Genomic DNA, 72089 nt, shown 5'->3' with positions numbered 1-72089 from the left:
TAGACTGAGTTTGTCAAATGGTTTAATTATTTCCTTGAATAACTTTCCATCGGATGAAACCGCAAACACATTTTTTGAGTGAAAGCCACAAACAAAGAGAATATTTGAACCATCTGATGTAACTCCATATGGTAAATTCATGCCATCATTCTGAAATTCCCATAAGTTGTTGCCTTGAATATCCCGACAACAGACTTTATTATTTAGCCTATCAACATAATACAGTTTCTCGCTGATACAAACCATCGAATGGTACCATCTTTCTGAAAGTTCAATAGAAATAGATTTATCTGTTTCTTCTGAAAGATCTACAATTGCAAATCCTTTTCCTACATGTTCAACTATTAATTTGTTATCACAACATACAGCAATGGATCCTATTCTTGTATCCTGCTTGAATGTTTTAGTCACTTCCCCACTTCTTAATTCGAGTACATTGACTTTGTAATCAGTTGTCATGGCTATGTTCTTTTCGTCGATTATAGTGAATCTTATAGGTATAAAGGGTACATCATATGTCCGTTTTAAGTTACCATTAGGATAGTGCATCAATAAGCATTTGTTTTTTTCGATCGGAGAACAACAGGTCGCCATTATTAAATATTCCACAATCCAAAATTTCGTGGTTTTTATCTTTTTTGGGTAAATCCACCTTGATTTTTTCTTTCAAAATTATCATATCTATTTTTGCAGATATACATCCTGCACCCATTAACTGTGCTTCGCGAGTTTTTCGTACTTTCAGCAGTGTTTTAGTCGGCAATTGTTTGCCATCAATATTATCAATAGTAGTGAAACTATTTTTTATTGATTGGATATTTATTAGAACAACTGACACCTCGGTCCAGTTGAACGACTCATTTTCAAACAAATGTTGCAAATCTGTTTCTTTCTTATGTGCCCATTGTTCTAGTTCACGTATAGCTATAAAAGTCTGGAAATTTGATGCAATAGTTTTAATACTGTTAACATTTTCTTGCATTTCATCAACCGTAATTTTGCGCGCTTCGAGATCAGTCAGCACCTGTCTTATCTGACGATCTTTTGCAACAAAAGCTTGATGCAATTTATTTGTAAGATCACGTTCTAAGGAATCGATATAAGAGTTGATAGTTTCCCTAGCAGTCTTGATTTCTTCTTCACACTGTGCTTTTTGTTTCACTAGCTCCTGCAGATTCGCACTACGATCATCAATATATTTTTCTATATTTGCTAATAAATCTGCCAAAGATACTTCAAGATCAACAAAAGCAGAAGAATCCTTTATATTCTTAACAATGTTTTTTACTGGGGTTAACTTGCGGCAACTTTTGTGTGTATTGTATAAACATTCGGCACAACAAGGTACTTCATGATCGCCACAGAATAAAACAAATCTTTCGTCATGTTCTACACAGTTAGTTTTAATTTCTTGGACAAATTTCGGAAGTTTAAGAATATTTTCAATGCCAATTGTTTCATGCTTCTTTGTTGCCTTTGCTACATCATGGTGTATTTTGCATTTATCGCAAAAATTCTCTTCACACTCAGGACACCACACGTTGGCGGGCGTGGTAATGTGCTGACTGATGCAAATGTCACAGAACTGTCGTCCACTTGTAGCCATATCTAGAAATAAAATGTCAGACTATTTGTTTTATACATGTGGAGAATTCCCAGTTTACTATCAAATGCAATAAAGCTATAGCACATAAAGACGCCTATATTTATACATGCTTTGATTGATTATCGGGTGTAATCTTACTTTCAGCTGACCAATGTTTTATATATAGAAAAATGTAAAAGGTAGCATACATCACTCAATTAAATTTTAGGCGAAAGGGAACGATATATGTTTTGTAAAGGGGGAGACAGGGTAACTATTTTCAGATCGAATATTCACTTTAAAATTTAGCAAGCAGTAATTATTTTTCATTTTTGTGAATTGATTTTCAATTGTGTACACATTAATATGCTGCATTTTATTGGGTAAAACATTCGGTTAAATTTGGTGTGGGGTGGTTCATTTATTTCAATTTATAACCATGCAAAAATATTCATTTCAAAAATATCCCTCTCTCCCTTCCGAATATCGAATAGTTAACCCAAAACTGTGGCCCGTCATGATGAATAACAATATTCAGGGCAATGTTTGTTCAAATCTGACTTATCATGCTTATCGTCATAATTCATTTATATATTTTCTAATATCAGGCCATCATGTACTAAATCAGTTATCATGTTCTTACAGTAATCTTGGCTGATTTGCGTTTTTTTAAAGAAGTTTCAACTGTTGCTTAAATTGGTATTCTTTTTCTAATACCAACGGTGTTCATTTTGAGAAGAACCTGCGTGAAAAGTGTAAACGAGTGATTGATTGTTGGTTGCTTAGCGTCCACAAATTGTAAACGAGAGTCATTAATTAATCCTTTGTTTTTAATTTGTCCTTGAACGGTGTAAACTGGTATGATAAAAGCCTTTACTTGGTCACTGAAATTGTAAAATTAGAAAAAAAAAAACAATTGAGTCCATTCAAAGATCTATAAACTATGCAATCGTAAACACAGCGAAATTGACACGTGTCATCGAAAATGTCATTTTACACCCACAGCCTTCCCAATGGAATACTCAGTATACACACATTACCATAGTTCTACATCAGTCAGGGCATTACTTAAACAAGTAACTTTCGTAATTAACTTTACAAGTTATGTTGAAAACGAGGCTGTTCAGAATATTACTTATATATTTAACTTTTGTAAATATTATTTTTAAAGGTGTCCATTAGTTCAGATTTTACTAGCTATAACAAATGTTCATAAACTTCTATTTTTTTAAACATAAAAACTATTCCTTCGGAAACACTAAGTGTCCTTCTGGCGCACTTATAATTCATATTCACGATTCTGGGTCAAAGATTGGTCTCTATAAAAATGTCAGTTTTCGTTAAAAAAAAACTTAAAGGTAGACAGATATAAAAAGATAGAAACTTGTGATCTAATTAAGACTAGAAATAAATTATAATTTGTAACCCCAAAAATTACACATGTTCCTGAAATAATTGTTATTACTAAATTAATTTGTTCAAAGATGTATAACAATAACTTATACAAGCACTATATTTGTCATTATTTTTAAAAAACCTATTATTTTTATACTCTTCTCTTTAAAAAAATCTTAATTTTATTTAATGAGTGTTGTAAAAGTTCATAAAAACTATATTTAGTCCATTCTTTCAATAGAAATTTAAGATAACTCCACTGAGTAATCTAATAATTTTTAAAAACAAAAAATACCTATTTAAGTAACGAAAAAAAAAAGATAATTGTCTAAGTAACGACCCTGGCTGTACATAAAATACATCTTGAAGCAAAATATTCCTAGAGGCACACAAAATAAAGTTTCCAATAAGGGAAATGATCCTATGGGTACCATTTATAAACACTATCATCATTCGATTAGCTGGTGTTTTACTTAATGTAAACCAGTCAATAAATTCTTTGAATTCATCTTCTAATGTAGATATTAGTATGTCAAAATCAGGATTACAAAATGATAACGTGTTGAGCTCCACCTAGTTATATAATATGATACGTTTAATAAAATAAAAATAATCCTTCATCTAAACGTTGAACAAAAGATGTGCAAGAATAGAACATTCTGTCACACCTACATGGATATCAGCCCAACTTTTATTCGCAGTTTACTATTTAAGACGGATTTTAAACGGGACACTGATTAAGAATATAAACGATAGTTTGTAAAAAAACAAATTTCAAGAGATTAACTATAAGATTAGATACGTCCGTTTGAACTGTTGCTGTCTTAGTGTCTAATGATTATTAGCAAGGACCTCAGTACATAAAATTGTGTGGTCTGATATCCATGATCTCGTCTAAATTAACATAAATATGGTTTTAAAAATTGGGTCGAAAAAAATCTGACAGTTTTTAAAACCTTGAATTATAACTTAGAAAAAAAGTGGTAGACATAGTAGTGTAGTATTGGTTTTTATTAATTTACATTTACGTTCTTTTTTTAACCTCAACGGGCTTCCGTATTGATAAGAACACAAACAAAATCACAATATTTAAAGAAATTATTTCATCAATTTATTTCAATCGACAACAAATAGAAAGAAAGATTAATCATTATTGAATTCTAAGCATGTTAAGACGATGTTTATGTATTTTATTATTATATTTGCCATATCAATCAAGAGTCAGAAACAATGGACAAATCGTTCAAACAGAAAGTTGATAAAAACATTGATACCATACGTTAGTGTACAACTATCATACTCGATTGATGTCTTTATGTCCTGATATAATACGAAACACATATGATTTGGTCAAATTGTCTTACCTTGCGCTAAACTTGCAGTTTAGTTTCTCATCTGCTAGACCAGGGATTGTAAATGAAATATCAACAAATTGTCGTCACAGTCACATGATTGAAGATAGACTTTATCATGTTTATATGGAAATCTAAAATAACAAAATCCGTTTGTTTTCTGGTCTGATCTTTTACTCGTACTTCAAGGTAGGCTACTTTTGAATTTAAAAAACTAACTGCTACCAATTAAAATTGAGAATGGAAATGGGGAATGTGTCAAAGAGACAACAACCCGACCATAGAACAGACAACAGCAGAAGGTCACCAACAGGTCTTCAATGCAGCGAGAATTGTCTATGTTCACATGATTGAGGAAGTACATGTAGCTATGCAGCTTATTTGCCAAATTAAATAAAGTGTGGGAAACGCGTGGATCTATATCGTTATTCAAAATTGATTAAACCTTTTCGTAACTTTAAGTAGTCTCAGAGTAAACCTTTATAATATTTATGTATTAAAGTAAATGTACTTCGAGGCAGTGCATGTTTCTTGATCAATACTTGTGTTTTATGTTGACAGTGTAAAGATGCATGTAATTTTGTAATTTTGTAATTTCTCATTATCATTATAATTTAATTTGCTATATAAACAGAAGTGGGGACCGGACATCATGCAAATCGGTGCACTTCTTTTGTGCCAACTGACATTTCATTTGCGCAAAAAAAAAGAAGTTTCATTTGCGCCACAAACCATATTTTATTTGCGCCAAAATAAAACATTTCATTTGCGCCATTAATACAGGTTAATACATGTAAACAGTATACACATATATTTATTCAAATGAGACTTTCGATAATAACTTACAAAGACATGTTTTTGTATGCATACTATACAATTATGGCCCGTAGAAAAGATTAATATCCAAAATTGTCAACTCGAGAAGGTTATCTAACTGAGGGCACATCCCATCGCTTCTAATAGGCCACAACTGTTTTATTATACCGAACTAACAGTGGGAAGGCCAATTTCAACCATTGAAAGCACTATTCACTGAAGTTAAACCAAAAGTTTGTTCTAGCACATGACTTGTAAGCAACGGTCCGAAAGTACTCATATACAATAAAATAATAAAAAAAAAATGAGAATGGAAATGGGGAATGTGTCAAAGAGACAACAACCCGACCAAAGACCAAAAAACAGCCGAAGGCCACCAATGGGTCTTCAACACAGCGAGAAAATCCCGCACCGGAGGCGAGCTTCAGCTGGCCCCTAAACGAAAAAATGTGTACTAGTTTAGTAATAATGTACACTAGATATGGCAATGACTATTTTAGCTTTTCCGTTATATGTTACCTGTAACATGTCGCAAATGTAGTTTTTTTTATTTTTTGGCGTAAATAAAATATAACCTTGTCGCGCAAATGAAAGATTGGATTTTGTAAAAATTGGCGCAAATGCAATGCGCCAATGAAACTACTATTATCGCATGTCAAAACATTAAATACTTTACCCACTGCAAACCAATCTACACCTTCCCTTTTAGAAAAAAAAAAACAAAACTCAACCTCTTCCTTGATCCGTCACTGTTGTGAAAGCTAAACAACTAATTGCGCTCTTGTAACTATATAACTATCAGTGGCTTGTATTTTTTTTTTATAACTGGTTACGTTTAAATATCATAATTAACTATGGAGAAATACATGAAATTGTAAAGGTTCAACACATTCGTGGTGAAAATATTACAGCACATCATAGCACATGGGCCCCTAAACAGTAAAAGCAACGTAAACAGAACAAGGCAGATGTTTGTTCTCTTATTCATATGAAGCCGGCTATATTCAGGAACTTCTTAGGAAGAAAGAAAAGAAGTTAGCAGTATCATTTAACTTTACTTTCCGCTATACATGCTATATAAACGATGCTCTCTCACTAAATAATTCAAAATTTGGTAACTATGTTGAATGCATCTATCCCATCGAAATATACAGATATAAAGTCTGCCTCATACATTGACTTACATCTAGAAATTGAATATGAGGGTCGGTTGAAAACAAAAACTATGCAACTAAAGTGATAATTACAGCTTCTCAATTGTGAACTTTCCATTTTTAAGTAGCAACATTGCAGCTGCGCCTGCATACAGAGCATATATCTCCCAGTTGATAATATATTCACGAGCTTGTATCTCCGATAATGATTTCCTTAATAGAGGATTGCTGCACACAAGGAAAGTTTTAAACCAAGAGTTCCAAGTGGTGAAGTAAAAGTCATCCCTTCGTAAACTTTACGGACGTCATCACGAGATGGTTGACCGTGATGGAATATCCGTTTCATAGATGATAGTTTATATGTTCCACTTGTCTAAACTTCAAACGGAGCACCTAAAATCACCTCAAGGTTTTGGTGGGGTTCATGTTGCTCAGTCTTTAGTGTTTTTTGTTCTGTTTTGTGTATTGTTGGATTTCTTTTTTCTTTATTATAGCCATGGCGATGTTTGTTTTTTTACTTACGAGTTTGAATGTCCCTATGGTATTTTTCGCCTCTCTTTTGTTGTCATCAAAACTTATTCAATAATGTATAGCAATTTATTTCAGTGCAAATTAAAATTTGGAAACAGTTAGAAATAAGCATTCCAGGAGAAGCCCTGAATCAAATGTGTATTAATTATCAATTAAGTAGTAGCAAGACATGATGATGTAGTATTCTCTTTCGATTTCTGCATTTATTATCTTTTAACAATGAAGATGTTTTTTTTCTTCATTGTTTCAATCGACACTTGTTTCATTTTGATTTTGTTCATCTTCGTCGGTCACATGATTAAGAGTTTGTAAGGAGTTTAAATTAAATCCTCACTAGGTCTAATAAAACATATTTAAGAAAGCAATAGAAAGTGTATTTGTCATAAGAAGGAAAAATCTTTTACGAAAATAATTTAAAAATTGTAGAACCTAAACCTCCTGAACTAAAAAATAAAATAGAAATAACAGATATTGAATTGGCTTTTTTTTTTTATTCATAAACATTTTAGCAAGACCTATGAAACCAACATTATCGTCTCTTCCTGAGCATCCATTCGTCGGTGATAACATAACGTTTACATGTAATGCGATACAAACCTGGCCTGCAGGATATATTACTTCCAAACTGTCATACCATTTTTGGGGAGAGACTGATAGCGATCTGTTAACAATACACACACTTACTGAGTTGGATAAAGGAAAAGACATATCCTGTCAGTACACTGATGAATATGGAGAAGTATCTAACATGAGTGGTACTATTACATTGGATCCTTACTGTAAGTATGGTCATAGTAGAATGAATGTGTTTGCTAACTCTAATGTACTAGACAAGAGTTTCAGTTTATTTTTCAAGTTTGATATACATAAATTAAAAAAAAAAAAAATAGCGAAACATCTCAGTTGTGGTTTTATGAGCAATTTCGTTACAACGCACAACGAATTCATGAAGCAAGAGAAACCACAACATGAAAAAACAGAACAAAAGTAGGTAAGATTTAAAAAACGGAAAAAATACAGGTTTTGATATGATCCGAAATGAATATATTAATCCACCATTCTTTTTATGATGCCTTTTTACCTTACATTATTTGAAAAAAAAAACATTTTAAAGCTTTTCTTGAAGTTTTAAATCATGTTAATATTTCGTTTTACACAAATATGGGGGACCCTTTTAAATCCTGATGCATATAGATGAACTACCTTGGTTACTTCCATTGGAACGTTATTTACGGCATACTATTGATAAACTTTCAAAATATTCAGACTTCGTTGAAATGATACATGTATCTAAGGCAAAATATGTCTTCAGGTATAAGGCTATTCCGCTCAAAATAATATCTTTTGTCTAATTGTGCTTATAGATCTGCTCACTCTTCCGGAGCACCTGAGATCACCCCAGTATTTGGTGGGATTCGTGTTGCTCAGTCTTTAGCTTTCCGTGTGGTGTTTTGTGTGTTGTTGTTTGTCTTTTGGTCTTTTTCTTTTTTTAGCCATGGCATTGTCAGTTTTATTTTCGTTTGAATTACTTTGGTATTTTCTCCTCTATTTTTCTACAAAAAGGAAATCGTAGATACAAATTCCTTGTTTTAGGTCATGAAAAATCTTTCTTTGTGTAGAAATGTTTTCATACTATCAGAAATCAAAAATGTGTACAGAGTATCTTCAAAGACCAAAAGCAAAGCATCTCGCAAAGTTCTTTTTTTTTCAATTTCAGTTTCATTGGTAATGTCCAGTCACTCAATATAAAAACAATATCGAGTGGTCTTCAATAGTGATCAAACCCATACCGTTAGTACCTTTTAAAAAGATTCCGAAGGACAAAAGAAACAATTCAAACCAGCATTTCATTTAGTACTTGCATCTCATTTATCCAAGTGCACTTGAGATTAAGGATAATACTTAACTAGAAGATCTGCTTTATCATGTTTATATTATCACCGTTTCCTCTTTATTAAATCAGATGGACGACTTTCAACAATCAATTTCATATTCATCAACAGTTACAAATACTCATTACATAACGTAAACATATCTCAATTAGTACATTAACAAGGACTATGCTCATGACATGAGCACACCATAAAAGTATTTGGTAAGGAAAGTTACTGAAATCGACATTACACAAGTTTTACTTTCACCATCACTTTCAATAATTGATTTACCGAAACCTTAGATTCAATTCAGGATATTGCATGCATAGAAGAAGACTCTTACCCTGTCGCAACCAGTCTCTCTCGCTTTTGGGGTTCCTGCGGTTTCTTTGTATATTTTATTTATTATCCGTGTGTCTTCTTAGTGGATTAAGAACATAGGTCACTACTGTTGTTTTTAAAGACATTGTTGAAAAATAGATAAATGTTATTACTACGTGTAGCCTTCATATTGACAATGTTTTAGACATTGTATAATAATCAAAACATCTACTACTGTAAATAGTGTGTTGCATCTGACTTCTTCTTCTTCTTCTTCTTTTCCGTATCTTCCTTCTGCTAATGAGGAGCACATCCAAACGGATTTTTTAAAAATTTTGGCTGATAACTGACTTAAAAGGAAGTTTAATGCAGTATTCTTTTTCTCAATCTGTAGTTTGCCTTGAATTGTATTGGTGACTTACGTTAAAAGATTATAACTTAGTTGGTCATCAACCTTTAAATGTAGCTAATATATCCAGAAATGAAGCTGTTGTTTATATGATAGATAATGAAATTTCAGGGATTGGACGTTCGCATGGCGAAATTTAAGTAAATCTACTTAAAATTTTTTTGCATTTTACGCTATTTTAAAGTCCAACACATATTGAATTCTATGTCCCGAACTGAATCATATGTGTTATCTTTTCATGGTTATTTAATTTATTATACATCAAAACTGATATCATGAAGAATTCTGGCCTTTTTGAAGACAGCAGTCTTGCTCAATTAAGAAAACTTAAATTAAGGTTATTCATCTGCTTTCGATTATGTTCATATCTGTGCTCTTACTTACAGCCATAAATGTCAAAATTATCAACGAGCAGTGATTCTTCAATAAAACGTTTTTACGCTTTTTGAAGCTGTCAGACATCTACTTTTTATGTAATGATACTTTTAAATACGAATGGGGTTTACTTCGCAAAAAAACGTCTTGTTCTCTTTAAATTCACAAAACAAAAGCATCATTTCAATCAAGTCAGCAATACTACAAAATACATGTATATTTCATAAAATTTATTTATTATATTAAAGTATTGTATAATATTTTCAGATTCTCCTAAAATAAAAGAAATCTGGTTGTACAATACAAGTCAGCTCCACATATCGAGTACTCCTCACACCTTCAATTTCAGCGAAGACGTAAATTTAGTGATTACGCTACGAATTGAAAGTAATCCACCGAATCCGAAAATAATGTTTAACTCTTCTTCTTTGGAGATTCAACATTCAAACAAAGGCAACAGGCATGTTGATTACCAGTCTATACTACCCTCTCTTAAGTGTGAAGATTCAGGGGAATTTACAATACGGGCTATTAATGGGATAGCAAACGGAGATACCAGAAAGGTCAACTTAACAATACTCTGTAAGTATAGTCACAGCAGTATATGTTAGAAAAACAGTCAAAATATATAAAAGAAGTAGACCATTCTTTTTTTGTTAAATTGATAAGTTTATATCTATGGTAACGGTACAAGAGAAAGACTCAAAACACATGGAGATCAATATGATTCTAAATTAAATTTCCCCAAAATACCAAAAGAGAATTAACTGTACACAACCCATAACATATAAATCTAGAATCTGAGCAACACGAAACCCACCAAAAAAACGGAGGTGATCTCAGGTGCTACGGAAGGGTAAGCAGATCCTGCTTCACATATGGCAGACCACGTGTTGCTCATGTGAGTACAAACCCGGTAATAATTCTACTTTGGTAGATCACATTCGGGGAAAAAGGAAAAAGGAAAGGATACAAAAATACCAAATAGATTGGACAGTACAACAAACCACACCAACACATGAGCCCTAAAACTTTACTCAGTACTCAGAGTACAACATTTGTGCTCGAAACACTAAATCCAGTATTGTGATTGGTTGATGTCGGAGTATTAGTGGGATAATTGTATTCGAAACTTTAATGACTGCAAAGTGTTTTGAGATACAAATCATTCATCAAATGGCAAGGTATGAAGTGAAATCACAAAAATACCGAACTCAGAGGAAAATTCAAAACGGAAAGTCCCTAATCAAATGGCAAAATCAAAAGCTCAAACACATCAAACGAATGGACAACAACTGTCATATTCCTAACTTGGTACAGGCATTATCTTATGTAGAAAATGGTGGATTGAACATGGTTTTTTTATAGCTAGCTAAACCTCTCACTTGTATGACAGTCGCATCAAATTCCATTATATTGACAACGATGCGTGAACAAAACAAACAGACATAATAGGTAAAGATGTCAATAACACAGCAGTCAACATTGAGTTTTACAATCCTAATCACAAAAATAAACATACAAACATGTAACAAAGAAGCACAAAAATATCTCCAATAATAAGAGTATTATAACATTAAAATGCAAAAGTAAAAACAGACAATGTAATACATGTAATACAAGCAACATGTTCAGTTTGTGAATTAAAGAATAAATTTTACATTTTTTTTTAGAACTTAAAGTGTAAACAAAATGAAGTTCTGTTTAAGTATAGTGTTTATGGGTCCTGATATTTTCGAGTATATGACGTTTATGGTTGATATATAAAATTAAGGAGATATGATATGAGACAACTATCCACAAGATTGCATATGTAGTAACAACTGATCAGTGTGCGGCTTTCAGCAATGAGAAAACCCCATACCGAATAGTCGGCTATAAAATGTCTAGACAAGAAAACGTAGGACATAATTTATAGAAGAAAAAACAATACGAAATTCTTTTTTTAAATACGATAGACATGAACCAATGACGTCCACTGAACTACAAGGTCCTGACTTGGGTCAGGCACATAAGGAATGTGACTTGGTTACACTTGTTTATGAGGGCCCAACCCTCCCCTAACTTTTTACATTAGAATACCAGCGCATCATAAGAACAAACTGTAAACATAAGTTCCAGATGGCTCAATAACAAAACTCAATAGGTACGAGCTAAAAAAAGATAACGTTAAACAATAGACACAAAGAACCGATATAAAAAATACTTGCAGTCACCGTAAGGGTTGTTGAAACCAATTAAACTAGTAGATAAATCATGTTCTCCAAGACTAAAGTATCAATCAGTATACATTAAAAATAAATATAAAGGCACACCACACAAGCACGGGGACACATTTTACTTCATCGCATGAAGCGCGTTTTTACATTTATATATTTTTTTTCAAATCATTGGTTTGATCTTCAAGGACCCAACGATGTAAAAGAAATTGAATATACAATTATTGAAATAATTGTAAATGAACCCAATTTTATTTTGATAAATCCAAAATATATAATAAAACAAAATAACATATAGCGGGAAGACCCATTGGTGGCCTGCGGCTGTTATCTGCTCTATTGTCGGGTTGTTGTATCTTTGACATATTCCCCATTTCCAATCTCATTTTTATTTGTTGTTTGATTGTGTAATTTTCATTCTTCGATAACCTTTTGCTGCTGATAACTGGGCCAATATCTTTAATTGTTTTTCCATAGGCGGTAATGGTAAAGTTTTTTCTTGTAGCTCAGTCCATATCGTAAACTTGGATATGTATGATAGTTCCTTTCGAAACTGTGACATTTTCACATATGTTGTTAAATTTTCGGGGTACGAAGTGAGATTACCTTTTCCGTAAATTAGCATACCCCGAACATCCTTTCATGATGCGGCTCCATGTGGTAAAAAATTCCCTTTTTTAACACAATAAGTTCTTTGAAAATTTAATAGCTCCATAGTTTTCACACATTTATATTAATAATCGTACACATTTTAAATAAGTACGATTTTGAGAAAACTCGCAGTTACTGAAAGCTATGTAAAAGCCAAAAACAATTATTAATAAAAAAAAACCAGAGACTAAAATCAACTAAAACACATCCTAGGGATTTAGTAATTGACGCCATGGACAGTTAAAGAAGACATGACCTGTGTAATGCAAAAACAAAGTATCGACAGGCAGGGTGGTAAGGATTTAACATTATAATAAATATATGTTCTGTAATATATAGATAAAGCTATCGCTTTATATAAAAATTACCGTGGGTGTGTATTTATACAAAATAAAAAACAAATTTAGTTATGTTTTAATTTGTTGATGATAAATCGATATATAGTTCATATTCCCGTTCTTTATAGCTAATGTACTTAATCCATAATATAGGAAACATCACCAGACTATACTTTTAAGGTTGCTTGATGATAGATTGTGTAATATAGGAGAAACATCATACTCTACAAGTTTCCTTTGTCTTCTTCAAAACTTTAAGATTACATTAACGTCTGATGTATCGCAACATCATGATATTATAAATGAAAATTACTTTTACCAATAATAACACCACACAACTCTTTATTTTGCATGACTTATACCAAATTTCTAGCGTACAGATCGTCAGGTGTATCGACAATATACTTTTTGAGTATGGTATGAATGATAATTTATACTTTTGTGCACCACTACTTGGCGAATCGTTTTGAACCCAAATGAAGCAAAATTCTTACAGAACCTTTCAAGAGTCAAACAAATATGGCGTCTTACAAATTTCTTCAATTTTACTTTCAAATATATAAATGATGTTCTGTCATTCAATAACCAACATTTAAGTGATTGTTTGCAAGTGAACTTGGGTTTAAATATACTTCCTAAACGAGAAGATGCGCTTCATATTTTGATATGTTTGTTTAGATATTGACACCGATGGACAACTTCAAACTTAAATCTGTAACAAACGTGATGATATAAAGATTGTCATTGTAAACTTCCCTTCCCCTTTCTCAAATGTACCATAACTTCTGCAGCCATAATATGGCGTTTACATATTTTAATCAACACTTTGCGCTCATGAATGTTTACACTATGCAAATGGCATTACAAATGGTGTGCTCCTGACACAAAACCTGTTCCAAAAGAGTTATCAAAAATACAGATCTAGACTGAAATCAACGTTACTTTTAAGTTTTACGGTCACAATCACAAATAGGTTGAGCAGTACAGTACGATATGTCCATGTCTTAACAGACGAGCAACATGGTTTTTTTAGATTTGAACATTTGTAAATTACGAATGACTTTAATGTAACATTTTCTTATCGTTGAACAGCTAGTTTAGAGTCCTGATCAGTTTTAAAGGAATATATTTGTTATTTCCTTCTGGGTAGAGTGACCAATCGTCTATATTTTTTCTTTCAATATTGAAACAATATAAACATGTCTTTTAACAGTAAGATATCTGATACAAATGATCACTCTGAAATAACAACTGGTGTGGATGGATACATAGATATAGGTCATTTGAGATGGAGTGAGTGAAAAATTACAAGTCTATCTTACTTTTTTTTTATATTAGAGTCGACCTCATCAGCGATATATATCAAATTGTTATTCATGAATATATGGTATGATTGCCAAGAGACAACAGTTCAAAGGCTTCAAATGAGGCAAATGTAAGTAACTATAGGTAACTACACGTCCTTCAATAATGAATACAAACCATATCGTATAGTCAGATATAAAAAGACTCGATATGACAAACTGCGAAAAAACTATGAACAAATCAATAAACGAAAAACAAATATGACAGACAACGGCTAACAATAGACACTGAATAACAGGCTCCCGACTTTTGACAGTTAAATTTATAATGAGACGGGGTTAAACATGTTTTATAGTGCTCAATTATCTCTCAAACAGTTTTGTAACATTCTATGTTCAATGATAAATTATATAATGTATAATAAATTTTTAGATATATCTAATGATTATTTAAAAGTCACATATTGAAAATAAATTAGAAATTAATAGAAGGATAACTAATTAGCCCTTTTACAAGACAAAAATCTGAAGATACTTGCAAAGCGGATTGTATTGGTAACGTCGACTACAAAGCAGCCACCAATGTTGTGGTGGTATGACTTAAATACTACATGGACGTTCTTAAGGATGAAATTATAAATTCTTCTACATTTGGGTTCGTGCACCCCATAAAAGTCAAATGGTCAACAATCATATTGTTGCTACACCTGAACTCAAGACCTAATATGAACATTGATGGTCCATGCTATGTATTGGCTATCTAAACAAAACAATAAACTGTCAAATGTAGTTTTATTTCTGCCTCCATTAATAAGTATTCAATAACTAAGATTTCAGTGCTTTAAACTATTTCTTCTTCTATGAAAGAACTTATCATTAACTTCTGTAATCAAGCATATACAAATAATGGTATCAATTCTTTGGCAATTTTAGATACATAACTTGTTTTGATGGTCATTCGTTTCGGTAGAAAGATTTAACTGTTGAACGTCTTACTCTACACTTCTACACAATCTTATATCATTTCAATGTTTATTTGAAACATCTGTTTTTGCGGCAATATAAAGCTTTCTTTCGGCATCAATCGGTATATATTCTAGATATAATTACAAGAGGTTTAATGGGTTTGATTAAAGCTGCCAATCTTCCACTTGGCAACATATATTTACGATTCTGCATTGAAGTTTATCGACAGGTTTAAGGTATTCCCATGGGCACTAATTGCGCCCAATGAATAGCAGACTTGTTCCTGTATTTGTATGAATCACATTTTATGTTAATTTTAGAAAATAAAATCGTCTATATTTCATTTTCACAATATTGTTGGATGATCAAGAATTCTTTAAATATTGTTCCCAATGGATTTAATTTTAATATTTCTGATATAAACATTATTAAGTGCATTTTCCTAGATTCAGTTATTACATTTTCACACGGATATCTGTTACAGTAGTAATATTTACGACAAAAAGGAATTTAAAGATTTGACTGCTCCTGTAGTTTACTTGGTATTTACGGGATATTACATCCTAATTTATTAAAGTGATGATGTTTTAAATTTGTTAATTGATAACTAATCAATATTCATTCTATCTTGGATATAATATTTTATTAGTTTTGATTTTCAGTAACTGCAAGACTCATCCGATCTATCTTGTATGATTTTGTTAATTGTTTTTATGCTTTATATTGATCTTATGAGTCAAGTTCTGTTCAACATGGCTGACACGGCTTAAAATATAACATAGGAGTAAAATTAATGTTTGGTCTTTTATCTTGAATACTGCTATAATAAGAAAATATGTCGGGTCAATTTTTTTTTTAGAATGATGAGATCTGCATATGGCCTGTTACTTCAAACTGTCAGACGGATTCTCATAGGAGTCATTGCCCTTTAAATTATTGTTTATATATTTGCCTCATATTTGTAAAACTGTAATAGATAGAGAGAAATATTTATACCAAATAAAAGACAAGCTTTACAAAGAGGTCTCCATCGTGAAAATCGCCAGACAACTCCTCATTGAAACTATTGCCCGTTAATGACGATTTTTACCATTTGTTTGCAATTTTGCCTATTATCTTAAACTGTTGTAGATGGATAGAAACCTAAATCATCAAAAGTGATCAACCAGACAAGACCTACAAATAAGTTTTAGATTCTTAAAGAACCTTTAGAGTTTTTGCCCTTTATAATGAATTTTACTATTTGTTTTTGCTTTTTTGCTTATGACGATTTTAAACAATATTTTATGTTTTTGCCTTCTATATTCAAAAACGTAAAAAAGATAGATAGACACTTTAAACATCGACATGATCAGCAAAAAAAATCAAATAAGTTACATTTTACTGAAATTTTTTGGTTTACTCTGTAATGCAGTGATCGCCTTAATTGATATTTGTATTGTGGTTTTGGTGATATGGGCAAAAACTAATGAAAATCGAGAGAAATCTTGTACAGAAAAAAATTATCAGCAATAAAAAATCAACAAACTAAAACTTTTTGTTATGAGTTGGAACGAGTCCATTGTTGAGAATGCTCATTGACCTATGTGAGCGACATAACTTAATTTGAGCCTCTAGTAAAAAAAAATTATTTCTCTAATGTTCCCTTTCATCATTCCAGAGTAGGTGGTTTTATCCGTGAAAATGTACATTTTTCACATTTGCGCACAAACTCCAGTATCTCTAGATATCTAGCTTCATCCGTTTACACTGTTGGTGATATAAATTAAAGGAAGCTCCTTTTTTATTTAGAAAATTCTCTGGTTTGTCGATCCATTACTTTAACTGTATAATTTAAGTAAACTTTCCCACATATTACCAAAACTTCAGTAAGCTTTGCTTGATAACCAAGAAATTTTACACACATGTTGCAAATGGTCGACGAAGTATATCTTTACTTTTTTTCATTTGTTTTATATTGTAATATTTTAGGTTCCAAATTTTGTGCATTAAAAACATGTATTTCGTAGATATTTGGTTTCGTGGGTTTTAGCAAATTTTTCATCAAGGTAACATATTTTTACCGATGTTCACCTCTCATAAATTTGTTCAGAGAGATACATCAAGGTATCATATAATGATGATTTTTTTAGGGGAGGGGGGGGGGGGGGGGGGGGGTTGGAATTCCAAAGGTACAAGACCGGGTGTGTCGACAGGGTTTATTAAATTTATACTTCGTTGTTCATTTTGAATTTAATAGTTCATTCGTATTATAAAAATCCAAGAAATTATGTACTCAGTGAATAATAAAGGATCAAAGGTTTACGTGTCAAAATTCAATGAAATATTTGTTTTTACTCGTTGTCTTTAAATTTTATAGTCAAAAAATAATATATTAACACATCAAATCATCTTTTTGGGGTAAAAATATGATTATCTACAGATTTGACTGAATGTATTTAAAATGCAACTATTTAAAAATGTTAAAATTTAGAGTAGGACATAATTCATGATTAATGTCCTCTGTGTCTACAGATTCATCGTTAATCTACATTATACCGACAAAGTAAAACAGAGTTACTATCTAAGACAGTGACTTTGTTGTCGTGTAAATATTAGGGTGATGATTTTCGCGTAGAGCAATCTGAAAAATTTTAAAGTAATGAAATGGTACAGAATATTACAAAAGAAACACTTAAAATTTGAAGTATGCCAGAAAAATACATTTAATATGTAAATAGATGCAATGCGTTGCCTATAATAAAATGCTTATCGAAAATTCAATGTGTATATTTAAAAGATCGTCATATGAAAATGACATTCTTAGACAATGAAACTCTGTATACTTAATGCCCATTGCTGGGTTGAATCGATATCATGCATCTTATTATATAATGACTGTTGATGTGTTGTCCTTTGATAAATATTTAGAGACTTGACATTTAACTTAAACATAATTTGTACTTTATGTTAGTTTTCAACCGAAAGTCAATTTGAAATAGGCAATAAGGAAAATATGTTAAATGCCTAAACATACACAGCAAAGTAAAAATTAAAAAAAATCAATTCTTAAAGGGGCAAGACCGGGTGTGTCAATTGGGTATACGGCTCATGCTATGTGTGAATCACCCGTTATGCAAAACAAAATAAATCAACATTCAACCAAATTATGACAATCGGGAATGAGACAGAATGACAAATATGACGGCTATTCTGTTATTATCAAGCTGAATCATTTTACCGTTTAACTAAAAACATTATAAACTAACATAACCTGTTCTATTGCTCTTTACAAATGCAATATGTGTATGTCTGATAGGTTCGATACTGAAGTAAAGTTTGATGATGAACGTTTGGCTATCTGCAAAACAAGGTTCAGTCCACCATTTTTTCTAAAAATGTCCTGTACCAAGTCAGGAATGGCAGTTGTTATCTTATAACTCGTTTCTGTGTGTGTTGGATTGTCGTTTGGTGTTTGTTGCACTTCAGTGTTTCTATTGTTTCGTTGTTTTCCTCTTATAGTTGATGTGTTTACCTCAGTTTTAGTTTGTAACCCGGGATGTGTTTTCTCGGTATACTACTGTTGCCTTTATTAGATCGATTCAAACATGTATAAACCTATATTGATTTTACACAATTATTGTGTTCATTTATAGTTTCTTTAACACTATATTCTTTTTTATTGTTTTTAATAAATTGAACCACTTGAACAATATCGTGATATCATACACGATTAAGGTCGAACTCTTGACTTTGAATTTGTATTTTGGAGATTTTAACCGAGTAAGCAACATTTGAGAGAAAGAGCAAAATATTGTCTTGAAATTAAATCAAAAGGAAGCATTAATGCATTTTCACACCATCGTGATTCAAACGAAAAAAACAATGCGCGAGCAAAATGGCGCTCTGTACTAAATAGAAATTATTGCGTCGCCTTTTCTATATCTGCCTTGCTATCATCTCAAGACCCCCATATTAGCCTAAGATATTCATTATGTACTTTTTGTCATATTTATAAATTTCATCAAGTTGTTTTCACATAAGATAAATAACATGTATCATTTGTTTTGAGCCGCGTCCAAAAAAAAAAACCCAAAGATTTCGAGACAATGTACGGTTATCTTTATATACTACAACTAATATATATTTTTCAAATGAAATGTTTGGGTCAAAAACAACATTTTTTTATTAATTTGAAGCGGAAGACCCTAAAGAATCCGCAAATATGTATTCTGTATTGACGTCATGAATAAAACTCTACGGAAACGCAATGTCAACGTCATTAAAAAGCCGATATACGGTTCGTGAATGTATATCACATATTGCACCAATTTATGATGTAATTGCCTAATACATGTACATTGTACTGTCAAAAACAGACCAATAATTAGATAAAAGTTAACATTTTAACAAATTTATAAAAATGCAATTTTTTCGGGCCAAAAAGGGGTCGTACCGAACCTACTCCTTTGCCTGTTCATATAGCACATTTGCAACATTAATAAACCGACCCTCTGTCATGTCATTATTTGTAAACAGTCGTCACCGGAAATACCTGATTTAACTTGCGTTAGAGGCACGGTATCGGGTTTTATGCATGAGACATCCTTAAAATATTTTATCAGCCTTAGTGGGGAATTGTGGCTATTTCACTTCAGTTCGCTCGTTACACATATGCAAAAACTATCATAATAGTCCTAAGTATATGATAATTATGAATAAAACTGTGCACTGTTATATAAGATAATCAAAAGATTAAAAACATCATATGACATGTACAGATATCATGGGGTATATACGTTTGTCACAGAAAATCTTGATAAAGATGGTTCAGTAATAAAAAAATTATGAAAAATTATGAAAAAAGTTTTATTTTATAAAACTAATGTTTTTACTTCGGTTTTTCAGGTGATATTACCACATTGTGAAGTTAAATAATGCAAAGTTACATGTCCGATTATGTATGTGCGTTTAGTTTTTTGTTGATCGAAAAGGTTGATCAGTTGTTTAACAATCAGTTTTGACATATTTGAATAATAAAGAAATTTTGCTTTTATTGAGTTTAATATGATGAAATAAACATGTTTGACATAAACACTTTTAAGGTTGTACCTAATTCAAAGTCAGGAATTTTTGTCAGATGCCCGAACTCCTTGGTAATTTTCGTACGATAAAAGATACAATATTTTGCCCCATTTCAGCCATTTTTCTTTTAATGTAAGACTTCAATAGCTCTTAAAAGGTCATTTACCAAAATTTAAGCAGATTCTAGATTTATTATCTTTCGAGTTAACGGTTAATGCAATTATCATATACTTAGACTAAATAACATTTGACTTTACCGTATGATAATAGAATTAAATTTTCGTAAATTCAATATTTTTCGAATTAGTGCTTAGCGGGCTGATATGAAAAGTTTATCACATGCTTCGATTATTATCACATGCCTTTCCGTAACGTTATCGCATGGCATTCTGATGATACTCGTCAAATTCCGGAAAATACACCTCAATGGTACGTTTTCAGTGAAAAACATTACAAAGTAGGTTACAAAACAATTATTTGGAGACTGGAAAGTATTTTGTGTAAAATGAAAAAAAAAAAAAAAACAACCAACAAAAAAACCCCAAACAAATGATAAAATAAATGCATTTTTGAAAGTTTCAGACATAATTTAGAAAGTTACTTTAAAAATGTTGACTTTTCCAAACAGTTTTCAGTATGTATATTGTTGAATTATTTTGTATCGTCCATATACAAATTTATCATATATTTATAGAAAATAATGGTATAATTGTACCCATTGAAAAGATTAACTTTTACATATATTTATTCGCTAAATTTGAAGAATTGCTTTAGCCGTGTGATATCACTTTTGTTATCAAGTGCTTCCGGTTTATATCAACTGCTTCCGATTCCTATTAACTGCTTCCTGTTATTATCGCATGCTTTTCTGTAACGTTATCGCATAATATTTCGACGTCATTCGGCAAATTCCGGAAAATACACATCAACGGTACGTTTTTGTGTGTGTAAGAAAGTTGGATAAAAGAATATTAAGAATCAAGAAAATATATAATTATTAAAAACTGCAAAACAATATAACAACACTGGAATGCATTGATTCGAAGTTTATAAAATAGTTTTAATCTGTATGTCTTCTGTTGAAATATATGATGATAAAAAGAACATAACATGTCATTTTCCACACCGGACCCCTTATCAGCCCATGGTCAAAATCATCCCTCGAGCCTCTCGGCTCTCGGGCTGATAAGGGGTCTGATATGAAAAATGCCATGTTATAATCTATATATATCACACTGCTGTTTTTCTTCTCTGTTGAGGCATATGATAGAAAGATTTCATATCGAATGTACTACATTTGAGGTCCGACGTCCATGAGCTTTTCACTCTTTGATTTTCTATTTGAGAACCACGTAAAAAGATGATTATTTTAATCTGGGTTTTTTTGTCTCACTTGTTGAAGCATATGATAAAAAGATCATATCATGTAATGTTTTTTATAACGCATTTATTACCAGCCCTCGAACCATGCGGCTCTTAGGCTAATATTGAACCTAGGGCTGATAATACATGCGATATGAAAAATGCTATGTAATAATCTGATAATATAAGGTAAATATCAGCCCTTTCCCGCTATCAATTAAAACTTAGATATCTCGATAAGGATATCAATAATCCATAACTATTTTGAGCTTATTGTGTTCCTTAACTAATGCTCTTTTGATTTAAAGTATCAATTTTGAATATATTTTTTTTAATTTCACGTTAGTACATCCTTAAATGGCATGCTTCGAAAGCGCATTTCTTGGATTATGTAAAATGACCATGACCATATCAAACGCACAATCAAGAGTTTTAGAAAAAAAACTGATTTGATATCAGGTGCTTCGGATAGAAAAGCGAATTCAGAGCTTGTATTTCTTACAAAATAATAAGACGAAAGATTGTTTCCAATAATCAGACAAATACTATGGTAAAGTCTAAGTCGCCATTTTACGACCGCGGGAATAGACACAGGGAAGATGTAGCACGGTAGCCATTTATTCTTTACGATAACTCTTTAGGTTATCGGAGTTTTGTCCAGATGAATCAAACAGCATGCAGCATGTGCATTGACGATGGATCAAACAATCACAAGAGTGATAATCATCGCCAGGAGTAGGACAAATACAAAAAAAGCTTTTCGCATAGGGCGTTACATAATACATTGCTATATATAAATACAAATGTTGTGTAGATACTTACATTGAAAATAAACGTGGAATATATAGATACATAAAATGTACACAATTAAAGTATATCCGTACGTATAGCAAAATACTTTAATCACGTCTTATTTATTCCGGCTGTAACATTTAGTTATCCTATGTTGTTCAAGATAACCGTTGACGCCTAATCATTGGTTCTAATTACTTGTACACTGCACTAGAAAGAACTTCATCATAAAAACCAACAAGCACTGACCAAGACCATCTGCTAAGTCGGTGAATGTGTCTTTCTACATGTTCAATACGATGTAATTTTATCTATCTCGTAAAAAGTTTTATCACGATGGAGACACTGTTAAAACATACAGTCTTGCTCCAGGGGCAATCAAAACTCCTTCCCTTGATTCCTTTCATTGTTTAAATGTATATTTTTTGTTGTGTTTTTTTTTAATGTTATTTGTAGAATGTAATGTTAGTTGTTTCACCATTGTCATAGGCAATTGGGTTATTCAAGACTGAATTATATTCTCTAAATGTTTGATAAATTAACCTTGCTGCTAACATTGAAATACTTATGCACCCCGCATATTTTTCTTTAATAACATTGCAAAATTGAATTATTCCATGTGAGTGTTTATTGAAATTACAATATAATAAAGACACTGCAACTTTGGATAGAAAAAAAAATATGTTGTAAATCCAGTAATCATGATACTTGCAACTTTCAAACATCCGAAAAATTAAATAACAAAAATAACGGAATCAGAGGCAAATCAAAACGAAAAGTCCCTAATTAAAAGAAAAATTAAAAGCACAAACATATCAAACAAATGGATAACAACTTTTTATATTAATAACTTGGTGGTATTAACCACTTTTACCAAACCCAATTTTTTCTGTCTTTTTGTAGCTTCGTTGAAAATAAATACCCTCTAGCAGCATGGACATAATCATAGGAACCACAACCTATTCCATTTGGCAAAAGGAAATACTTATTTTTAAATCTTTAATGTAAATCGACCGAGAATAAAACACCACGATGTCATATAATCGATTCGAAAACGCTATCACAAGATCATATATATGGTTTTGATGATCATTGAGCAGAGCTTCTATATTCATTCGGCATAGTCACGAAACATAAATATTTAATGAAAAAAACTGATCATAAATACCATTTTGAAATGCTGTACACTAAAAGTGCTTTTTGTCCAAAACGACTCAGTGACGCTCGGATAAATAATTTATGCTAAAAAGTCATAATAAATTACGATTAAAGAGCACTGAGGACAAAATATTACTAAAAGTGTTGCCAGCTTAGATGATCTTTTCCAGGGATAGAATAATCCTTAGTATTTCATCAAATTCAACGTGTTGTTAATATCGAATTTATGACTATGGCTATATCAGTGAAAATTCATGTTAACACATATCAAGTGATGACTGGTTAGTGATGACAAAAACATCATCTCCATGAGGTAAGCGAAATTAAGAGAAAAAGTGATTTTCTTTTAATTTATGTTGAAGACAATCAACTTACGTTTAATTTTGCTTTAAACACTCTAGAATTTATTCATTATTGAATAAAAAAAATCAAGCGTTTGAAAATTCTCTATAGCACAGTTTATTTTCAATTTATGAGTTTTACTGTCCCTTTGGTATCTTTCACCCTTCTTCTATATACTCACCCTGACCCAATATCAAAATGTATTACGTTCTTTTGTTGTGAACTTTGCTGATTTCGTAATTTATCAATTAATTGATCCTCTTTTCAAGGGTGTTAAATTTATGCAAAGATATATTATGCGTTATGAAAAACACTACTTTATTTGTTATTATTTGTTATTTTATTTATTTCATTCATATCAATTCCGCTTTTCTTGTATTCATCATGTTCATTCATCCCGTTACTTACAAATACATCATGTTGTTTAATTTGTCGTAAGTTTATAGCAGATACTAAATGGTTTTCGGAAAAAATCTTGTAATGAATCCTCTTGGAAAGTATGCTACTCATTTGAAAATTTTTATATGATTAAATGAGCTACGTTTCTGCTTACAGTGTCATAAAACGGAAAGAAAATGCACATTTTACACTAAGAATCATTCACACGTTTTTGTTTAAGTTCACAAATACCATTTTATACATTTTTAAGAATTCGCAAATCAAGTTTTGTATCAAAACAAACTTGAAAATAAAACTTCTAATTTGTTAATATTCTATATAGTAGAAAATATCCATATTAAAGACATTCACACACAACTTACATTGAAAAGTCCAACTTCATTTACAATATAAAACAGAAAAATAAGATTGATATGAAATTTTAATTCATATACACAGAATTGCATTAATTATATCGGCATCTACTTTAACATGCAGAATTATTGAACAGTTCATGTAAAAAGCTGACAAATTACCAATTTACCATAATATCGATTTCATTGCTGCTTACGAAACAAGTTAATGCAATTAAGTTCATCATAATTTTATCAGCTTTAAACATTCCAAAAGTAATGGCCAAACTGACATTGACATTTCCTATTAAGAATCATAGTGGGACTTCTTTTTTGCACAGATAGACAGACATACTTGGTTGAATAGTCATTTTTCTATTATATTCCAATCTCTTTATGTCCTATAAACTCTTCGTTTGTTTGTACTTATTCATCTCTGGCTTTCAGTTTTAAGATTTTTAGATTTGATTGTGCCTGATGAAGATAAAAAAGAAACCGCTTCGTACGCATAAAAAACGTGTTATATTCATCTTTCATAAACTTCTACTATCAAAAACGAACATGGCAATTTAAAGTAATTTGCTATCCAATAAAGGTTTTGTCAGTTGTTAAAGCCCATACTGTTACTTTAACCTGCTTATATCTACGTTATTTGGTCTTCGGTGAATAGTTACCTCATTGGAAATCATACCATATCGTCTGATTTCATACAGTTAAGAATTTGAAAGAAAAGATTAATTCTGGCTTTTCAACCTCAAGTGACAAATATTTTAGGCATGTTTTGGACAAGAGCTAATTTTCTGGGTTTATTTTCTAGACATTGGAGAAGATAATAGTATTATACGAAGTGCGTTCATTGATTTTTCAAAAATACTAAAACATGAAACACCAGGAATATATAATACGTTTCACTCGTGTTTTTTCTCTGATCGTTAATGACGTATTTACACTTAATCAATTCGATGTTAGATATTTTTATTAGTTTTTATTGGCTTTGAATTAGACGCCATTAACTGCTGGTACTGTTAGATATGTATTTAGTGTTTGATTGGTAATCAGGATGTATAAATACCATGCCGCATCTGGTCTGTGTTTTGGCATATGTCTTTCTGCTTTGTTTTGATCGGATGAGTTCACTCCTGTTCAAATGATTTTTTATAGTTTGTTTTTATGTTGTACTGTTATTATTTGACTGTCAAAATAAAAAAATAAAATATCTTGCTTGTTTTTTTCTAATACCCGTAACGTTGTTATGTACCTGACGTCATAGAAAATACTTTTAAAATCAAATTAATTTGTAAAAGACAATATTGAAAAGATATTCAGTATAATAAACTAGATAACACATAGCTGAGAGGGTGATAGATCAGATTGGTATCCCTCGAAAAAGCATTGTCACTCTTGGCTTCGCCGCGGTTGACAATGTTTTCTCGGGGTAACAATCTGCTCTATTACTCTGTCAGCTATGTATTATTTATATAGTGTGTCTTTCTATGTTGTGATGTAATACTATTGTTTCAGAAAAAGGAGAAGGTTTGGTACCATTAAAATGTTTAATCCCACTGCTATTGTTTGCACCTGTCCTAAGTCAGGAATCTGATGTACAGTAGTTGTCGTCGGTTTATGTGGTTCTTAAGTGTTTCTCGTTTCTCGTTTTTTATATAGATTAGACCATTTGTTTTCCCGTTTGAATGGTTTTACACTAGTAATTTTAAGAGCCCTTTATAGCTTGCTGTTCGGTGTGAGCCTAGGCTCCGTGTTGAAGACCGTATTTTGACCTGTAATGGTTTACTTTTATAAATTGTGACTTGGATGGAGAGTTGTCTCATTGGCACTCATACCACATCTTCCTATAACTACATACAGAAAAAACCATGAGAAACGGTTAAGTATTGCTTCAAACTATGAATTTCAGTGATTGAACAATAATTTGTACAACATGTATAGTAAAGACTATTTACAAATTTGTTATGTTTTATGAGTAACTGTCTAGTACAAAGCAGGGTTAATTATCATTTTTAATTGACAAGTTCTCGTCCAGAAATAGCATTTAATTTTCCGCTAGATACAACACAAAGTCTAAAATACAACATTTAATACTATAGAGTGGCATGCCGTGTACATTGGAATATATTGTCATTAAACTCATATATTGGTTTTCTAATGCACGTGATAAAAAAATCGGAAAATGAATTTCACACAAATGAAAACATTCATTGGAATATTGAAACTCACGTCTATGTGTTTTAATCATTATTAACAAAAGTATTTATTTAAACAATATAACATATAAAGAATGTATGGATAGCCTAGCAGTGGAGATAGTAGGAACACATAAATTCGGACACACAGTGATATATTCAAATAATTAATATAAAAACAACATTAATTTATTATCATTATACAATTATTCATTTGTAACATCTTTATATTCCAACGGTTCCACCGTTCAATAACACATTCATGGTATGTAACTATATTCACCATCGTTGATATAAAACAGAAGATGTAGTATGATTGCAAATGAGACAACTCTCCACAAAAGACCAACATGAGACACAAATACAGTATAAGTAATAGAACATTAATAATCATGATAATGGAATAAGTAGACATCTCTCTCACAAGCAAAAAACCCCTAACTGTAAAAATATAAGGGCGTACACTACAGGCACGGGGACACATTCTACTGAATCCACACAGCACGAGTAACAAACCCTGCAGTAAATATAAAAAAAAGGTTTTATTAACAATCTTGCCGAAATAACAGGGTACAAAAAAAAAATGTTGTTATTAAAAATTTGCATGTTTAATAATATTTTAACCATTAATCTCTATAAATGTGATAACATTTTGTTAAAGATTCAACCTTTTGAATATATCTATGTTCCTGCTGTACGAATTGTTGTAATGATGTTATTATTCATTGAAATTCAAAACTTCTATAAAACACGGGCACATTTACCCAAGGGAGAAATATGCATTCCGTTTGATGGAGTCAATGGAATATCACCACCACCACCAAAGAAAGGAAAAGATGCCGCAATTTATCATTACAGCATACAACATCGGTCATTATCATGTTTGATTTAAACAATTTGATTGAAAATAAAAACAAATTCGCAATTACCTGACACGTTTGTAAAGTACAAACCAGTTATCAAAATTATTATATTTCAATTAAGTAATAGTAACGCAAATCCTAACTTTGAATTGACGATTGGCTAAGTTTAAAATTGAAAAACACGAAAACACACGCGGGGGATGAATACAAAACATAAGCAGTAGTGAAGTTACAACTAAAGTTGTTTACCATGCAAAAAGAAAATCAATGCTATAACAACAACACATCATTCCGTCAGGTTGGTTCAAATAGTTTAATCTCTCAAACAAATTCAAACCAAACAAGATTCGGTTACATCTCACTAGAATTAAAAAAAAATTCTGATATTCAGCAATTAATAATCGCCAATAAAACAGAAACAAACCTTATACGACAAACGCACCTTATAATTATTTTAAACATGAGATATAGTTCTACTATATCTTAGATACCGTATCTGAAAAACAGACAAAATCTGAGATATTTATCATTGACCAATAAACCATGAAAATAAGGTCAAGGTCAGATGATATCAACTTGACAAATTTATAAACCTTACAATTATATAGATCTCTTATTATTAAAACAGACGAGAAAAAAATAGTAACATGGACCAATGAACCATGAAAATTATCAAGGTCAATTGATACCTGCCAGTTGAACATTTACACTTTAAAATATTCACATACAAAATATATAAAACTATTCCATATAGTATCTGAAATGTCGGCTTAATAAGGAAAAGGTAACCTTGTTCAATGATCCATAAAATGAGATCAAGGTCAAGTGAACACTGTTTTACTTATGCGCACAGTATATTGTTTTCTGCGCACATTATATTGCTTTGTGGGCACAGTTTATTGTTTTGTGCGCACAATATATACATGTATCTGAACTGTGCGCACATATATATTAGTGTGTGCGCACAATAATATCATTTTTAGCGCACAATATATTTAAGTTGTGCGCACTATATTTTATTTTGTGAGCACAATATATTTTTTTTCCTGGAATGTCCATAGCGGGGCTCCGTACATTGTGGTATGAATGATACAAAAGACCCAAATATATTAAAACTTGACATGAAAATTTAAATAACTACTAACTGCATTGGCAACAACTCTTCATTTGTTTTTTTTCCAAAATATATGAACGTAATTTAAAAAGAACTTAATCCTCAGATGATGCTTGACCATCATATAACTTTAAATCTGATCAAATAAAGTCAAATCAGTGCTGTTGACTGCAGAAAAGTCTAATTGTTCTTAACTTAATTTTTGTCGTCGTGAACTACTCACGGTATTGAAACACACATCACATCGCATATAATTGATTTAATGTTGGGATCAAGTAATAAACGAGCGCAATTTCTAAATAACTTGATAATGTTTACATCGATACGCTGTAGGAAATAAATTCACTCTTTCCCTTTCTAGCATAGAGAACAGTTCATGGTAAAATGTTATTGGTATTATAGTTAACAAATGATTTCAGTAGGATTCAGACCAAATTATCCAAATTTCGCACATGAAAGGGCAATTTGGTCCAAAATCTAACTATTAATATCTGTGTTCGCAGGATTAACCACTGGTAATAAGATTTTGAAACTGAACTCAAATTAAGAATGGTCCTATTTAAAGGTCATTACACAGAGCATGTAAGTCTTGTTTGGAAGATTTTAAATGATGTGCAACATAGATCTTATTACTTTCTACGATAAGTGCACTTTGAATGTATAGTTGCTTTGTGGGCTATATATGACCCAGACAGACAATTTTGAGAAATATATATATAAATAATTATAACGAGCAGATGTGTTAGTTAATATTAATCTATTCTTTTTCTAGTTGTTTCAATGTTTCCGCTATCATTGTTTGAATTGATTCTTTTTTTGGACACTCTTTTTCAATTTGTATTGCCAATTTTCTCATCGCAGATGATATTTTATGTGGATTTTTCTTATGTACATCAATAGCAGAATCTACCATGGTGAAAATGTCTAGTGGAAGAAACACAATGTTGGCAACTCCTCCCACTACATGAAAAGCTCGTCCAACAGTTCCAAAGGTCTTAAATACTCCACCTCCAACTCTCAGTCCAGTAATTGCTGCATCATCAAAGGCGGTTGCAAGTTGAAACGATGATTTGATGGTTGTATAAATAATACTCCCACCTGTACTCCAACCTACCTGGCCAGCTCCTTTAACCAGATTCCACCAAAATTTAATCCAATGGGGGAATTTTTCTTCGATGCGTGATCCAAGATTTGATAGCTCAGCTGTCTTCTGTAATTCAACATGTATTTCTAGATATTTGTTTTTTACCTCGTCCAATTTTGTGTTATATTTCTTTATAAGTTCTTCAGCTGTTCTTTTTCGATTTCGGGAGAGAATTGCATCAGTTGCAGCTGAACCACCAACAGTCAACCCTCCTGCTCCAGCAATAACACCACCTAAAACATAGCGTTTAACCATGACTATATATTATATTCTGTTCACACATTGTTGTCAATATAGTGGATTTTTATGCGACTGTCATACAAGTAAGAGATGCACATTTTGCTACATATATAACGAGGTTAAATCCACCATTCTCTACATAAGGAAATGCCTGTACCAATTCAGGAATATGACCGTTTTTCCTAATCGTTTGTTGTAATTGAGCCGTTGATTTTGCAATTTGACAAGAGACTTTCCGTTTTGAATTTTCCTGCGAATTTAGTATTTTTGTTATTTTAAGTTTTAAATAACACTTTGTATTATTATGATTATTTAGATGATATATCTGTTTTAAAACATCCAATAACATAAACATGATTAAAGAAGCATTCAAAATTTATTTGCTTATAGACAAACGCAATTTTAAAAAGCATTTCCGTGACAGTTAAAAATGCTTATTGTGTATGAATCAACCCGAGTAGTGGAGATAGTAAGGAACACAAAGTCTGACATACATTCAGTTATTATTAAATTAATATTCATTTGATATAGAGTTATAATTATATCACAAATTATCCGTTGGTCACATCCTTATGTTCAAATTTGATTTCAATACCCAATAACAGATATTCATGGTCTGTAACTATGTTACCAAAGTTGTTGTCAATGGAAATAACGTTTATTCTGCTTATCTTTCTGGTTCAACTGTTCAACTGGTTTTTGGCGGGGTTAACTTTTTTCAGTCTTTTCATAAATTTTTTGTGAGCTGTTGTTTTTTTCTGTTTATTAGGTCTTTCCACTTTTCCGTGGAAAGACCTATTGCTTTTCCTCTGATTATTTTTTCTTCCGCCTAATTTTTTTCCTTCGCTGTATTGATGTTTCGCAAGATGTCGCTTAGATATTTGGGACATAATATCGTACAGTTTGTAAGCTATTGTAACTTGCACTGCGTATACCGATACTTTTCCATGTAAGAGTTATCCCCTCCGAACAATGTTTTTCTTGTTATTTCTAAAACTTCGCAACCGTATAAGAAACGACAAATTTATTTTTCTAAATTGCTCCTTATATCCTCAGGATGTTTCGTTTTATTTTGACCGAAGCCGTATAAAGATTCCATATGAGAGTTATTTCCCCTTTTGCATTTGATGATAAGTGAAATGTGTTTGTAGCTGGATAACCATAAGTAAAAGAGGCCTAGGGTCTTTTGATTTGAGGTTCTTGGTCCCTAAAAATGAAAATGAGGTCAAGGTCAAAGGTCAAGGTCATGATCAAAATTTTGATTATGTTTTGTTATCTCTAACTTTCAGAAATCTTATAAGATATCGACGAAATATTTTTTACAGAATTGTTAGTTGCGACATGTCGTAACACGTAAATCTGAGTTGAAAGGGCACGGAGACATTTAATGGGAGTTTTCTCCCCCTATTATATTTAAAATTACACGTTTGGTGATATAATTCATTTATCATATATAATTAAGACCTAGGGTCTTTTGATTTAAGGTCTATGTTTCGTGACCTTGAAATTTAGCTATAGGTCAAGATCAAAGGTTTATTCGACGTTCTATATTTTAACCTTTGTTTTTAACTCATGTTTATACATTGTAAAGTCATGGGACTTTTAGCATTAGGTTGCAAGCCATATGACCTTGAAAAACTCACCGGAAGTGACCTTTTCTAAATCAGAAATAGCTATTTTTTGTACTAAACTAGTGTAAATATATATAGAGACATATATATTTTTAGAATCAGTGTCAGGTAAACTATCAAACAGTATCGGAAATGACATTTGTCGAACCGGAAGTAAAAAATTATCTCCCTTATTTATATTTTTTGTATAGAAACCATACATTTTTGGAATCATCGTACAAAAAACTGTCATTTGATGCTGGAATTGACTTTCAAAATCAAATTTTAATATTTACAAATCAAAAAAGATCCTTCCTGGTGGAAAGACCTTCTCTGAACAATTGGTTTTTAATTGTATTTCGTTTTGATTTCTATAGCGTCGAAACTTTGAATGTCCCTTGCTCTCTTTCTCTTGTTTTGAATATTGTCAGGTCTCAATCCAGTAAGTTGTTTCACTTGCTACAAATATGATTATATAACCAAACTATTCCATGTGAAATTGAAGTGCTTCAAATTTCCTGTGACAGGGCAAAAGAGAACCATAGATATGTGGACAATTCATTTAGCAACTTTCATCTGAAAGGACAAACGTGAGGAAATAATTGAAACGAAATAGAACAGTTTTTTTTTGTTTTTTTCCAAATATTCAAACCATGAGTAGTCAATTCAGACGAGAGTTAACAAAGACAATCATGCAATTACTCATTGTTGTTGAAAAATTTATGATATTACCTCTTCAAACGAAATCTTTCAACTTCATCAGCTATTACAAAATCTTTACATTGTCAACACAATAGTATTAACAGAACTCATTTCCAATTGAAAACGAAAATGAAAATCCAATGCAAGATGAACAGAGAAACATATTGGACAGTGAAACTACGGTGATTATGGTTGATGTTTGCTTGTCAACAAATTCAACACGTATAAGCTCGTTCAAAATAGTTCATTCAGTCGAGACCAAGCCGAAGAAAAAAAAAATAGATGCATATGTAAGATCATCCTCACAGAAGATATTGTTAGAGGGCATCAGGTGATAACGGACGCGGCAGGAAAATATTCAATATGACATAAAGAAAGATGAGTGAATGGTAAACAAAGACCCTTCCGGATGATGGTAAATCTAGATCAGTGCTTTATACGCATACAATTTATAACATGTAGTTTTATTTTTTTACAGAATTGGTTGACTGAACTAATTAAATAATTTGAAGAGCGAATACAAAACTGCTAAATCACCCGATAAATTACAGCAACAGGGTGATCGAGGTAGACATGCTTGGCAATCATGATAATATTTCCCTTCTTTTAATCCATGACAAGATCAGTCAGAAGACTTTCCGAGATTTTAAAGTAAACCTTCTGTAGTTAACACTTCTGTATTGGACTGTTTTAACTGTTACAATAAGTAATGTGGCTTTGAAGGGATATTAATTGTATTGTACTTTCTCTATGGAAGGTAAAGTATGATAAACATTGTTAGTGTGACGTCCATTTCCACTGAACTAGTATTCAAAACAACCGAAGCCCACCAACGGGTCTTCAATACAGCGAGAAAATCCCGCACACGGAGTCGTGCTTCAGGAGTCTCCTAAACAAAAATGTGTACTAGTTAAGTGATAAGGAACGTCATAATAAACATAAAAGAAAATATCGGTTGGTTTTTACGGAGTAGGTCAAAAGGTAACAAATCACAAGAGGACATGTATCCTCACATAGACACCTTAAACTTATCCCGACACGAACCGCTTCACAGTCCCAAATGACGCATGCCCAACGGAATGCAATATCTATGAATTAAGAAATTTGTAAAACAATCCACGACCACTCAGAATTGTAGCATTCTCTTTGCATCTGCATAATATATTAATGTGAAATGTACCTGCAATAGCTAATCCTAATGAGGCTCCAAATGTAACAAAGGATAAACCAAATCCAACAGTAGCCATTACTCCCCCAACAACTCCAGCAGCAGATCCTCCGATTTTTGCCTTGGCAATCTTTTGGAAATGTTGGTCTAAATTATCAGCAAGTGAGTTTAATTCTGTGACGACTTGTGAACATAACACAATCCATTCAAGAAGGCATTTTTCATATGCAATGAGGTGTTCCTTTGACAATTTTTTTGTCATATTTGTAGCTGTATTGTGTGATTCTGTTAACTACAAAAATTAAAAGATAATGTTTTGCCTAAATAAAGTATAGAAATTAGACAACTGTACAAACCTGAAATATAGAACATAATATTGTAGACAATTATTTGATAAAAAGTCATATTACCTATATTTTAAAGATTTAGATAAATCTTAAAGATAACATTTGTTCGTAAAGGGATATTTTAAGTGTTAATAAAACCTTGCGTTGAAATAAAAAGGACTCAACATCACAACGTTCTTTAACACACATATTGAATATTCATGCATATGATGAAAAGGAATGTTTAATATTTAGTTTTTATGATATGTCATGATAACACAATTAAACCTATATAAGTCACACAATGGAGATTTCTGTAGCTCAAACAGAAAACCGACAAAACAATTCGTCCAACTCGTGATGAAATGAAGAGGCTTCACGCTATCGTATTTGTATAGGGTGCAATATTTGAATACATTGAAGAGGACATTGAAAATTTGGTCAACAAATATCTGAGCCTTGAATGGGCGACGTTTGGAATTAGGTATGTTGTATAGGATAGAGAGAACAAAAACTAAGTTACACTTTAAAATACGAGGTGATTCATACACTCAAAATTGTTCACAATAGGATGATAAAATGAAAAACAAAATTAGAAGTGTTCGTTTACAATAGACCAAATAACCAACATCTTTGTCCAGATTTTTTCCCCTATCTGTTGTATTATGATAAACATTATATTTGTTTTCATTGATTTCAATCATTGATATTTAAGTTATAGCCGAAAGTACGTTGATTTAAGTTCAGGGACATTTTTTTTAACAATTTTTCAGTGTATCGTTTTTGAGTTTATATAATGTTTTAAATTGTATTTACTGAACTATTAAGTGACCATGAAAGTCCCTGTCCTTGATATGAGTTACTTTCTGTGATCAAAGTTACCTCCGATTACTCCCTGTAGTACTGGAAATTATTCAGGTCTTACCCGGATCTTTTGAAGAGTCGTAAATCATCACTCGGTCTTTTTTTATTGTCCTTTAAGAATCCATGAGGTTAGTTTAAACATTATTATTCATAGTGGATAGGGATTCAAGTTATTACAACTTATAGTAATCCCTTTCCATTTTGCGAGTGCGAGAGCTTCCTTGGAGCGGCAATAGCCTGCTCTTTTTTCGAAATGTACAAGTGTGTCTTTTACGTGCAAGAGATATTGCTCTCTCTTCATACGGATCAGCCATTTATCGTCCCCATCCGACGAACTATCATCGTTTCTTGAGACCATACTCACAAATGGTGTTAAGGGAGAGCCGCAAATTCATTCCCTGAAATTTTCTCCCTGGAACGGGGATCGAACTAGGAACCTTTGTGTTAGTAGTCCGATGCCCTTACCACTACACCAAGGCTTTTCATGAGGTTAACATCTATTTCACTCGTAAAGGTCTATCGACCATTCACTTATACTTATTATAATCATCTTAAGAAGAGCACGATTAATGCATTGATTTATAACCATATCATTTACTGAAACGAAATTTGTACTGGCAAAAAGTTGTGGAGGTTTGGGTCCTTAATTCTTTTTAACATAGTACTTTTTTTTACCGTTTTAGATGTTTTGATCCAAAAGTCACAGGTGAGTCTTTTGAATTCGGAACGCGCGTGGAATACACATTAAAAACTTGTATGATGACTTTATTTTCTAGCAACAAAACTAACTTTAGGTACATCGCAACATACTCATAAAGTGATTTGTCAATATAAAAATTTAAAGATATGTATAAAAACATATACAATTACCCTTTATGTATACCAAAAAGGAGAAATTGGTTGTTATAATTTTCTTTTAAAATATGTAAAATGGCCAATAATAGGTGCAAGTCTTTGTTAAATTTGCATTTTTTTAAAAAATAAATGTGAAGAACATATCTTTATTTCAAATAAAAAAAAAGTTGACATGAGTAATTACTTCAAATAACATTTCACTGCATTTAAGATAACAGCCATCATTGGAAGTGAACCAATCAAATTTTTACTTGTTTTTTCCCTGTGTACAAGTTTTACATGTTTTAGTAACCAATGGCATGTACTCTTATTTCTTCAAAATAATCTATAGAAACACAAAATAATAAAAGAATGATGCTTTGAAACACATAAGATATATGATTATGACTCAGAATCTTTTATTGCAATAAAATGTAGGATTAATTTCCGACAGCTGTCAAATTCAAGGGATTATTTGTTTCGACCTTTTTCGGATGCAACCAGATGTGACTTTTACCTAAAATTGGCAATTGTATTAAAAATCATAAAAATAATTAGTTACAAATGGTCGTTTTTACAATGTGACCATGGCATTGTTTGTTTTTATTGGACATGATTTTTTAATCTTTGGTATCATCTCTTTTTTTAAAGCTAATTAGCCTGTAAAGCCAGCAGGAATTATTGCTTTCATTTTGCTAATTTAAAATATGTGTCGGTTAATACAGCTAGCCAACCAACATGTCAGTAAAACAAAGAAAATCAGGTTGGAATGTATGTTTGTCTCTTTGACACATTCCCCATTTCCATTCTCAATTTTATTTGTATATTAACTTGTAACCCTATGGAAATCTGACGAGACAGACATGTACAGAACGATGAGATCTTACCACAATTTATTCAGGCAAAATTTTAAATCGACATGTTGTTCTTTTGCGGCCTTAACTCCTCATATGAATTATTGCTGCAAAATGCGGATGTTATCTCTCTTTCTCGTTTTAGTACACGAAACCTACATACAGAAAAATTACCAGCAAGATCTACAAACCAGTCAAATAGCTGAAATTGTCACTCCACTCCTTATAGGAGTTTATGCCTATAAAATGATGTTTTTCTTCACATTTTTACAACCCAATTTGACTGGCAATGATTTACAAAAATAATACTCATGTAAATCAGCATATATGATTTCAAAACTATATTATGTTACCTAACAATTCACAGAATTAATTAAGTCAGAAAACAATTAACAACAATTCATAATATTTACTTTGTTTTGTTAATCTTAAATCGTAATCAAATATCTCTTTCCTTGTGTACATCTGCTCAGTCGTAAAGCCCCTACAGGTAAACCATTTTAATATGTTCATGATGCATCAAAACATGAAAAAATGATTCTACTTTTTTGTCAAACCAAACATGTTCAGTCATACATAAAAATGGCAATAAATAACATTTAAAGGAATAATTTTTAAATTTAAAAATGTTGTCACTGATATTAAATTCGATATTGACAATTTGTCATTTTCCCCGTTCAGGACGCTTTATTGATATATACGATTACGCACATAATGTAGAAGGTCTAACGAACCTGAAAACTCCTTTGGTATTCAGAACACCCTGTTTCCTGTAAGTTTGGTATTTCTTTTTTTTGTGTTTAATATTGTATCTAAAAAATGAAATATCTTGCCTCCTAGTACAAAAACATGTCAAATGTAATTAAAGAAATGTAACTTTTTTTTTGTGAATAAGTTTTAAAATACCGTAACATCAATCAGAGCTATAATGATTGAGTACATATCTAAACAGTGGATTACCCATGTTTCTAGGAATAAACAAATATTAATATTAATTTAGAAAACAATTTACCTTATGATGTTTGTCAAATGTTTATGCCACAACATGACCTGGCAAATCAAATGCAGCTAGTATATATACACCAAACAGTTCACGTGACTAGGTTACATTAGTATGATTAAATGTATTCCAAGAACTATCTAAATTATGAAACTGGTAGTTTCGGAAAACAAAAAGATATTCCTGGAACTACACTTTTCATAAAAACATTTGTTTACAAGTAAATCGAGAAAAAAAAAATACAAGATAAAATTACACGAATTATAAGATATGCAACACTTCTGTGAATGAAATTATAACACTTTATAAATATATCAGAGAGAAACCAATGAATACCACATCGGTAAAAGTGGAGCGGCGGAGAGGACAATTTTAGAAATTTAATTTACCTAAATACCTCATGACATTTAGATAGCTCATTGGGAAGCTGAAATCGTGTACTTTTTGAAAACATGTGTCGTAAATATAAAAAGTGGAACAATCTTGCCGTAGTTCAAGGTCAAAGGTCATTACTTAAAAAGAATCATATTTTCATCTGAGGAAACAAACCATTGATTTTAAAAGTGAATAACCGATGGAATAAATTATATAAGCAGTATTTCAGTTCATACTAGATGGTTTTTGATATTTGCAAATAACGTCATAGCAACGTTTTATTTAATTTTTGAGGGAAACACGTATAAAACTTTTCGAAACGTATTAAACAACAATAACAAAATACCTTGATATTGATTTCGACAAATAGCATTTCTGGAATACTTTAGAATATAAGGTGTTAAAAGAGTATCCGAAATGCATTGTTGATAAATCTAACAAATTTGTCATAAAAAATATCGTTTAAGTTTTCCAGGATTCGACATGTCACTGAGTTTTCTTAAAATGAATTTCAACTATCTCAATAAATAATAACTTTTCAGATGATGCCAGTTTAATGTTTATTCAACATGACTGCAATGAGTGAAAGCGTGTTATATAACAAATATGAAATGTGAGACATGATCGTTTCCATACAAAATGAAACGTTACCAATTATATCAAAAAACAATTTTCATGATAATTCATCTGTGTCATCAGCTACATCCTGGATATTGTTGCAACTACCTGCATTTTAACAAAAGCACAAATCAGTGCAAGGGTGACTCTGCTTCCTAGCATGATTGTTCTCCTTATACGAACATATAAGATCTTGTAGGATGCCATTTGTCACTAAAAGAAAACAGGCTCCAGCTTGTCATTTTTGCACAATTTTACCAACAAAAGGCACGTGATGAGACATTATGTGGATTAGCCAAATTTGCAGACACCAACACTTTTCTTTGCCATATAGTACGTAGTACGTGTTGTTAATATACTGATTCAAATGGCGGAATCTTTATACGACTTTTATCTTCATTTATGTTTATAGTCAGCTGATGTCATAGTAAATTTAAATGTTGTGCGATTTCTAAAATTAGTATTTCGAGTCGTATAAACACACTATCAGCACCTTCAGCACTATCAATACCATTCTATGTTAAGGCTCGGTTTCGTTCTGAGGAGGTTGAATACTGACCTTTTACCTATACAAACCCCCCAACTTATAGTGGAATCACACCTACTCAGAGCATAAAGGAACAGCAGAATACAGATGACAAGTGGGTCAAAAGACGAAACAAAGGCGTGAACTGGTATTGACCGTCTGTTATCCTTTAAGCTGCCGATTCAAATTCTGCATTGACGTTATTTGCGGCTTTAACAGCGTTTCAAAAAGAAATATCGCTAAGAAATATAATGCTAGATTGACCTTATCCTTGTACACAATTGCAGCCATGTAGTGCTTCTCAAGTTAAGCCTTGAGGTTAGAGGAATTACTAATTTTATCTGTTAAAAAAGACTGGTGTATTGTCAAAATCGATCAAATTACTAGAGACTTTATGTCACGAATAAGGTCTTTGTCTGTAATTTCAACTTTACTTTCAAACGCCAAATCATACGCAGATTTATCAGTAGCTTTTGGTCTGTATGTCAATTATGTGGTCAAACATGCCTCATTATAAACTGCATAACTGAGCGAACTATCTTGCTCTAACTCATAAATCATTTCAGTGTCGCATGCTCTAACAGCAGCATCTTTTAGACTTGATATCCTTTAAGCAGATGGTTTATAATGTTATCAATTTTTTAGGAGATAGTTTTTTGCAACAGCAAACAACACGTTGATGTATTGAGAGGATAACATTTATTTTCAGACAGCAAAGAATTTGATAAATAGGGTTTTGTATCGGGTGATTCCATGTCAGCCGAAGAATGTGCTTCTGAATTCAAATTCTGCTTACTTTTGCAGTTTTATTACACGACATATTATATCTAATTACGGTTTTTCCAGTTCCTGTTTCATTACAGATTGCATGTGTCCCTTTGCTGCAGCATTTATTAGACATTTTCACGTCCAGATTATGTTGATATATTCAGTCTTTTATCAACACAAGAATAGCAGATAATGCATTTGTCAACACTAACAAAACTCGCATTTTGGCATCGGGAGCCATATTTAACGAGGTAGTGAAGTTGTCCATTTACTCAAATACAAAAAAAAAAAAAAAAAAAAAATACAAAACCGAACAAACCCTACAAGTTATTCACTTTCTTGGTTAAATTCAACATAAACGAATAAACAACAATACCAAAGAACATAAAAAAAAAATCACATTGCTTCGGAAATTCTGCAATGAACAAAAGAATCAGCTTGATAAAGCCTACAAATGACCTTTGCATAATCGCCTAATGTGGGCCTATTACTAGAACCCACAACAGTGTCAGTTGATGTGTAACAAAACGCCGGACTCGAAATCCTGATAAATAAACTCATCATAGATACCAGGATTAAATTTTGTATTTACGCCAGACGCGCGTTTCGTTTACAAAAGACTAAATGCAGATATTAAGCCAAATATTTATCTTAGTAAGGAATTAATCTTAAAAGTGCAATTCGGGTCGATTGAAGTAATATACTGTGGCTTTACTGTTGTACCGTTAAACCACACCTGTATTGCAGGTGCAAATAATGCTAGGTAAAAAACGATGATTTTTTCGGTGATACTTTTCATCATTTTTAGATGTATTGTGCTTTACATATAGGAATACTTAAACATGCCCTTGTTGTGTATGAGGTTCGAGAGTAACTGCATTTACAATTTTAGTTCCTAGATTATTTTAACAAGGTGTTAGTTATGAGACTTGTCTAACGATTCAGCAGTGGGGTGTTCGTTGCAAATTAGATAACGTCAGTTAATGCTGCTTTTAACAACATTTGTATCATATTTGAAATTTACGACATCATTTTTCTGAAACTTAATATTCGATAGACATTTGAAGACATTAAAATTCCATGAGGTATTTAGGTAGTTTAATATCGTTAACTTAGCAACTTTTTCAACATTCGACGTTCTACTATAATATAAGAAAGATATGCAATTAGTCAAAAACATACACTTTTATCACGTTAAAGTGACATACTAAAATACATCATCGTGTGTTTTGCATGAATTGAAATGGTGAAATATCAATAATATTTTAAGAAATAGATTTGCTAGCACTATTAAATAATTTCACTTATAAGAAAGTGAGAGGTTAAGATAGCTATAAAACCAGGTTTAATCCCCCATTCTCTACATAAGAAATTGTCTGTTCCAAGTTAGGAATATGACAGTTGTTATCTATTCGTTTTTAAGTTTTTGATTTGGCCTTTTTATTACGGACTTTTCGTTTTGAATTTTCCTCTGAGTTCAGTATTTTTGTGATTTTACTTTTTTTGAAACCATGTAACCATAACAATTCTATCAAACAAAAGAACAACACAAAATAACGATTTTGGAAAAGTTAAAGTGCTCTTATGAAATATGATACAATTAAATTTTTATACGAACAAATATTTTGTTATGTTATAATGTTTTGGAGAATCAATAGCAGTCTCCAAAACATTTGATGTCTATCAAACAAAAGAACAACACAAAATAACGATTTTGGAAAAGTTAAAGTGCTCTTATGAAATATGATACAATTAAATTTTTATACGAACAAATATTTTGTTATGTTATAATGTTTTGGAGAATCAATAGCAGTCTCAAAAACATTTGATGTCTATCAAACAAAAGAACAACACAAAATAACGATTTTGGAAAAGTTAAAGTGCTCTTATGAAATATGATACAATTAAATTTTTATACGAACAAATATTTTGTTATGTTATAATGTTTTGGAGAATCAATAGCAGTCTCAAAAACATTTGATTAATACAATATAACAAGACACATTGTTTTCATTTATTATCAATTACATTATTTTTATAGTAAGAATATTGGTTGTTTGGCAACAGCACACAACAATTAATCAAATAGGACCAGAAAAAAATCAATCTTAAATGTAAACCCATAACATTTTTGATTTTACATCAGAATTTGGTATCTTGCTCAAATAGCTGACTATACGGTATGGCATCTGCTCATTGTTGAAGGCCGTACAGTGACCTATAGTTGTTAATTTCTGTGTCATTTGGTCTCTTGTGGAGAGTTGTCCCATTGGCAATCATACCACATCTTTTTTTTTTTTATATCTATCTATCTATCAAAATGAATATTTTTGTATTTAATAATGGGTGTTTGATACATTCAAAAGACAAAGGTTATATTTCTATTTGATATTCTAGATCACAAAAATTAAAAACTTCTACTCTCTCGTTTTTGTTTTCATTGTACAGTTGAACGAAAACAAATTAAACATTATCAATTGAGACATCATTAGATGCACCTTAAACTACCTCTGATAAACTTTAAATTCGGCGATCAGATTAATGAAGGAGGAGCGAAAGGTACCAGAGGGGCATTCATTGATCGAAAATTAACTAATAATCTAACACACGTGACAACGCCATGGCTAAAAACGAAAAAGACAATTAAGCCTTAAAAAAAGAAACTACCGAATGCATTGTATCGGATAGCTAACTGTTAATGCATTTCTTTTAAACAATCATGTTAAACGGATAATTGTTTCTTTATAAATGAAGTTTTGTATATCTAGTAGCTTTTAAAAAAAAAATATTTAAAGAAAAACATAGTAGATAACAGTTTTTTAAAAAATTGCGATGAAAATACCCAGATCCAGAGGAAGAGTAACGTCTTATTTTTTGGTGTTCAAATTGCATTATTTGATCAATAATGTGTATGGATTTTTAGTTTTTCTATATAATTACCAGCGTAACATTTTACTTATGACTTTTATACCATGTCTACGGTATTAGAGACATAATGATTTGGTTTTACGTGTCTGTCATTTCAATCAAAGTCTGACATTAAATTGAGATCACTATATTATTATCTTTCATCAGTATATGTTAAAAAGGGTTGATCTTGATATCACGGCTCTCTGGATATTAAAATCCAGTGCCGGCAGGTATAACATTAAAGTTTCGACAAGTTAATTAATTTTTAATTTGTTATCACCTTGCCATTGACACTTGCTGAAATTGTTCTTTAGAATGTAAATCGTTTAAATAGTTTTCTAAGTTTTCTATCGACCCTTACTTCACGGTTTATAAAGATAATTTAGTGTATAAAAAAGAAGATGTGGTATGATTGCCAATGAGACAACTCTTCACAACAGACTTATGACACAGATATTAACAACTATAGGTCACCGTACGACCTTCAAAACAATAAGCAAAGCCCATACCGCATAGTCAGCTATAAAAAGCCCCGAAATGACTAATGTAAAACAATTCAAAAACGAAAACTGACGGCCTTATTGATGTACAAAAAATGAACAAAATCAAAAATATAACACATCAACAAACGACAACCACTGAATTTCGGACTCCTGACTTGGGACAGGCACATACATACAGAATGTGGCGGGGTTTAACATGTTATCGGGATTCCAACCTTCCAATTACTTTGGACAGTGGTGAAACAGTACAACATAGGAACGAGCTATAAAATCATTTGTAAAAGGCTAAACTCATCACAAATATAAATTCATTTCACGAAATCACAGAGTGGACGTGGCCGGGTACTTGTATATCCCAATAACAAAAAGACACTAGGTACAGATCTGAGGGTACTCGCAGTTACTGACAGATAGTTCACAGCCACTTACAACTAATTTACAAAATCATGCATTTAAGACTATATTATCATTCAGTACACATCCAACATCCAACGGATCAAGTGTAAAGACGTCATAAACAGTCAAGACTTTATTCTCTAAAAACTTAATTAAAAGCTTACAGAGAAACATACAATATAAATACAAATACAATAGTTGAGGTAAACAAATGCAGTACAATATTGACACAGCTGATGCAAAATGGATGACCGAATTGATTACTAAGAACGAAAGTATCAAAACTCAAGCCATGAGATCGATTGCGTTATTTACTGATATATTTATATATATATATATTGACTTAAAACTATGTATGATCTACTTTTTGAATGATTTATATGAAAATATATAGATATATATGCCGATTTTAAAGCTGACTATTCAACTTAAAATCTTTATTTCTTGCTGCATAGTGATTTATTCAATAATGCTATAGAGAATTGAGTCGAATTACACTAATTTTATAGAAATATGTTTTACTAATAAAAAAAAATCAATTGATTAATCCGTCGTTTTAGGATAAGAAAAAAAATAATATCTAAAAAATGATGTCTGTTCTTGGGAGGGCCAGTATTGTCCATTAAAATTGTCAAATTATCTATAATATCATATGATGCGACTTAAAAGGTGAAGATCCTGTTTACTAAATGGATTTTGTTTTATCTCAGTTGTTTTTCGAACTCAATTCTACTAATTACGCTCCTCGGCTCTTCGAGGATGTAACTATAGCATTCATTTCCCGATGTACAACAAAATCCTTGACCTATGGGTATGACGTAGCTATACCTAGCTATAAATACTGCGGCTATTACCTGTGCCAATCATATTATTTTTCGAGCAGCGAGGTGTCTAACTCGTTATAATCTGAGACGACGTCCAGAATTTTAAGATTTTGTAAAACTGAGAACGTTGTTCCAGTAAAAAATGTTTTATAAGCATTAGTTATGATGAGAACTTTATATTGAAGTTCGTTTAATACAACGTATTTTATCGTTGTTCTATTTTCTAAACCTTGTTCTAAAAATACACGTGTACTGTGGTGTGTAACACACAGTTGCTTATCACGTAATCAATGGTGGACCGAACGTGTTCTCTTTTTAATAATTTTGACATTTTTTCGTCTAAATAAATTGATACAATTCATAGTTATTTTAACAAGAATGAATCTCTATACGGAAGTATATGAGTAGAATATCTTTCTTGACTTTCAAGGTAAGTGCAAAATGTACGAAGGTGTACTCGTATATTCTTGCTATAATGTACCCACGTAGTGACGTACAATTTATAAAAAATATAGCAAAATATATTTGAGATTTTATTATCACAAAATGTTGTGATTAAAATACATTTCTTATTCCAATATAAGAAACTGTAATGTAGTGCATTAGAATATGCTAGACTACTTGTCGATATACACCTGTATGTGTGTTAGTATAAATAGACAAAGTTAGTGATAGTACGGAAGGCATTATGTGCCACTTCCAATCTAAGGTATCTGAAAACCTTTGCTAAAGATATGTTATATCAATAATGATCAAATAGCTAATTTTTAAAAGCTTATTTGTCTAAAGCAATTAATGAGCCTAGAGACTTGTTTAAGTCCTTTGTGTGTAATAAATGTGACAACAGTTTCGAATGAACTTACAATATTGTTGAAACTATCAAGAATATGTGTATCTGTAATATACAAAGCCATTTAAGGCTTCAAAATAAGCTCTTAGTGAGAAGAAAACTGTGTTACAGTTGAAACATTTACAGAAATAATATTATGTGATTGATATTTAATATCTGAATATTGAGAGGCCAGTGGAATATCACGGCAAACTTGACCAGAAATAGGTCGAAGGGGGAACATTAGCAAGTTCCTAGTAGAGCATTTAACATGCCACTAACAAACAATTGATTAGGTAGAAACATACTGTAGAAAATAATAGTAAAACAATTATTATTGTTTGAAGAAATCTGCAAAATGTTCAATGCAGTTTTAAAATGCAGACTTTTGTTGCATAATTCTGTACATGAAGTTAATCTCATGTCTTTACTATGATTAAGATAAACAAACAATATCCTGCAAGATTTTATATCTTTATCTTGGCAAAAAATAAAGCAGAGGAGCATTGCTCATTGTTAACTTTAGTTCTTTGCCTTTGAAAAAGAAAAAGTACAATATGATAATAATGTTGTAAATTGTGAGAAGTATGTTGCCAACATATAAAAAAATACTAGTTGATATCATATATTAAAAAAAGAAAGATCAAAGGATCTTCTGAAAAATTTATATGACTGACATGCATTTGTCAGATGTAAATTCCTTTTTTCATGTATACTTTTTATGATGTTGACATAACATGCATAGTGTTACCAACCATGCAAGGGCTGTATAGTCGGTCATGGTCGTTAAAAACTTCCTTATATATGCATAGTGTGGCAGGAAATAAAAATAATTTCCATTTGATGGTTTTATCTTTGCCTTGAAATTCATCAATGTAGATTTCAGATTATGAATAAAATTATTTGACACTTGTAAAATGATACATTCATGTACATTTATTACCATATCTTTATAAAAGATATCCTCACAAAGTTGAAATAAGACAATAGAGTTTCTAGTCTTATATTTTGGCATTGTTATAACATTAATTATGAATATAACAAACAAAGCCTTAGAACATGTAGAATAGATAAACAGTTACTCTTTTCTGAAGAAATAGTTCAAAGTTATTGTTCTCATTAATCAGAACACAATTGTAGATCCTGGTCTTGCTGTCTACAAGGTATCAGTAATAGTTAACAACTTTTTACTGTAAAATATAGTTTGAGATACAACTATAAAAATTATTTAGATTCTGCCAAGAAAGGAAGATTCTTTTCAAAAGTCCCTATTTTGACTTGCAGAAAATATTGTATAAATGTGCTTATTTTGATAAGACAAATTGTGCTTTACAATCTCAGTAATGATACTGGATATGATAAGCTATAACATATTTATTAGATTGCAAATGGTAGCAGCAATGAATGTTAAAGAACTATACAAATGAAAACAGGAAGATTTTTCTCTCAACATGCAAATTTTGCTTTGATGTTGGACATGAAATATCTGACTTATTTTCCTTTTAAAAAAGGAATACTATAATGTGCATCACTAATCTTTATGTGACTAAGTGTTGCCTTGTTAAAGGCTAAGTCATATCTCTGTAAACAATTGTATAAAGTGTTTAGGGGACTAATCCCCTACACATTTTTCATGTCAGATAGCAAATACTGAAGAAAGTAGTATTACATGAATTTATGTAGAATTTATAAAGTTTCTATAATGGTAATCAAATGATTATATTGCATCTATGCATATGTATTATTGAAATCCATGATGGAAATTAAAATAGAAAATGGTGACTCCATGAACTTGAAATAGAATTGCTATATTGATGCTTTTGTATCATCAGTTAATAAGAATTGACATATTCATAGTATAAAATATATATATATATATATATATATATATATATATATATTTATGCTCCATCGAGAATTGCAACTTTGAAAAGTATTCTATAAAGCATTAAAATTTGCAAAACAAATTGCAAACTTATATTTTGTTTACCACCTAAATCTGTACATGTACACTGGATTTTCTTTTCAGTTCAATTAGAAATTACTCTTCTTAATTACATGTAGTTATATTGCTCTAAATATAACATAGCCATATATAACATTAGATGTATATATATAGAAAAATAGTACATGTAAGATGTATCATAAGAATATTGTACAGGAGCAGCTCAAGTCTTGACTGATATAGGTTAATATACAGTAATAGTTATATTCCTTTTTAATATCCAACATGTGTATGGATATCAGGATGGGTGAAGGTCATTTTCAAATGTGACAGTTTACAATGAAGTGCATGTATAAACTTTGTAACCCTTCTCCAGTTCTTTTTTAAGAAAATTATCAGATTATCAGATGAGTGTTCACACAACAGTATTACTTAAATCTTGGGATTTTAAAACATGCTGGATCAAGTTTTAATTCTGGATATATATAGATTCTACCACTGCATCGAGTGTGATACGATATTTATCCACTCGAGACGGTTAAATTTTCAAATTTAAAACGCGAGGCTCGCCGAGCGTTTTAAATATTTAAAATTTAACTGTCGAGAGTAGATAAATATCGTATTACACGAGATTTGGTGGTGGAATCTGTTTCTCTAATGATTTTCAAACAATATGCAGGCAAACTTGGTCCTTCTTTTTGAATGATCTGCAAAAAGATGTGTTCTTTCTATGTGACGTCATCAGGCATGGTCGCCTTTTTTCATGCCGTCACAATAGGAAATTCAGAGGAAAGCAAGAAAATTCGACGTCATAATCGGATTTTAACCAATGAAGAACTGAGATCAAACGAACCACACGTTGATTAATTTTTTTTTATACAAAGGGTGCAGAAAGGGATAAATTGACGAAGAATTAGAGAAATTGATCTATATTAATTCCTATAACATAAGATGTTAAATAGCTACACTGTTTTTTGTATAATGTGTTTCTACTTAATGAAATATCATAACGATGATACTTTTGAGATGATTTACTTCAGAATACTACATTAGATGCAGTATGTATATGTCTACTAGACCTAGTCTGTATGAAGTGTTGAACTTTAGGATTCAATTTATAATCAATACTGTTTGATATATATATACTACATACTCATTGTCATAAACAAACATGGAATGTAAATTTATTGAACCAGACATCAAATACTATATTGTAGTTGGTATTTTCCAGATACAAATGAATAAGAAGAAATTTGTAAATATAGTCACTTTATTAAGTGTCCTGAATAAGATCTACAGTAGAGGCTGATCATCTTTGACATCTACATGTAGTTCTGAATAAGTCAACCTTTAATTAACAGGTGATCTTAGTGTGACAGTAATCAGCTATTTATGATTTTTTAATATGACTCAGAGAGGAGTTTTTGATTGCTAAGTTATGTTAAAGTTATGAATATTAACACTATTTGAAGCTTTCGTTGCTTACTTGAGCTTTTGAATAAATTTTTCTGTTCTTACAATATTAAAGACAGACTGAATTTGCAAATGTCATGCAAAGAGATAATACTTGTAGAACTTGCAGTGACAGTTTTTAGCTTGTAAATATACTAGATATTTTACTATTGATAAATATTAGATAAATCAGATATACATAATATTGAAAACTTCAGAAGGCTAATAAAAATCTGTATCTGGCAGTGTTTACATCGTTACTTAAACTACTGTCTCCTGAATTTGTCTTCAAATTCTTGTTTTTTCATACACATCTGAACTACAGTGAGTGTCATGTTAGAAGAGTACAAAAAAGAAGGGCTAAAGAATAAAAACACTTTCAAATATTTAAGAAAAGTGTTTCACAATTATATGTCAGTAGATATTTAGATATACAATTAATGGTTTGTAAGCAAGTATTAGGCAAATGTATTTTTGAAAATTCAAAACTTGTTATATAGATATAGGAAGATGTGGTATAAGTGTTATGCTCTTTATATAGTATTATATAGAATTTGTCTTGAATGCCTAGAATAAGTTATTATTCTTGAAAATAGTGAAATTCAGACTACAAAATATATTGAGAGAAATAGATATTTTGTTGTATATTTATTTTCAAAATTGAATGTTTTTGAAACTATTTATTTTTTTATACCTATTGGTATTGGTATACAATATTGGTACTTTAACTAAATATTTAGATTATATTTATTATTAAGTCAGAGAGATTAGTTAGATTGACTACTATCTGAGTCTCCAGTATATTCTGGACTGTTTCAGCAAATTCTGATTTGCTCTCTGTTAGTTGTTCATGGAACTACTTGTTTGTGCCAACACTTTGAATATGCTATAGTTACATCCTCGAAGAGCCGAAGAGCGTAATTAGTAGAATGGACTCTCATCCAAGTATAACTTGGAATATGAAGGATGAGAGTCATTCTAGCAATGGAGCCTGAGGCTCAAGAGGATGTAACAATTTACCCACCCAGTTTGGAGGGTACTGTTTGCCCATCCCAATTGTTTAGGTTGCACAAACAAATTTTGAATCATGATTGGCACAGGTAATAGCCGCAGTATTTATAGCTAGGTATAGCTACGTCATACCCATAGGTCAAGGATTTTGACCTCTTTTAAATGAGATGCCTCGTTGTACATCGGGAAATGAATGCTATAGTTACATCCTCTTGAGCCTCAGGCTCCATTACTAGAATGACTCTCATCCTTCATATTCCAAGTTATACTTGGATGAGAGTCCATTATTAAGTATGTCAGAAATTACTGCTTAATCTACAAAATAAAAATAAGAAAAAAACATGGATAATAAAACACATCATATTTCTTCGTGATTGATTGTTTATCTCAAATTTCAGCATTACTGTCATCAATATGGTGGCCAGCCTTTATGAGCAGATGAAGTACATTAAGATAACCAACAACAGTCGACATAAAAACTTATCTCCCTAGTTAAAGAGGCTCAGGTGTCGATAAGAAGTCTAATTTTGTATGTCACATTTGAAAAAGGGGACGGGAATGTAGATACGACATAAGGAACATATCCGTTACCAGCTGAGAAACGAACGGTCAACCAAATAGTGATGCGTTCGTAAAACTTACGAATGAATGATTCCACCACTTGAACCTAACTTCAAAAAAAGAATTAAGTGTAAACGCATAGAAAGTTTAAAAAAAAATACAAACTCCAATGCAAATCCAACAGGGAATAAAAACTGACAAAGGTATCAATAAATGGAGTTCCTGTTTCTTTTTTCTTTAAGAATATTGTATATTAGACTTTGTATACTTGAATTTAGACCTCGTTTTTAGTAAATCTTAAAATGTTGATATATTTTCCATTTCCAATCATCGTAAATCAGAACATTTGGCTAAAACAATCGCCTTGTATTTGATATCATATTTCTGTGACCAACATTTGGCTATCGTGTTCCAGTTATCGTTTTCTGATCTTAAAAGAGGAAAATATCCGATATCATCTGTGAAACGGTTATTCCATAACGGTCAACCAACTCGTGATGGCGTCCGTAAAATTTACGAAGGGATGATTTCAACTTCACTTTTGGAACTCTTGGTTTAATAGCTTCCTTGTGAGCAGCAACCCTTTATCATGAAAATCATGATAGGAAATACAAGCACGGGAATATCGTATCAATTGGGAGATATGCAGGTGCTGCTGGAATGTTGCTACTTAAAAATGGAGAGTTCGCAGTTGGAAAGCTGAAATCATCTCTTTTGTCGTAAAATGCTTAAAATATATGCAAAATTTGGATTTGTTTAGATTTACTGAACAAGCCTACGTTGATGATTCCTATCCTCTTTTCTCTACTTGAAGGCAACACGCGTCACTTTCATTCAAATTCTGTTTCCTCTCTTATATAAATTCCACAGGATCTTATTCATATCTCCTTTATATTTTTCGGTTATTCCTCTATTTATATTTCAAACCCTATTTTAGATATAATCTAATATTTAGACCTTGCGCATGAATGATAGCAAGTTTAAAACACCAAGGCACGCTTACCATATAGTTTCTACCTTTACACTGTATCCATGAATAACTCCCAACGCTTAATTTGGTTCACTTGACCACCTTTTTATATTTTGGTGTTTAATTTTTCCAACGACCCAAATATACCACTACTGTTTCCATAATATATAAATTAGCTCACGATGCTTTTTCGTATATTTCAAAACCCTTAAATGCTTCCTCGACTGATTCCTCTGTTATTTCAAAAAAATTAAAATTGAAAATGAAAATGGGGAATGTGTCAAAGAGACAACAACTCGACCATAAAGCAGATAACAGCCGAAAGCCACCAATGGGTCTTCAAAGCAGCGAGAAACTCCCGCATCTTGAGGAGTCCTTCAGCTGGCCCCATAACAAATATGTTACTAATTCAGTGATAATGGACGTTATACTAAACTCCGAATTATACGCAAGAAACTAAAATTAAAAATCATACAAGACTAACAAAGGCCAGAAGCTCCTGACTTGGGACAGGCGCAAAAATGCGGCGGGGTTAAACATGTTTTCTGATATCTCAAGCCTCTTCCTATATCTAGCCAATGTAGAAAAAACAAACGCACACCAATACGCATAGTAAAACTCAGTTTAAGAGAAGTCCGAGTCCGATGTCAGAAAAGGTAACAAAAGAAACTAAACAAAATGACAATAATACATAAATTAACAAAGGACTACTAGCAGTTACTAACATGCCAGCTCCAGACCTCAATTAAACTGATTGAAAGATTATGTCTTCATCATATGAATATCAAGCACAATCCCTCCCGTTAGGGTTTTAGTATTATACAATCATAAAATATATAAGAAGAACATAACCTGTGTCATGCCAACAACTGGTTTTAGAATAAATATGTTTAATTCCGATGCAAAGACCCTATAAGTGAATCAATATTAAAGCCAAAATATGCAATATTTAATGACCTGACAACAGTATCGTAACTATATCCCTTCTTAATAAGTCTGTTTAAAGGTTTTGTTAGCTTGTGAGCTGAATACTGACATTGTTGTGCTTTGTAAAGAATATTACCATAAAAGATTGGATGTGAAATATCTGAACGTATAAGATGTCTACATGTTGAGTTATATTTACTAATGATGTCCTTGTACCGATGATAAAATTTAGTAAATGTTTTGACTAGTTTGTGATAACGAAAACCCTGGTGTTAAAATTTTTCAGTAATACATAAATTTCCTGCGCTAGAATCTAATACGTTGTTACATACACGAGCGAATCGCTCACGTTGAGATATATAAACACCATAAGATGGTGACAAGGGAACGTAACCATCTAAAATTAGATAATCAACGATAGGAAAAGAAAATCATCTCTTTTATCATAAATTTTTGTATTAAGCTTCCCGTTAATGATACAGATATCAAGATCGAGGAAAGGGCAGTGGTCATTGTTAGTATTAGCTTTATTTAAAGTTAGTTCAACAGGATAAATTTCTTTAGTATAAATACTCAAGTCGTCATTATTGAGAGCCAATATATCATCCAAATATCTAAAAGTATTGTTAAATGTTTGTATCAAATGTTGTTTCGATGGGTCTTTGCTGATTTTAGTCAAAAATTGTAACTCATAACAATACAAAAATAGGACCGAAATCAGTGGTACACAATGAGTCCCCATTGGACTTCCGATAACTTGGCGATATACGGAATCTCAAAAGCGAACAAAAATGTTATCTAGTAAAAATTCAAGGTACCTATAGGTCACAGAGGCATGATGATTAATTCATTGTGGAAGGAAGAGAAGCGACACATAAAATGAGGTCTTCTCGTTCAATAGTTTAGATATAAACAAAGAATCAATTAGAGATTATAAATGTTATTTCGAGTTAAGGAATAAACACTAGCATAACAATAATCTAACCAGCATGGACATTTTCCTTGAAGATAACAAAACAACTGTATATATCAGGTTCAATATATTACCGCTCTCTGAAATTAGGATAAAATTCAATGTGTTCATCACAGGCAAACATGCCTCCATTGTAACAATCAATGTCCAATGATGCGATAAGTACTCGTTGATCATTACTATATGAAATGTGTACGTGTCTTTATTCGTTTGATTATTTTCGTTTATTTTTTTTTTAAAGTTTAAACATAGTGCAAAATTAGTTGCATTTGGATACTTTTATTAGAAGCTCATTGATTCACAAAAGCTTTAAGGACGTGAATGTTTCATAGATTCGCAAAATGTTGTTCATACATGTCACTCATATTTTTTTCGTTACGTTCGTAGAGTTCATCTCACTGTCTCAAATGAAAACAAAAATTCTGAAGGCAGGTTGGGCATATGATATTACGACGTGTTAACTTTTCTCCAACATTTTAATCTTTGTTTATTGGTAAATAATCTTTCGTTGAAGAAATGTAATTATTATGTTATAATAAGTTATGATTTAAATGTAATAATGTTAGCAGTGAATCCAATCTATACTGATTCTACTCATCAATTGTCAATCAAACAATTTATAGGACAGACGCAAAAATCGATCCATATTAAGCAAGATATGCAAAGACACACATATGGAAAACCTGAAGAACAAAACGCACTATACCATCATGAAATATAGCAGAATAAACAGTATTAATTCAAGCACAGTAACTGAAATAATTCTTTAATTAAGGACAGTGTAAGAATTTTTATGAGCAAATTATAAACGATAATCCTTCAATTGAAAGCATATAGTGTAATAAGGATTCGTTGACAAAGTCGTCGACAGTTTTGTCCATAATAATATTTTTTTTTGCGTCTTCAGTTGTTTTGGCGTCGTTCACCTGATGCAAACAATATTGTTTAAGAATAATTTTCTTCGAGTTAGTATAGCAAATACATTTATTTATTTGATCAAAGTCCAGGTCTTTAAATCGATCACAAATGTTACAAATACATCGGTGTACATTGTATTATAGTTAACAAATGATTTTTTGAAAACTCAACTTTAATCATAACGAAGCATGTATGGAAAAAGAGGCAAACTATAATTATTTATTCATGAGCTTCTTTTTTAATGTCTACATTTAAACATTGTATAAACATGTTCAAAACAGATCATTTAGATTATAGATCAATAGAAAATATTGAATATGTATTCGTTGTTGTATTAGGAAAGTCGACAGTCAGTTAAATTTCCTTAAAGAACATATAACAATGCTTTCAATTAACTCAATTATTCCTATATTGATCAGAAATATCAAGTGAAATTACTTTTCATATCTTAAAAAAAACTTGAAAAATAGTTTCTGTACTCAGTATATCAGTTTGTCCATTTAAAAAAAATCTGGTTTATGTGTGGACGTATTTAGGAATGAATTACTAGATTGATACTGGATTCGATTGTAAAACTTTTTCGTTATCAAATGATGAGACTATCAAGGGAATGATCCTGTTCCCTGAAATACAGATTGATTACTCTGGTGTTCAACTAAAAAACATTTAGTACTGCCATTACCACTGTTTAAATGTTTTTGAACCTCTTATTTGAGTTGGCCTTTGCACTGTGTTGATACTAGATTTACTGATGTGACTTAAACAGACGAAACGTGCGTTTGGTGTACAAAAATGTACGCCCTGTATATATGATGAGTTTATTTTCTAGATTATAAAACACTGATAATTACTTGTTTTATTGTTGGTGCCACGTCCAACATCATTTTCACTGTCATAATGTACATGGTATGATAAACATAGATAGCCGAAGTACACGGAGAGATTGAACGCAACTGTCAAGAGTAAATGTTGACTCACAACCTAAGTGTTGACATCCTGTAGATACTGAATATTGATTAACTTTGATAACCACTCGGTAACTAAGGCTTCGTTATGAATTATGAAAGCATTGTTACACAGCAAAACCAACTAGCTCAAACTAAAAGAAACAAAGTACAGATCTGAAGTACTCACATTTACTGAAAACTAGTTAAAGACAATAACAAACAAACAATATCATATATCTAAGACAGACTAAAATATCCACCAGTACACATACAGCATCCAATGGATGTAGAGTAAAACGATTATCCACAGTCATAAAGGAGACATAAACTTATGCAATGCTTCTACCTACAGACATACACTTATGCAATGCTTCTACCTACATGTATTTTTCATATTTGATACACACCGTCGAAAAGCTCAGTCAAACTTCTATCTACAAGTATTTGCATGATATGGCAAGTTAAGGTGCATAAGTGTAGTCATCTTCGGCTTTAAGAGTGAACAATTACTTTTCCAAAAGTCTCTTATATCAATACGCCACTACCTCTCAAATGATAGGATGAAAACGGATATAAATATCTTTCATAATACAAACATTGATTTAATGAATATGTTTTCTATTTGCCCTTTTCGAATCTAGTAATTTGAATCAAGGACAATTCATTACCTTGACCTATATATAGCAAAATTCACACGATCTAAATATGGCCATAAATGAAAATGAAGATTCAACACACCAATTCGGCTATGAGTCTTATTTGTATTCCATCAAAGAAAAATACCTCTTTAATCTCTTGTCGAAATCAAATTACAGTAAGTAGAACAAATAAGACAATACAGTTAAAGACAAGACACAGTAAAAACTATCGATGAATTACATTTAAAGTTGGTCATATTAATAGCCAAATGTAAAAATACAAAATGTATCAAACTTTTTTTTCAAGGTATGTAAAAATGGTTGAAGTTTTAATGTGAGATATTTTTCGTCGATCTCAAAAACTGGATTTTTAAAAGTGTACAAAAGGAGATAAAATGTATCTGTTGTTAAAATTTCAATATGCTCAAAATGTTTTTAAAGGATATACCAATTTTATGATTTTATTCAAATAGCTGACACGCATTTCTTACACAAATATTGTACAAAGAACAAAAATATCAACGCGCAAATCAGAAAAATATTTCATTAATTTACACAAAACTGAGTGGTTTTTGAAAAATTTTACTTAATCATGAATGTATCATTGATGATCTATTTTTATATCCACATATACTCATTTCATTTACCGTCTTTAAATCTTAAAATTCAAAATAAAATTTCAATACTAGATGTTGATAATATATTACAATGTGTCAAGGAAGAAAATCAGCTGACATTTACGATGGTGACCTACCTGTTTCTCAAATAGCCTTAATACATTTAACGGTTTTAGATTGTTTGACTTATTCCTATAAGAGTTGTTATGACGAAAATTATTAAATGTACAAATGTTATGAAAAAAATAAAAAATACACTAGCCATTTGTGGGTTTTTTTTATAGTTTGCTGTTCGTTGTGAGCTAAGACTCCCTGCTGAAGGCCGTACTTTGACCTATAATGGTTTACTTTTACAAGTTGTGAACTTGAATGGAGCGTTGTCTCATTTGTATACCACATTGTTTTATATAACTAGATAAATGTGTGAATAACAACTGGTATTTCAAACTGGACATTGGTGTAAATCGCCAATATTTTTTTTATTTGGCTAATTTCTTTTTTTCTCCAAAAAGGAGACCAATTAGTAATGGACGTATAAAAAAAGCTAAGTGTGTCATATATTTTATTTCTTCTGTAATGATATATGAAAAAATGTATATAATACAATGAATCAAATATATATGACATATTCATTTGCCAGCTATAGTTTCGAGTTTGAATATAATCCGAAAGTTAATAACATACAAAGTTTTCACTAAATGTACTATTTGTCGAATATAAGTTGCGAATTTGCAAAATATATGTTCCGGACCATTATTTTTGCATATCACTCAAGGTCAAGTAGTGTAACACACAAATATATTTAGACAGGTATAATTAAGTTATAATATGCAAAAATGATGTGCCTAGTATTGATCCCTTGTTGTAGCACATTTCATTAATAGTTTTGATGGTTGTTTCTTTCAGCATAGTATTTCCACCTGAGGCATAACATAAAGTGGACGAAGCAGTTTCTTTAAGTTTATATAGAGAATGCTTGTAAGACGAAAATAAGGGTAACTATCTATAAGTCAGTTCATAACATCTTTGGTGTTATTTCTAGTTTTTGTTGTCAAATCGTCTTCTACATATGCTATGCTATTGAAGCTTCTTTTTCCCCAATTCATGGAATCTGAAAAAAGCAATTTAATTTTTGCAATAAAACAGTATTAATTGTAGTGTTTAATTCATATTCCGAACTTTCTATTCTATTCTTATCACAAGTATGTTTTGAAGAATATCAGATTTAATAGCAATACCATTTTTATGTCTTGCCAGCCTACAAATTAACAACGCAAGAGAGAAAGATCGTCCGTGTACATTCACGCCAACCATTTTTCATTTTAAGATGAAAAATAGATTCTGCAAATTGCTCTGCAACTTTTAAAGGTAGTTGGTTTGAAAAATGTTACAAAAATCTATTGAAGTCACATTCGAAAAACCATTTTCTCTATGAGATTTGAAAATTGTTATTTTCATGAAATTATATTTTTGATTTCACGAAGATATTGAAACAAATATCAATAAGTTTGTGTTAAAAATGATTTTATTTTGTCAAAAGTCTAAATATAATAAAACATTTGTAATTGCTTGTTTTAGAAAACAAAACATATTTCAATCTCATTCTTAAAAGCAAATATTGAAAATGCTGACCTTTAGCATTTTTCAATTTCACTTACAATATTGAAAAATGAAAAATGCTCTAACGTGGAGCATATTTTGTTCTTGAGAAGGAGATTGAAATTTGTTTTTTCATAAAACAATCAAATTCGAATGTCTTAATTTATTCAAACTGTTGATAAGATGAAATCTTTTTGAGACAAACTTATTATTACTTTTTATATTATCCTCGTGAAATCAAATAATGTAATCTCATGAAAATTACAAATTTCAAATCTCATAACGAAAATGATTTTTCAGAAGTGACTTCAACAGATTTTTGTTACATTTATCAAACCAATTAACTTAAAAATTTGTAGCGTATTTTGCAAAATCTATTTTTTCAGCTTAAAATGAAAAATGTTTGGCGTAAATATACACGGTCTAAAGATATGCAATAAATATCAAAAACGAGATATAGTATATCAGATTCCTTATTGCTATTGTTTGAGGCAGCCAAAAAGGCTTTATTGTTGACCCTGCGAATTTTGTCGCAAAAACGTGACATAGCGATAGTACATTCCGTCGTCATCTTCTTCGGCGGCGTCCACAAATATTCACTCAGTGGTAAAAGTTTTTCGAATTTTAATAACTTTCTTAAACTATTCTGGATTTGTACCAAACTTGGACAAAAGCTAGTATATAGAAGGAAATTTTGTAAAAAAATGTATTTCCTGTTTTTCCGTATATTACTTATATATGGACTTTTCTTCCAGTTAACATAACATACAGTCTGCAGTTAAAGATTTTAAAACATTTATTAGATTCATAAACCATCCTGTTGTTTTTACCAAACTTGGACAGAAGCTTCTAACGATTGTATGTAAAGGAAATTTTAATATTTTTCCTCATTTTTATTTTACCCTGCGACTTTAATTGTATCAATTATTTTGAAAAATTTTTTATAATTGCATCTTCTATTTACATTACCTTTTAATTGATATATTTATGTATAAATCAACAAGCAAAGTAATAATTATCTTCTTTATCAGTTGTCTATTCAATAAATTTAACTGTTCTAGAAATCTATAGATTTGATTGCATATATACTGAATTCATTTTTAACAAGCATAACTTTTTTCATACATTTCAATCGTTTTATTTCATTAACTGTAAATCTTGTTTGTGCATTCCCCTATAATCCTGAAAACATAGACAACAGCAAAAGTAGACGAGACACTAGGTTCCGCGGAACCCTTACGAGTTTTAATCGGATAAACGAAACATTAAAATAAATGGTTTGTGACATGTTAAAATATTAAAGGTTAAATATTTTTATGATAAGATGAAAAAGTAGTTTTGAATTTGTAGTACTTCAAAATATTTAATAGATGCAATTTATAGTATGTGAAGATTCAACAAAATACAAAATTAATAATTGTATTGACATAGCTGTTACGCATTCGGTAAATACACTTAGTATTGAGTACTTAAATATAAAAGTTCAGACATTATTTGCATATATTACTAATGCATCGGGTTACATCGTAAAATAATTTTGATGTTATTTTTGAAAAGTCGACTTTAACAAGAAAGACTAATGTATGAAAATGTGCGGCCTAGATACCAAAGTCATATGCATGACCTTATTTTTAAATGTCTACATATTCACAGTGCAGTTACCGTTTCAAATCAGATAATTCTTGTTAAAGCTAAAATAGCTAATGGGAATGGATAATGTTTTAGTTTTATATAGAGAAGTGCCTATTTACATTTTCTCAACCTACAGCTCAATTAAATGATTTTATTTGATTAAACTATTCCTTTATTTATTGAAAATACAAATCGGAAAACGTTTCATAATTCAAAAAGTTATAAAAACATGGTTTCGATACTCAATTTGTCCAGTATTGTCAATGAAAAATGTGCTGGTTTATGTGTGGGTATATTTGTGATTTCAATTCGATATCGGTACTGCGGTCGATAGTTTAAATTTTCTTTATTTATACAAATTGCGACTACAAAGTCAGAGGTAATGTATACACACATACAATCGTATCATAATAGTTTTTAGAAATATAACCATGTAGTAAGTCAAGTATTCCCATTCTACCTAAAACGTATTCGTCATGACCTATAAAACACTTATAATTTATGATTGCTTGATAGTAAATGGATATCATCACTTTATATTTTTAGCGAAATGCAGAGTTTACAATGAGAAACCATACGACTTTCGGTAGGAATACTGACAGTCCTATCTAATTAGATTTCGATCGGAGTGGAACGTAAATATCACGAACGTAGAACAAACTCTAAACCTCAGTATTGACAGGCTAGTGAATTCTGTAAATGAACTATAGCTAGCTAGGCTTTTTAAGAAGAACTTAAAATCATTATTGCTACTACGATGATTACTAGATTACACACCAACTCACGTTGTTAAGACATCAACGGTAACAATGGCACTCTTTTACAATCATGAGTAAAAAATGACTCGTTGAAAGATGCTAGATAAATTGATTAGAATTCGTGTTTGTTTGAAATTTTTTTCTGCATCGGGATAGAACATATTTGCAGATAATTGTTTTAGTGTCTTAAACGACTCAATTTTTTCCTCTCATACAATACAAAAAGTATAGTAATTTACACATAGAACGCTTTCAAAGAGTTGTTACTATGATTCTTACGCAAAGTTCAGTTCATTTTTCATTCTTTCATCATTAGTAATTGCTTCAGCATGCCTTTTCTTTAATTTACACGAGGGTTGCATATTTTAGTGAATATTTTTTTCAGCGAACGAAAATTCGGTCAAAATTTTATAATCCAGGATTTTCCCCGGACATAGCATGCAACAGTGTATCACGGTTGTGATCTTTTTCCATCAGGGAATGGAAATGTTACTGTCCATACGAGTCACATATATACACTCGATATTACTTGGGATCGTTTTGATATGTGTTTTCAATTGATATTTTCGGAATACTGTAATCCCGTTTATTTGTTCTCTTTTTCTTTCGCAAAATAATCTAATTTTCAAGAGAGAAGAACGTTAAAATTCTTACTACTGACTTGAATAAAACCTTTTTTTAATTGCATCAATGACATTATTAATAAGACTTTACAACAAAGTTATATGGTATTTTCTAATTCCTAAACAGGTAAAAACGATGATAAACATATATTTTTAATCTTGAAATTAAACAGACCTAGATCAATTTAATTGCACGAGTTGACTATCTATCTATATCTATACTTATTTTTAAATCGATTATCGGATCATCTGAAGTTTTTAGAGGTCAACTCGATAGTTAATTAAATGGCTTCTAGACAAAAATATACACAAAACGAAAATACGTTATATATCCGATGCCTTATGAATTGTTTATTTGATACTATAATGGATACATGTTTTACATTGTTATAAATCAAATATGAGAATTTGAGTCAAATCGGTGAGCATGAATTTGATAGCTAGCGCCCCTTTAAAGTACTTAATAAAGGCAAAAGTAGTATACTGCTGTTCAATAGTCATAAATCGATTAGGAGAAAGTTACACACCATAACCGAGGAATACATAAAAATGTTTAAATTATTAATGTTAGATATTTTAGTCTAACTTTGTAAAAAAAAATAAGTGTTAAGAAGTAGATTTGAATAAGAAATGTTTGAGAATATCAAATGATAATAGCATTTATGTTTTGTAAAGATTTCTGTTTTAGATCAAGTTTTTGAAGTAACGTGTTTATGATGTAATAGAGATTTCCAATAAAATGACATACGTACCTAACTCGACGTACGCACGTAACGGGACCGGTTATTGCTACACATATTAATTTTGTTAAATACGTAACTCAAATTTTAACTTAGAATTCCTAAACTATTAAACCTATTCGTGATAAATTTTATCAATATCAAGTATTTCTAAGATGATGAAAAACAAAGAAATCATGATTTTTATATATCACGTGATTATTGAGATTCCCGCCAAAACTTCACTGTCATAAGACCACGTATATACACGTATCTTTACCTATCATACGATTGATTTGAGTTGTCTTTCATGGTTTTGACCATGATTTTGTTTTTCGATATACTTTGCAAATGAACCTTTTATTATTTAATATTTGACATGCTTTTATTTGTCGTTATCAGATTGGTGTCCCTCTTTCCTTTTGTCTCTTAATGTTTTATAATATTTTATTTCCGTGGGTATTTATTATTAGACAGAGATTTTTCTAGCAATTACAGAAATATGGAATTCAAAATGTTAGTCAGAATTTGTCTCTGTTAAAGTTGATAACTGGGATTGCATCATACTTTATTAAGCATAATTTCAAACGATCTCTTCTTCTGCAGTTAATCTTGTTTATTTACACTCTCCGATTTTTTCCCCAGAGAAAACGTTCGTATATTTTAAAAAAAAATTAATACAGGTCTTGTGCTTCTTTAAATTTTAATTGTTGACACACACTTTTCTTTCGAATGAAAGTCAACTAACATTAAAAAAAGGATTTTGTAATTTGAAATGATATATGTAAATAAATGTGTACACCAATTCGGTATATATATTGTAATTTGGAAGGTGTACTTGATTAGCAATAGATGACTAATCTGCATATAAACTTTGACCGCTGTGGATAGTAAACAATTAATTTATAGTACACAGTAATTGGCTAAAAAATGTCCTGTCCCCAAGTATCTGTTTAAAGTGGACGAGAATGCCAATTTATATACTTGTTACATTTTTAAGACAACTACAATGCCACTTCATTCTTTACAGTAATTTCTTTTTTAAAATGTACTTTTAATTAGTAAGGCTTGATATTGTCAGAGTTGTTTTCGGATTAAGACAACTCTCACTAGTCCAATTAGAAGTGGATTCTTAAACTATAACATATTGATTGAGGTAAGCAAAAATCTTTAGTTTCAATTGTTGTCTCGCCTTAGAGATATATATTTATATATAAAGTTAAACTCTACGACATATCCATGCATAGGATCACCAGTGAAGGTGATACACAGCTGAAAACAAATTTTATATTCATAATTACTTTAAATATGTTTATATGTGTAAACTAAGCTCTCTGAAGAAAGGTTTTTCCAGGTTGTTCTTATGTCGTGCTGTTGCACCACTGTCCCAGGCTTAGGAGGAGGGGTTGAGCACTCATTTTTTATGTGCCTGTCCCATGTCAGGAGCCTGTGGTTCACTTGTTGTCGTTGGTTCATAAATGTTATATTTGTTTTTCGTAAATTGTTTTGTTTTAAATCAGGCCGGTAGTTTTCTTAATTGAATTGTTTCATATTTTTCAAGTTGGTTCCTTTTATAGTCGACTATACGGTATGGATTTTTCTCATTGATGAAGGCCGTACGGTTGCTTATCATTGTTTACATCCACTTCATTTCTTATTGGCAATCATATCATATCTCCTTATTTTTTTTAACTCAGGTAATTCAACATGAACATAAGAATCAGCTTTCAGTACCTGGGGGTACTTTAAGATCGGTACTCTGTGTCTTTCATCATAAAAATGTAATTGTTTTGGGATTAATTCAATATTGATTAGTTGAGCTATTTCCAACTGACTTTTACCGGTTTTATTTCTTATATCGTGCTGTTACACCAGAGTGTTGAACGCTGGTAAACGCGTTTAATCAGGCCAAATTCTATATTGGCTTTCCCAAGTCAGGAGCTTTCAATTCAGTGGATGTCGTTTTTTTACTTTCTGTCATTTTTGGGTTAATTTTACTCTTGTAAAGATGTTTTATTTTCGTTTGAACTGTTTACATTTTTCAAAGTCAATGCCTTATATACTAGTATCTGATAATTATAATACGGTATGAGTTTTTGCTTATTGTTGACGACAGCAGGAGCCACTGTAGTCATTATTCACGCCATTTGGACTCTGTTTGATAGTTGGACGCTCGACACGGTTCCAGATATATACATGTCGGATGAAATTGAATAAATCGAAAAAAGAATGCATGCTAAGCATACTAATGCTTTTGAAAAGAAAATTGAAAATATTTGTTGAACGAACAGACTGGCGGACGGACAGACAGGGTGATTGTAATATGAGTACGGGTACAATATTTTGTCAGTGTATGTATCTTAGATGATAGTGATAAGGAAGTCTGTATCAAAACGGGGTAATCTTTACTTGTTAAAAAATATTTTATACTATTTAGAATAATAATTGCATGCCTACTGGATATTAATACAATAGCAAGTCACAAGGATAATGGAAGCTGTGAAACACCATTTTACAATAAAATCTAAGCTTTTTGATACAAAGAATCAAGGAGAATAATCAAACAAATTATGCAACAAAAATTGTTATCAAAACAAAACAAGTGTTGCTAGAATAATAAGATATCCGCATAAAGCATAAAATATATTAACAGGTTTTTATTAAATATTAGATTGACTGGTAGCAGGCTAGCCTCAATTACGGGTTCAATTATTTTGTTGGACCCCCAGTGTGTCTTTGTATCGGGTACGCTAATTTGTTACGTAGCATATAAAAATGCGACTCTTAACTGTTGGTCATGTACAAAAAGGTATATTCATTTATCATTATCATTTCATCATCCTTAATATATATGTAATATTTGTCGCTGGATATAAGACATACATCAGTATCATCATCATCATCATGAGTATTATAGCCTGAGGCTAAATCTTCGTCGTATTTATTATAGCTTGTAAGTATTATAGCTTGAGGCTAAATCCTTATCCGATATTTTAGCCAACTTATGTCGAGAACTTTTTTTACGCATGCATCTCTTTGCTACATAGTTCAAGTTTTATAAATGTCCAAGTTAAAAGCAATAAAGATCATAGAAGTATGTTTATCAAATGGTCATGTCTATACTCACAGTTAAAACAATAAGAAAGGGATTGACTCGTCCGACTTAAACGAAGCACAAAAACAGCAATTACTAGTATTACCAAATAAACTCCATGTACCGATCTTAGAGTGTTCACAGCTACTGAACACTATCTTTAAAACAACTACAACTAATAAATACAGAATAATTATCCAGTCTAGAATATTAATCAATCATTTCGTACTGTTTCACCACTGTCCCAGGTAAGAGGGCCCGTTAACATGTTTAACCCCGCCACATTATGTATGGATGTGACTGTCCTAAGTAAGGAGCCTGTAATTCAATGATTATCGTTTGTTGCTGTGCTTTCGTTCATTTTTTTGTACATTAGTTAGGCCGTTAGTTTTATCGTTATAGTTGTTTTACATTTGTGGCCTCTTATAGATGACTATTCGGTATGGGCTTTACTCATTGTTAAAGGTCGTACGGTGGCCTATAGTTGTTAATTGCTGTGTCATTTGGTTTCTTGTGAAGAGTTGTCTCATTTGCAATCATACTACATCTTTTTTGTACATACCACAAATTAAGTAAAAAAATACATTAACACTCTAGAAAAGCAAGACCTTGTGTCATGTCAAAAGCACAGAGTGTCGGTAGGACCATTTGTGTTCATAACTGTATAGTAAAATTGAGAATGGAAATGGGGAATGTGTCAAAGAGACAACAACCCGACCATTGAACAGACAACAGCAGAAGGTCATCAACAGGTCTTCAATGCAGCAAGAAATTCCCGCACCCGGAGGCGTCCTTCAACTGGCCCCTAAACAAATATATATACTAGTTCAGTGATAATGAACGCCATACTAAACTCCAAATTGTACACAAGAAACTAAAATTAAAAATAATACAAGACTAACAAAGGCTAGAGGCTCCTGACTTGGGACAGGCGCAAAAATGCTGCGGGGTTAAACATGTTTATGAGATCTCAACCCTCCCCCTATACTCTAGCCAATGTAGAAAAGTAAACGCATAACAAAACGCACATTAAAATTCAGTTCAAGAGAAGTCCGAGTCTGATTCCAGAAGATGTAACCAAAGAAAATAAACAAAATGACAATAATACATAAATAACAACAGACTACTAGCAGTTAACTGACATGCCAGCTCCAGACTTCAATTAAACTGATTGAAAGATTATGTCTTCATTATATGAATATCAGGCACAATCCTTCCCGTTAGGGGTTTAGTATCATACCATTATTACATATATGAGAAGAACAAAACTGGTTTTTAAATAAATGTGTTTAGTGCCGATGCAAAGACCCTATAAGTGAATCAATATTAACGCAAAAACATCTTTAGTGACCTGACAACAGTATCGTAACTATATCCCTTCTTAATAAGTCTATTTTAAGGTTTTGTTAGCTTCAGAGGTGAATACTGACATTTTTGTGCTTTATAAAGAATATTTCCATAAAAAATTGGATGTGAAATACCTGAACGTATAAGAAGTCTGCATGTTGAGCTATATTTAAGAATGATGTCCTTATACCGATGACAAAAATTTAGTAAATGTTTTGACTAGTTTGTGATATCGAAAACCCTGGTGTAATAATTTTTCAGTAATACATAAATTTCTCTCGTTAAAATCTAAAACATTGGTACATGCACGAGCGAATCGTACAAATTGAGATATATAAACACCGTAAGATGGTGACAAGGGAACGTCACCATCTAAAAATGGATAATTAACGATAGGAAATGAAAAATCATCTCTTTTATCATATATTTTAGTATTAAGCTTTCCATTAATGATATAGATATCAAGATCGAGGAAAGGGTAGATTATATGTAGTTTCTATAAAATGCAATTATAATTCATCAGTAAAAGATACATGATTATTTGTTAGTGGAATTATATATAACTTAATAAATGAATATTTATATTAAAAGAAACATCCGAAAGAAGAATATGTGTCCATTAGATTGCACGCCAGTATCACATTTCCGTGTTAAGTGAGCTCTAAATCCAGGAAAAAATCCAATTCAGTATGTAGCCTTAAACTTTTAAATCCCGAGCGAGATGTCTAATATTCAAACATTGTTGTTTTTAAAACGTATTTATCAAAGTCAAACGACATTAATTTAATTTTTTTTTGTGCTATACAGTTTGTGATTATGGCCGGATCCAAGATATTTGAAAAAAGGGCGTAGTTCCCGATAATTGAATTTAAACTGCCGAGCGGAGCAACGCGAAAAAAAATTTGGACGATTTTATACTAAACATTTGTATAGATAACGTGGAAAACGTGAGATTTTCTAAATTATTTGGCGATCGAAAGGGGGGAGTACGCCCTCTCCCCCTGTTTCTGCGAATGCACGTTTAGGTATACATGGACAAAAACCTCGTCCAATGCATTATCATAGTTAAAGACTAAAAAGTACTATTTGATAAATGTATCAATGATATGAATTTCTGCTCACGTCAAATTATCTTGAATTAAATTATAGAAAAATAATTTAAAAAAAAAAGTTAGTCGCGTACACCTTTTACATTCGGGTGTGTTGGAATCTACTTTTTAAGCGTAAAAACTTATAAAAACAAAAAAAGAGATAACCTTCTCGCTTCGGATTTCATTATTTTAATATTTTCATGCTAAATTTTTACTTGGTAGTTTTTAAATTCATATTTTGTGAAGAACTGAAATATGGGTCAAGTGAAATGACAAGAAATGATGGGTGTATTTGATTACAAGTTGCTAGCTTGCTTATTCCATTAAATATTTTAGTCAATAAATTCATTCAAAAATTAATAACAACATATTTAAAGATTAAAAAAAAGTAGTTGGGGTTGATTTTTACATTTAGTCTATATCAGCAAAAAATGCGTGTCGAAAGAGCAAAAAATGCATTTAGTGTATGCTCCCCTCCGTCATGCTTCAATGCAATAGGACGAAATACGCTGAGATAGGTCGGTTATGTCGAGTAACGTCATTTTATTGGAAATCTCTAATAAGGGTTAACGATTTCACCTGTAACACGATGAAAGTTTATCAATTTCCTCAAAAATCGTAAATGAAAAAAATGATATGATAGAAGGTTTAAAGGTCAAGTTGAAAGAGAAAAAGCAAACAATTCTAAAGTTTTAAAAGCACTTTTGAACACAATGCACCATAAAATCTTGAAATTTCGCGGTTATTACTCATAAAACCTACATGCAGTTATACCGAAAAAAATACATTTACGGACTAATAATTCTTTAAGAGTTCTCTGTAATTTTATTATATAATTAATTATAGACGTTTAACATTCAAATTTAGCAATGTAATACAAAAATACTGTAAGAAAGGTACATTAGAATCATTATATAAAAAGAAAAATATAAGCATTCTTGGTCTTCCATTATCGAATATGGTATATTACTCAATGCATTAAGTATAATGAAATCAACAGTTTCTTAAATTAAATTTGCAAACGCTCGTTTGACCGAATAACGGATTGCTGTTCAATCTTGAGTCAACGATATCTGAGGTGCTTTTGTAGGTGTTGCTGTGTCTCAAACAGGCATGACAATGAAGGTCGTATGAAAACAAAACTTTACGACAATACCAACAATAGTGATGACTGCAGCTACCCACTTGTGAACTTTGTTCGTAGTATGTTCGTAGTATGAATCACTCCCATAATTTTAGAGTTTGCGGTTTTAATGATGATTTTTGTACTGATAAAATTAAGATATGGACCTATCCAAGGGATCCAAAGATAATCACGCCAGAAGTTTATCGGTCGCCATCACGAATTGATTGATTGTTATGGATTATTTGTGCCACAGATGATCGCATATTTTGAAATTGTCGGAACCTGAATCCCATCCTTGTATTCTATTTTTTGACATCACTAAGTAAGACTTACTCTCGAACGTGTACTTGTATGAATAACACGATATGAGTTATGTTAACTGTTCAAGTTCATACAATGACTTATAGTTGTTTATATTCACGTCATATGGACACCAATGGATCTTCAATGCAGCGAGAAACTCCCGCACCCGAATGCGTGCTTCAGCTGGCCCCCAAACAAAAATGTATACTAGTTCAGTGATAATGGACGTCATACGAAACTCCGAAATATATTCAAGAAACTAAAATTAAAAATCATAAAAGACTAACAAAGGCCAGAGGCTCCTGACTTGGGACAGGCGCAAAAATGCGGCGGGGTAAAATACATTTCCAATTATCAAAATGCCGAAAGAAAATTTGGCCGTATTTTAAATATAAGCTTTGTTAATCTGTAAGTATTTACTACATTGTGCGCTTCTAATAGAAAAATATAAATAGGAAAACCCTCCATTAAATGACATTGTACAAGATGTTATTTTGTTTAAATTGTGACTGAAGTAAATTGTGTGTTTTTAATAGCAGAAGACAGTACAGTACAGTTGAGATGTAATTGTTTTTAATTCCTGAAGCGGCTTCACATGAGGCCTTTGAGGGCTTCCAAGATAATGAGAAAAAAATACACCTCTTACCTGGAAAATTTTAGTACATCTGTGAAAATGTGTCGGCATCGAAACTAATCATTATACATATGCAAGTCAACGATATGGATAGAGTATAAATTGAAAAGTCTAGCATTGTCCCTGCTTAAAATGAATTGCGCATATTGACCCAGATGCACATTTATACAATGTATGCCTCTTCATTAATTGATTCTTTTGTTTAAAATATTTGAAAATTTGAAATCGATTACGAACGTTGAATGGCTATTGAAACATAAAAGAGACCCAAAAGATATTTGTTTAAAAAACTTTAAAACTAGCACACTTTGCTGATATTGTGTTACTTTGTAATACAACTTTGACCATTTCTACAATTTTCTATTCCAATCAAACGTATGTTACGGACATTTTCTTAATTCATGCATAAATGTTTAGGCAATTTATTGTTTCATTCATCAGGCTGATTTATGTAAGCGTTATTCTTTAGCCAAATGTCGAATTCCTCCATGCAAAGATGTTTTAAAAGCATTATTTCCTACTTAATTATACTTATTTTTACATCACAGATATATGATATTAGTAAATCAGTAGCCAGAATATTTGTGAAATAGCACGCTAAAAATAAAGCGGTTTCGCTATCATTGTTAACATGGACAACGTCACATTCTCTCTCCATATCACTCCATACAATACCCTCATATTCTCCTCTACATGCCGCATGAAGTACACTTTTTCCTAAATCATCTACAACCAATGGCATACCAGATTTCATTATCCTCTAAGGTATCATGTTCACTAGCATGATGAAATGAATCTAGTAGGTACTGTAGAAAGGCCTTAATAAAAATCATTCTTTTTTAGGCAAACTTTAGTGAAAATGATGTTTTTTTCAGTAAAAATGGGTTACCTGCATTTACCAGAGGTAGTTGATGTGTTTCAATCATCTTTTTCAATAGCATACCAACTATGGATGGGAAACAACTTGCATAAATAGTGCATTGTAACCCTCACAATCAGCAATACATGGGTTAACACTATTTCGCAACTTAAGTTTAACAATTTCTTTCAGAATCTTCTTATAGCCGTCTGAACTTGTATACTCCGTTCTATCGGTGACATTTGTTATAACATTATTGTCAGATAGAATGTCATCGTTTTCATCCTTATTTAATCAAGGTTTGTACTCTTCATCCATAACCTCATTCAAGCAGGCTTCATGCAGTGCTTTTCTATCAAACACATGTCTGATCTTTACATCACATTTCCTATCATAACTTCCTTTTTATCTTGAAAGTTTATGACTATTTTTACAAGCTTCATGATGACGACTTTCACTAACCTTTTCACACTTGTATGAGTGCCACAATCTTTAGTCAGAAGAAAACTCACAACACCAATATTACCATATTTGCAAACAATTGAGACAATCATATCTATATTTGAAAATAGTTTAAACAATCTCTAAATAACCTTCTTCACAAGCTGTTTTTTGTTTGTTTGATCCGATATTTAAATATCAATGAACATGTCTTAAGTTTAAAATATTATTTCAAAACTGCTTCACTGCAAAGATTAGTGTTGTGTGTCGTTGTAATTCTTATGCTTGTCGTTTTAACAAAAAACTGCATAAGAATTCAACATCCATACAATGACGAAAGACAAAGAGGCAAATATTTTTACGAATTAATTCCACAATGTATTCCTTTCTAGAGAAAACAAAATGATCAATTTCTCTTGATATGATTTAAATTGATATTTTTTGTATCCAATACGAAGTGAAATTCTCTTTTTATCTCTTTTTCCAAACGACTAAAGTGCAAGTGTTCCGAGCTAAAGTGTATCATAATGATTAAGTCATGGTGTTCTTCATCTATTCATTCAAACTGTATCTTACTTGCAATAAACCCTAAAGCCGCATATTTGACAGGCGCTTAAAAAGGCTAGTCCTTTAATTCAATTATGTATTAAGGTAGATTCATGGTATATCGCTATCTTGGATTGTACTATCACAGTACACAACCAGTCTAGTTATCTGCCCAAATCTGCAGATTGGAAGACAGAGGTGCAATTTTATCGGTTAGACTGTTTATCTATATGAAAAAAACTTGCTGATTTATTGCATTATTCAAACTATTTACATATATACCAAACATTTGTGTTTTAGAATCAATGTTTTCAACTGAGCCATTTAAAGGGAGATAACTCTTTTAGTAAAATTCTTATACTGGACTGATAGGGAAAATTTTTATTTTTACTTGTAGCAAGAAAACAAGTTCGGTGACACTATTTTTTCTTATTATTATCCTCAAACATATTAAAACACCTATCTTCTCACAATTTATTTCAAAATTCTATCACATAGATTTCTTTTTTATGCACAAAGATGCATTTTTTCATGATCATTCTAAGCAAATGTAGGCAATGCTCAACGACTCATAGCTTGAAAAATAGTACGGTGACCCATCCTATCTATTTAATTTTGGAAAGAGCATAGTAAAATCATCTTCTGAGCAAAGTATAAGAAAATTCTATCTCGGGAAACTTATACCTATGGTCTACCTTAATTAATAATTAGCCTGTGATATGATATTTCAAGCTAACCATTTGATTGCCTATAACATAAAAATGTGCTCGGTATATTGGCCAAATTTTAACTTAATCAAATTATATTCCTTGTTAGAAATATTAGTCTGAAAAGAAGACTTCCAGTCTTAAAAAAATATATTTAGCTACTGATCAGAAAAAAAAACCCGGACACATTTACCGGAAATTATATAGATGAAGTACAAATAATAATGAAACGGAAAATACAGG

The 72089-nt window shown here is 31.3% G+C and overlaps 2 protein-coding genes across 2 annotated transcripts in view; both read right to left on the bottom strand.

The window, feature by feature from the left end:
• The window catches only part of LOC127711459 (nuclear factor 7, brain-like), a 6712-nt gene extending 2277 nt beyond the window's left edge, over window positions 1–4435 (bottom strand). The window contains exons 1-2 of the mRNA XM_052217524.1: window positions 4345–4435; window positions 1–1608 (exon numbers count right to left, since the gene is read on the bottom strand). The exon at window positions 1–1608 is cut by the window's left edge and continues 2277 nt beyond it. Of these exons, the coding sequence (XP_052073484.1) occupies window positions 536–1606 (1071 nt within the window). The 5' untranslated portion in view covers window positions 1607–1608; window positions 4345–4435 and the 3' untranslated portion in view covers window positions 1–535. The remainder of the gene's footprint in view (window positions 1609–4344) is intronic.
• Window positions 4436–29674: 25239 nt separating this feature from the next.
• LOC127712861 (uncharacterized) lies at window positions 29675–70047 on the bottom strand. The gene is made up of 3 exons (XM_052219467.1): window positions 69925–70047; window positions 33794–34073; window positions 29675–30294 (listed from the first exon to the last, which is right to left on the bottom strand). The coding sequence occupies exons 1-3, from the start codon at window positions 70045–70047 to the stop codon at window positions 29675–29677; spliced, it is 1023 nt and encodes a 340-aa protein (XP_052075427.1).
• Between the last annotated feature and the right edge of the window lie 2042 nt (window positions 70048–72089).

Source organism: Mytilus californianus, unplaced genomic scaffold (genome assembly GCF_021869535.1).
Source record: "Mytilus californianus isolate M0D057914Y unplaced genomic scaffold, xbMytCali1.0.p SCAF_8, whole genome shotgun sequence".
Lineage (NCBI taxonomy): Eukaryota > Metazoa > Mollusca > Bivalvia > Mytilida > Mytilidae > Mytilus > Mytilus californianus.
Note: the sequence above shows the minus strand (reverse complement) of the source record. Positions and strands in the feature narration are given on the sequence as shown.

Coding starts and splice junctions, on each gene's coding strand:
- LOC127712861 (XM_052219467.1), bottom strand. CDS start 70,047: ATGAAATCTGGTATGCCATTGGTTGTAGATGATTTAGGAAAAAGTGTA. Junction 34,074..69,924: donor GAGAATGTGACGTTGTCCAT/GTTAACAATGAT, acceptor TAATTTTTGTAG/TTAACAGAATCACACAATAC. Junction 30,295..33,793: donor ATTAGGATTAGCTATTGCAG/GTACATTTCACA, acceptor GCTATGTTTTAG/GTGGTGTTATTGCTGGAGCA.